The sequence below is a fragment of the Dasypus novemcinctus genome, chromosome X (genome assembly GCF_030445035.2).
Source record: "Dasypus novemcinctus isolate mDasNov1 chromosome X, mDasNov1.1.hap2, whole genome shotgun sequence".
NCBI lineage: Eukaryota > Metazoa > Chordata > Mammalia > Cingulata > Dasypodidae > Dasypus > Dasypus novemcinctus.
The window spans coordinates 176,984,728-177,054,615 of record NC_080704.1 but is presented as its reverse complement, the minus strand read 5'-3'; the positions used below and the strand labels follow the sequence as shown (position 1 = coordinate 177,054,615).

At 51.7% G+C, this 69,888-nt stretch overlaps 2 protein-coding genes and 1 pseudogene across 2 annotated transcripts; 2 read left to right on the top strand and 1 right to left on the bottom strand.

The window, feature by feature from the left end:
• The first annotated feature begins 35,831 nt into the window (after positions 1-35,831).
• On the top strand, positions 35,832-37,989 carry LOC101432297 (sodium- and chloride-dependent creatine transporter 1-like). Its single transcript, XM_058291161.2, has 5 exons — positions 35,832-35,916; positions 36,494-36,743; positions 36,995-37,127; positions 37,254-37,282; positions 37,791-37,989. The coding sequence occupies exons 2-5, from the start codon at positions 36,511-36,513 to the stop codon at positions 37,987-37,989; spliced, it is 594 nt and encodes a 197-aa protein (XP_058147144.1). The 5' UTR covers positions 35,832-35,916; positions 36,494-36,510.
• Positions 37,990-38,952: 963 nt separating this feature from the next.
• LOC131277151 (olfactory receptor 5V1-like) lies at positions 38,953-56,389 on the bottom strand (annotated as a pseudogene).
• Positions 56,390-58,436: 2,047 nt separating this feature from the next.
• Positions 58,437-62,913, top strand: LOC131277150 (uncharacterized protein CXorf49-like). Its single transcript, XM_058291160.1, has 7 exons — positions 58,437-58,463; positions 59,968-60,573; positions 60,991-61,147; positions 61,594-61,667; positions 61,893-61,938; positions 62,513-62,554; positions 62,661-62,913. Exons 1-6 carry the CDS (start codon positions 58,437-58,439, stop codon positions 62,551-62,553), a joined length of 951 nt encoding a protein of 316 aa, XP_058147143.1. The 3' UTR covers position 62,554; positions 62,661-62,913.
• Positions 62,914-69,888: the final 6,975 nt, after the last annotated feature.

The window sequence follows — 69,888 nt, the reverse complement described above, 5'->3', positions numbered from 1 at the left end:
AGGGTCCACCCCAAGGTTGTCCTCCTGCCCACCTGCAGGTGTCTTCCTCATCCCCGACGTCCTCACCCCCTGATTGGGGGTGTCCCCATCTTCTTCCTGGAGATCTCTCTTGGCCAGTTCATGAAGGCCAGCAGCATCCACGCCTGGAACATCTGTCCCCTCTTCAAACGTGAGCGCCCCCACCCAGCCTGCCCCTACCCCAAGGACCCCCTTCCCACGGCCAGGGCAGGGCCCACAGGAGGGGGGGCCTCAGCTGCAGGCCCAGGGCCCGGTGGTGGCCCCTAGTGTGAGGGGGTGGCCTCGGGGAGGCGGGGAGGGGTATCCTGCTTGTCCCCACCCCACTTGGCAGCTGGGGCACCGAGAGGTGTGTGAATGCCTCCCGCACGTCCCCAGGGGACAGGAAAGGGACAGCCCGAGGTGGTGGGGATGGCCTGGCCCCGCTACCCCCCAGCGCTCAGGGCCTGCGCTGGTTCCCTGAGTCAGCCGGGGACGTGCTGATGGCCTGGAGGGCGGCAGGGGATGAGTTGTGGGCGACGGCGGGGCCTCAGCGGGGTTCACGTTCCCTGAGGTGACTGCAGGACCTGTCCCCGGGCGTCGTGTCCACCCCGATAGGACTCCTGATCTGTGCAAACACCTCTCTCCAGGACAGGCCTGCAGGTGCCCTCCTGGCCCTGCTGGTCCCAGGGACCTCCGGGGGCCCCCGAAGATGCTCCAGCGCCTGTCTAAAGCAGCCAAGCGGCCGCAGCCCCTCTGGGCTGTGGACCCCAATTTTATGTCTTTTCTCAGGAGATGCTGGAGATTGAGCCCAGGATCTCTGCCTGGGAAGCAGGCGCTCAACCACGGAGCTCCATCAGCCTCCGGACCCTGGTTCCTCCCTTGTTCCCTCCGCGGTCCATGAAGCCGCTCGCCAAGGCCTCCTCACACCACTGCCTTGTTAGGGAACGTCAGCTCCTGCCTCAGCCGTCGCCAAGCCTCAGAAGCTTCCAGCCCTAGGAGCGCCAGCCTCCTGTGCGGTGCTAGGAGGCAGCAGGGAGAAGGCCTCTCCCGGACTTCGTGCCTCACCCTCCAACGGGAACCCCGACAGCTTCAAGTGAAAGAAGGCTCAAAAACCTCCTTCTGAATCATTCCAGAAGCGTCCTTCTCTAGAGGGGCTCCCAGCAGTCCCAGGTGGGTGTGTGGCCCTTTCCCAGCCCTCCACCCTCCTCTTCCTCCTCTCTGGCCCCCTCTCGTCCAGCCCACAGTTGGTGAAAACAAAGGCCTTCTGCCGTGGACTGGGACACGTGCCCTGGATTCCTGTCTTGTTCCCACCCCCGTGGACTGGGCTTGGGAAGCTCGGGCAGGTGCTTCGTCCTCCCTGTGTTATGAAGTGAGAGAGACCGCCCTAGGAAAGGAGGGGGCGCTCCAGGCACCCAGCCTCCCTGAGGGCAGCCCCTGCAGAGAAGAGACCAATGGAGTGGAGGGAGAGGCCGGGCCTGGGGGCAGAGGCGCGGGCGCAGCAGGGCTTGGGCACGGACAGAGATTGGCACTGTGGCTGGGGCGGGGCCTGTGGCAGAGCCTGTGGGGCTCTTTCAGCAGACAGCCCACACGAGGGTCAGCGCAGGGGCTGCCCAGCCATCGCGTCCAAAGGAGTGATAGAAAGCAAGAGCGTGAAATATAAATTTATCATCGAACGTGGCCTTGAATGAGACCAAGGTAGCCGAGGCATCACCGTTGCCAGTCCCTAGCCACGTCGCAGCTGCGGTGGCTCAGGTGCCACATCCCTCAGGTGATCACGTGTGCTCTTCTCCTTCAGCCTGTTAATGGAGTGTATGACACGCACTGATTTCTCATGCTGAACCGCCCTGTACGTCTGGGGTAGATCCCACCTGGTCATGGAGCATAATTCTTCTGAGAGGCTGTTGGATCCTGTTTGCTCGTATGTTGTTGAGGTTTTTCATCTGAAGTCAAGTGCTCTTGGTCTGTGTTTTTCTTTCTTGTGGCATCTTTTTCTGGTTTTGATATGAGAGTCATGTTGACCTCATGGAATGTGTTAGGAAGAGTTCCTCCTCTCAAAGTTTTTGTAAGAGTTTGAGCAGGAGTAGTATTAATTCTTCTTGGAATGTTAGTTAAAATCCAGCAGGGAAGCAGTCTGGTCCTGGGAATTAAGGTTTGTTTGGAGGTTTTGGATGACTGGTTCCATCTCTTGTTATTCGTCTGTTGAGATCTTCTCTTTCTTCTCGAGTCACTCTTAGTAGTTTGTGCCTTTCTAGAAATTTGTCCATTTCATTTAGGTTATCTAATTTGTTGGCATATGTTTGTTCCTAGAATCCTCGTATAGTCCTATTTCTTTAAAGATTTATTTTTTTATCCCCCCCCCCCCACATTGTCTACTCTCTATGCCCATTCGCTGTGTTTTCTTCTTTGTCAGCTGGCATTCTTGTCAGGTGGCAATGGGAATTTCTGTCTCTTTTTGTTGCATCATTTGCTGCGTCAGCTCTCCGTATGTGCGGCGCCACTCCTGGGCAGGCCGCATTTGTTTTGCACATGGCGGCTGTCCTTATGGGGCACACTCCTTGCGCATGGGGCTCCCCTAAGCAGGGACACCCCTGCGTGGCAGGGCACTCCTTGCGCACATCAGCGCTGTGCATGCGCCAGCTCAGCACACGGGTGAGGCGGCCCTGGGTTTGATCCCTGGGCTTCCTATATGGTAGGCAGACGCTCTGTTAGTTGAGCGAAATCTGCTTCCCACCTTAGAGCTTTCCATTTCAGTGGGGTTGCTAGTAATGCCCCCGTTTCATTTGTGCCTTCACTTGTGTCCTCTCTTTTTCTCCACCAGCCTAGCTAAGGCTTTGTTGATTTTATTGCTTTTTCAAAGAACCAACTTCTGGTTTTGCTGATTCCCTCTGTGGCGTTTAACAATTCTGCATTTCCTTTATCTGTCCTCTACTCTTTGTCATTTCCTTCCTTCTGTTTACTTTGATTTTAGTTTGCTCTTCTTTTTCTAGGCACTCCCATTGTGAGGTGTCTGATTTGAGATCTTCCTCCTTTACTGAAGTCGTTTGTAACTGTAAATTTCTCTCTCCTCACTGCCTTTGCTGCATCCTATACATTTTGATATGTTGTGTTTTCATCTTCATTTACCTCAAGATATTTCCTAATTTCTCTTGTGGTTTCTTCTTTGATGCATTGATTGTTTACCAGTGTGGCGTTTAATTTCCACACATATGCCAATTTTCCAATTTTCCTCCTGTTATCAATTTCTAGCATCATTCCATAGAGGTCAGAGGAGATATATTGTGTGATTTGAGAATGTATTGACACTTGTTTTGCGACCTCACATATGCTCTAATCTGGAGAATGACCCATAGTCACAAGAGTAGAATATATTGTCTGCAGCTCTAGGGAGAAATGCTCTATATATGTCAGTCAGCTCTAGCTGCTTTAGAGTATCCTTCAAGGGTTCTATTTCCTTATTGATCTTTTCTCTAAATATTCTATCCATTACTGAAAATGGTGCATTGAAATCTCCTACTATGAACACAGGACTGTGTATTTTTTCTTCAAATCTGTCAGAACTTTCTTCATCTATTTTGGGGCTCTGCCCTTAGGTGCATGTATATTTATAATTGTTACATTTCTTGTGGAATCGACTCTTTTTCTGTATATATTGACCTTCTTTGTTCCTCCAAGCAGTTTTTGACTTAAAGTCTATGTTTTCAGCTATTAATATAGCTACCTTGCTCTCCTTTGGTTTTATTTGCATGGTATGTAATTTTCCATCCTTTTCTCCTTCAACCTACTTGTGTCCTTGAAGTTCATATGGATCTCTTGTACGCAGCCTAGAGTTGTGTCATGCTTTTCCATCCATTCTGCAAATCTCTGTCTTTTCACTGGAAGGTTGGATCCATTTACATTTAAAGTAACTACTAATAATGCAGGACTTTCTTCTGCCATTTTTCCTCCTTGATCTTTGTCAGTCTTATATCTTTCTATCCCTCAAGTCTTCAGTTAATGCCTACATTTATATCTGTGTGAGTCTTTTCTAGGGTACCATTTTATGTCCCTTCTCGTTTCTTTCTGTATATATTTTTTATGTATTTTCTGTGTGGTTACCATGAGGCTTGATTTTAACATCCTAAATCTATAACAATCACATGTGATTTGATACCAACTTAACAAATTGTATCTTTATATAATTTACATGCAAAACCATATATTATTTCTTTTTATACATTTGCATTTTAGAAGCTGTAAGATATAAAAAAATGGAGCTAACAAATCAAAATATACAATACAGTAGGACTGACATTTCTAACTACCTATATTATTACCTTTACTGCAGGGCCTTATTTCTTTCTGCCACTTCAGTCCATTGTCTTGTTGTCTTTACTTTCCGTCTGAACAGCTCCCTTTAGCATCGTGTCTACGGTACACGAACTCCATCAGCTTTTGTTGATCTGGAAATGTCCTCATCTCTCCGTCTCTCCCTCATATTTGAAAGACCATCTCACCAGATATAGGATTCTTGGCTGGCAGTTGTTTTCTTTGAGCCCTTTAACTATTCCATCGCACTGCCTTCCTTCCTCCATGGTTCCTGGGGACATGTCAGCATTTAGTCTAATCGGAACGCCCTTGTGCATACACCACTGCTGTGCTCTTGCAGCCTTCAGGACACCCTTCTTGCCCTTGACATTCAACAACTGAACGACCATGTGCTTGGACAGGGTTCTCTTCCTGCTGATCCTCTTTGGGGTTCATGGGGATTCTTGAATGTGGACTCATGTCTTCATTAAACGTTGGAAGTTTTCTGGCAGTATTTCTTTGAACATTCCTTGTTCCCCTTTCTCTTTCTCCTGGGACTCGGAAAATGTGTATATTGGTTTGCTTGCTGGTGTTCTGTAGTGCTCGGAGACTCTGTTCACTTTTGTTCATTCTTTTTCCTTTCTGCTTCTAAGCTTGACACATTTCAGGTTTGTTGTCTTTGAGTTCTGTGATTCTTTCTTCTGCTACCTTCAGTCTTCTGTCAATATCCTCTAGGGAAGTTTTCATTTCAGTTATTTTGGTCTTCAATCCAGTATTTCTGTTTGGTTCTTTTAAAACATTTCAGTGTCTTTATTGAGATTCTCATATTGCTCATTCATTGTTTTCCTTATATCCTTTAATTTTTCTTCATGTTTTCCTTTAACTCCTTGAGCATACAGTGGATATTTTTTTTTCCCTTTACAATCTTTGTCTGGTACATCCCAAATATAGTCTCCTTTGTTGATGGTTTCTGTATTTTTTCTTATTCCTTTGGATGGGTCATTCTTTCCTGTTCATTTGTTTGTCTTGTAATCTGTTTTTGTACCCTGTACATTTTAATATTTGAGAGTATTAACTCTGGGAGTGAGTCCTTGACTTGTCTCTTAAGTTTGTATCTAGGGAGTGATACAGCAGAAATTTCCTTGAGTGCAGGAGCTAACAAAGCAACCAAGGCCAAACACATCTTTCACCATTTGTGCAAATTGGCTCTGCCATGGCTGATGCCTTTCCTCAGAGTGAAGCACTCCTACCTGGACGAGAAGTGCAAGGAAAAGGGCCGTGCAGGGTCCTTTCTGTCTTTTCTGAACTCGCTCTTATCTTGGGCTCGTGCTGGCTTGTGCCCTGAGGAATTTCCGCCTTTCCTGGAATTCAAGTGCCCCCTCTCTACCCTAGGAAGAGACGGTCTCTCCCGTCTGCTCCTCTCCTGGATGTGTTAGGGCAGGGTAGCATTTGTGTCAGGCACTTGAATTTCATGGCTTCTTGCCCTTCCTTAGCTGTCTGCAGCACGGTTCTGCCTGCAGGGCACAGTCTGGGAGGGTGAGCCAAGGAGAGGTTACCTGGTGCAGTCTTTCAGGTTTCTACACAATACCTTGGCACAGGTCCCCAGGCACGGGGGTGTGCCTCGGGGTTACAGCTCCCTCCAGAACAGGGCCAAGGACCCACAGTGGAGCATAGGCTGGCTCCCCCCGCACCAGGGTGTGGGTGTGGGAGGGCCCGGCAGGGGGGCCATGGACTTCTATCATAGTTTAAAGCTGCATTTTTTGATTCAGTGTTTACCCAGGTGCTGCAATGCTTTTATTGTTTTCCCGAGTTCTGAAGTAGTTGGTTCTATCAGTTTTTGCTAGTTGTTCAAAGATTCGGCGGGGAGATTCGGCGGGGAAACGGCACCCTGGACTGTTACTCCATTGTCTTGGAATGCCCATTTATCTTTAATACACAAACATTAGTAATTCTATGTATTCACTTTACAATGTTTCTCCTATGTGGTTTCTGAGCTCAGAAATGTTTTCAACACTGTCCGAAGATGAAAATCATGTAGTCATCTGTCTTTTTCTAGCAACTTTAGTGTTTCATTTCCCTATGTTTACTCTCCATTGAACTTGGAATTAATTTTGGTGTAATAAATGAGATGGAATCTAGCTGTATGTGTCTGTGTGTGTGCATGTATGTGTGTGTGTTCAGAAACAAGAGCCAATCCAAACATCCTTTATTGAAAGCCTTCTCTATCACGTATTAAACTTTTCCTTTGTTATAGACTAAATTTGCATATGGAATTTTAAGATCTCTTTCTGGACTCTGTTCTGTTTCAGCCTTTCTTAATTCTGTGTCATCATCCTTTCTAGTTTTCTTTCTTACTAACTGTCTTAGGGATTGTATTAGTCAGCCAAGCGGGTGCTGATGCAAAGTACCAGAAATCTGTTGGCTTTTATAGAGGGTATTTATTTGCGGTAGAGGTAGAGGCTTACAGTCACAAGGCTCTGAAGAATCCAAGTCAAGGTGCCGTAAACAGTCCTTTTTTCCCCAAAGACCTGTGCCACGTGCTGGAACAAGATGGCTGCGGGTCTCTGCAGGGTTCAGCCTTCCTCTTCCTCTTCCCTTCAGGCTCCGTGGTCGCCGCTTCTTCTGGCCTCAGCTCTAGGCTGGGTGAGGCTCATCTCTTTCCCAGGCCTTGATTCTTCCTGGGCTCAGCCGCTCTGGTCTCTCCAAGGTCAGCTCTAGCCTGTCAGGCTCTTCCTCTTCCCGGGGCCCCTGCCTATCTGTGGAGCCGTCTTGTTCCTCTTTGTTCTTCTCCTGCGTATTTACTTCCCGTGGCTCCGGCATCAAAACTCCCTCACTCTCTCCTCTGCCGTGTTGTTTTCTGTGTGAGCCCCTGCCCACCAAGGGGGCGGGCACTCGACGTCCTCCTGAATCAAAGCCTTGATCATAAATCCTCTGAATCTACCACAACCTAATATGCCCAGAGGAACAGACAAGTTCACAAACGTTATCCACTATCTGTTTTTGGGATTCATAAGTCATATCAAACTGCTGCAGGTATCATACGTAGTTATTTTTGAGTTGATTCTTTCCAGGACTTGCTCCTCCTAATTCCATATCTTCGGCAGTACTTTTCCAATGATTCCCCATGTATATTTTCCCCTGTGGACATTAGGTATCATTCTGTTGGTTTTTTTGTGGTTGCACATGCTGGGCCATCCTGTATGTATTTCCATTGGTATTTTAATCATGCTTTTAATGGATTTACAGTTTAATTTAGGGAGAATCCATATCTTTAGTGTATTGTATTTTTTTAAAGGCTTCCTGGATGCCATTTTTCCTTTTCTTTTTTTAGATTTATTTGTTTCTTTCTTTCTGTCCCCTCCCCTCCACCCTGGTTGTCTGTTCTGTGTCTTTTTGCTGCATCTTCTTCTTTGTCCACTTCTGTTGTTGTCAGTGGCACGGGAATCTGTGTTTCTTTTTTTTTTTTTTAAGATTTATTTATTTATTTATTTTCCCCCCCTCCCCTGGTTGTCTGTTCTTGGTGTCTATTTGCTGCGTCTTGTTTCTTTGTCCGCTTCTGTTGTCGTTAGCGGCACGGGAAGTGTGGGCGGCGCCATTCCTGGGCAGGCTGCTCTTTCTTTTCACGCTGGGCGGCTTTCCTCACAGGCGCACTCCTTGCACGTGGGGCTCCCCCACGCGGGGGACACCCTTGCGTGGCACAGCACTCCTTGCGCGCATCAGCGCTGCGCATGGCCAGCTCCACACGGGTCAAGGAGGCTCGGGGTTTGAACCGCGGACCTCCCATATGGTAGACGGACGCCCTAACCACTGGGCCAAAGTCCGTTTCCCTGTGTTTCTTTTTGTTGCATCATCTTGTTGTGTCAGCTCTCCGTGTGTGCGGTGCCATTCCTGGGCAGGCTGCACTTTCTTTCATGCTGGATGGCTCCCCTTATGGGGCGCAGTCCTTGCACGTGGGGCTCCCCTACACGGGTGACACCCCTGCGTGGCATGGCACTCCTTGCGTGCATCAGCACTGCGCATGGGCCAGCTGCACACGGGTCAAGGAGGCCCGGGGTTTGAACCACAAACCTCCCATATGGTAGGCGGACGCCCTAACAACTGGGCCAAGTCCACTGCCAGCGTATTGTATTTTTTCATCCAAAAATGGCATTAAAAATCTATGCATTTATGCCCTCTCTCAAGTCTGTCAGGGAAGTTATTTTAGATAAAAATCTATTAGTTCAATAAATATTTATTAAGTGACTGTTATGTGCCAGGTACTGCTTTCGATTTCTGGAAACAGAGAAAAAATAACAGACTGTATCAATAAGTCAGTGACATGCATTGTTAGAAGGTGACTCATGACAATAAAATAGGTTGGGCAGGGTCTCGGGGCTCCAGTGCCTGTGGGGTGGGCCCCAGAGTATCATTTAAACGAGGGAGGTCTGGATAGGCCTTGTTGAAAGGGACGTTTGTCCAAGGATGGAAGGAGGAGAGGAGCTGGCTAAGCAGATTCCCCAGGGGAGAGTGTTCCAGGTGGAGGAACAACACGCTCCAAGCCCTGTGGGGTGAGGTCCAGGTTCACTCTCCAGCCCCTCAAAGGAAAAAGAGTTTCCTTTGCAGCCCCTGCACCAGCTGTGGCCGTGCCATTTCTCCTGGGCCACAAGGTGCCTCACAGGCACATGGGGGCCTGCGCCAACAGGGGCTCCTTGCCATGGGTGGCCTGGATCTGGGGAGGCAGGACTTGGCAGGTGAGTCCCGCCGCCCTGGCTAGGCCTTCACCGCTTCTTCCATTCTATTTATGACTAATGTCGGCCTTTAGAAATGTCACTGGGGTTTGGGGTATTCCTTTGTAAACAGTGATACTTGTTATTCTGGTATTTTCGGCTGGCTGCTTGTGTGTTCACTGATAGAATCGTGCTCTATAATAATCGTGATAAGGGGGGGATTGTGGGAGATGGGGATGGACTAACAGGCCGAGCTGAAAGCTCTCACAACAGCCCCAGAGAAAGAGCCAGCACCTGCCTGAGGGACCTGCTCTGAGGGTCCGCAGACCAGGACAGGGCTACACAACTCCCAGAAAGGGGAGCGACACACAGCCAAGGAAGCCAGAAGACAAGGGAGCTAGTCAGCCCCGTGGGGGCCGCGAAGGGCTCCCCTGCCCCAGCCCAGGACATGAAGCTGCGGTGAAAGCCCTGGCTCCCTGCAGCCAACCCAGAGGGGAGCAGACACCTTCCTCCCGTCGGCTGTGTCCAGGGAAAAGGGAGGGAGGTCGGGGGCTTTTCTTCAGTGAATCCGGCCGGCACCGCCCGCTGGGAATCTCTGATGCGCAGATTCCACACAGGCACCCAGGAAAGGGGAGACTGGAACACCTCCGTGAAAGGTGCGCCCACTCGCGCGATCTGCTGGCTATGCTGGAAACTGCACGGGGAAAAGCAGGCTCTCTCTATCCAACCCCTGGGAGAAAATCTGCGCCCCACTAGGGAGTCCCTGGGCTGATTTTAACAACTTAAGCTGGGCCATTTTAAATGCTGGAATAAGTTGAACCAAATATCAAAGAAGAGCTGTGGAAAAAAACAGTAGGCAAGAGAGAGACGTGAGCCGTCAGAGTAAATGCACCAACATATTCAGATGCCTAGACATGTGCAAAACGTACACGCCAAACTAGGACACAGGAAGAGATGGCCCAGCCGGAAGAACAAACAAATATCCTAAGAGATACAGGATTTAGGACAGTGAATCAGTGCTGATCCCACAACTCTCACACATCACTTCAAAGGATTTAAATAAAGTATGATGAAAGAAATAAAGGATATAAGAAGACACTGGGAGAGCATAAGGAACAGTTTGAAAACCTAGAAAGAAAAAGTAACAGACCTTATGGGAATGAAAGACGCAATGAATGAGATTAAAAATACGTTAGAGGAATTTTCTTCCTTCAGAAATTTTCTGCTGTCCAATCAACTCCCTGTTGTCAATCCCAAGTGCAGGAGAAAATTTCTGAAGAAATAAAATCCCAGTAGAGAAATTTGAAAGATTAAATGGAGTTTGTGCCCAGAGACCTGACAGAACAGAAGGCTGTAAATAGAAGGGAAGCTCTGAAAAACCGAGGAACAATTCCAAAGGAAAAAGAAAACAATTTAAGTGTGACGAATGTGGGAAAAATTTCATGCAGAGCTCTGGCCTCGTTCAGCATCAGATGCTTCACTCTGGAGAGAAACCGTTTGAGGGTAGGGTGTGCGGAAAAGCCTTCAGAGTGAGCTGCAGCCTAATGGTTCATCTGGGATTCCATTCCAGAGAGCCACCTTGGAAACACAGCGCCTGTGGGAAAGCCTTTAGTGCAGGCACACACCTCCTCCTCCATCAAATCACCCACTCCAGAGAAAGCCCTGCAAGTGCGAAGGAGGTGGGAAGCGTTTTAATGTCACTTCCAGTCTAATTCTCCACCAAAGAATCCTCTCGGGACACAAACCCTGTAAGTGTACTGAATGTGGGAGGGCCTTCCCTGCCAAGTCATGCCTTGTTCAACATCAGAGGATCCACACGGGGGAGAAACCGTTTAAATGTAAAGATTGTGGGAAATGCTTTAGGCTCCAATCAGGCCTTGTTCAACATTTCCATATTCTTAATAGGGAGAAATCTTGCAAATGTCATACATGTGGAAATTTTTCGAGACCTCACACCTCTAGTGACATCAGAAAGTTCGTTGCAAAGAAAATTGTATAAATGTGGTGAAACAGGTAAATTAGAGTAAACTCATTTAGAGGGTCTTAGACTGCGGGGACACTGGGAACAGTGTACAAGGAGGTAAACATTATTATCTGGGTTCGAGTAGTATGGGAAGCACATTTTGCCATCCTAGCCACAAGCACCTCCCCACAGTAGCCTTCCTGCATTTTTATGGATATGTACAAAGTTCACTTAGTTTCCTTACCAGTCCTCCAAATTCTCTTCCCATGTCAGGGCTCATTTCTCTCTGTGCTCAGCTGCTCTGCTCTCTCCACAAGGCCAACTATAAACTATCAGGCTAACAGCTCATCTCTCTTCCCAGGGCCTCTGCTGTGTCTAATGGAGCCTTCTCTCTTTCCTCAGGTGTCTGCTTCTCAGTGTATTTCCTTCCTGGGGCTCCAGGATCAAAATTCTAACTTTCTGCTTTGCCATCTCGTTTTCTCTGTGAGTCCCCACCCTCCAAGGGGGTAGGGACTCAACATCCTACTGACATGGCCCAGTCAAACCCTGATCATCAAGTAATCAAGTAAAAGTGAAACCTCCAAATCCAATACAATCTAATACACCCAGAGGGACAGACCAGTTCACAAACATAATCCAATATCTACCTTTGGAATCCATAAACCATACCAACCGCTACCGTGCCTGTCTCCATTTCACCTCCGTAGGTAGCCTTGCAGAAACAGTTTTGCTTTGTTTATTTTAGGAAGTACTGGGGGATTGAACCCAGGCCTTGTACACGCGAAGCAGATGCTCGACCACTGAACTGCACCCACTCCCCGAGAAAGAGTTTTAGGAATTATGGTTCTACATCCTCGATCTGGCTGCAGATGGGAAAATGGACTGTGAAGGGGTGCAGGTGGAGACAGGGATACCAGGTGGGAGGCTGTTGTGGAAGTCTAGGCGAGAGAGGATGGTAGCAGGGGTGACGTGGTGGCTGTGGAGGTGGAGACGAGCCATATTTGGGAAATATTTTGGAGGTCAGGTGCCCAGGCCTTGGAGTGTGGATGTGCTGGCTCTAAGGGGAGATAAAGGAGAGGGGCGTCAACAGTGTCCCCCTGATGAAAGAGCAGGTTTGGAGGTGGGGGCAATACCTTCAGTCAGGTCCTGTTGAGGGTGAGGTCCCCGTGGGACGTCCCCTGGAGATGTGAGGCAGCAAGATGGAGCAGTGGGTGTCGCGCGCAGGATACAGATGTGAGTTTAGGGAGATATGTGGGAGACACAGCATCAGGAAAGGGACAGGTGGAAGCAATGCACGCGCATGAGGCCAGGAGGGCTTTTTTATTTGTTTGGACATTGAGTTGCAGTTTTGTGTATACAGGTGCTTCACATCATTGGTTAATGTTATTCCTGACTATTTGAGTTTCATCTCTCCTATTTTATTTTCACCACACTCTTGACACTTTTAGTTACATTTATTGATATAATCTTCATTTCTAGACTCTCTTCCAGGCTCCTCTCTCCTTTCTTTTCTTTTCAGGCTCTCGCACGCCCTGTAGTATTCCTGAACATCTGATCTCTTGCTTAGAAATTCCCTCAGTTTCTGTTTATCTGTGGATATTCTAATTTCATCCTCATTTTTGAAAGACAGTCTTGCTGGATATAAGATTCTTGGCTGGAAGTGTTTCTCTTGTAGTAGCTTAAATATATCAGACCACTGTCGTCTTGCCTCCATGGTTTCTGGTGAGAAATCAGCACTTAGTCTTATTGGATATCCCTTATATGCTGTGCATTGCTTTTCTCTTGCTGCTCTCAGAATTCTCTTTCTCTTTAGCATTTGACATTGAGATGAGTATGTGTCTTGGAGTTGGTCTCTTTGGATTTTTTCGGATGGGAGTACTTTGTGCTTCTGGACAGGGATATCTTTGTTCTTTAACAGGGTTGGGAATTTTTCAATATTTATTCAAACATTCCTTCTGCCCCTTTTCCCTTCTCTTCTTCTGGGACACCCGTGACACATATGCTTGCATGCCTTTTGCTGTCATTTAGTTCCCTGAGTCCTTGTTCGATTTTTTCCATGCTTCATCTGTTCTTTTGTATGTTGACTTTCAGAGGCCATTTCTTCCAGCTCACCAATCCTTTCTTCTTCCTCCTCAAATCTGCTATTATATGACTCCAATGTTTTCTTAATTTCATTGATTCCACCTTTTATTCCCATAAGATCTGCTGTTTTTCTACGTATGCTTTCAAATTCTTCTTTGCGCTTATCCAATATCTTTTTTTTTTCTTCAAACTGTATCCAGCTTTTATTAAAGATACTTCTCATAAACAATCATGGTCTTTCAGGCAGGACGTGGGCAGACAATCGTTAACGGTATACAACAACTTTCAAACTCCCTTCTTCAATGGACTACCAAAATCAGAAAGCCACTATAAAACCCAATGAAGTCTTCATCTGATGCTCTCAACAGAGGAAGTTTAGAGTGGGGGTTGACATTTCACATTTAGCATGTTGTTTAACAACTTTTCACGAGCCGACCCTGACTTTCAGGAAATGAAAGGAAAACAGCAGAGTTATCCACAATCTAAAAAAGGAATTGCTGCTTTTTATGAGGGCTGCCATATCCGTGGCATCACTGGAAAGTCCAGATTGCCTGACATCCTGGTAACCAGTTCTTTTGGGGTCAGGCCCCAGGAGGTCTCTGGGTTAAGGGAGTCAAGTGTATGCTGAAGGCAGAGAGAGAGAATAGGTCATGAGGACATAAAAACAAATTTTAGTTTTTCCACACTGCAAGGCATCTGTGCCAAGGTGAATAATGTTTATCAACGTCAGGGATTGCCTTCTGGAAGTAAAGAGGAAGTCTCTCAAAAGACTAAGGGGAAAGGTGTTTTCTCCCATGTTAATCCAGCTTCAGAGATACTCTATTAGTGACATTTGCCCCTTCCCCCAAAACAATGAAGTGTTCTGTGTGCTAACAACATAGCTTAAAAAAAAAGTAAAACAAAGTTCTGCATTTTTATAAAACTTGATCAAAAATAGTGTTTCAAACTGTAGAGTCACCAGAAGTACTCAGTTGTCAAAAATGCCCCCACTTCCCTTGGCATCTCCAGCCCTTCCGCTTTCTGTGCTGGTCTGCTGTGGCATCTCCATTTTCTGCAGGGTTGTTCCCATCCTTGCCAGCACCAGCTTTCCCTTCTTTCCCTGTGGGTACCTTCTCTCCTTTCTTTGCAGGGGCCTTTTAGGTTGGCTTCTGGCTTTGGAGGGGCAGGGTAGCAGATCACCTTGCCGATCTTCTCTGTGGCTCGTCCTTTACCTTGGCTTTCTCTCCTTAAACGTCCCCTTCAGCCTTTCTCTTGGGCCTGGTGGCGGCGGCGGGACGTGGGCGCTGGACGCGGGGGTGCAGCGGCGCGCGGGCTTTGGTCGGTCCGGGGGTCGTCCTCGCCTCTTCTTCACACTGCTCTCCAATATCTTCTTAATATCCATGATCTCTTTAGTCATCTCATTGAATTTACGACGGAGGTTTCTTGGAACATCTATGATTAGTTGTCTCAACTCCTTTATATCATCTCGCGGCTTATCTTGTTCCTTTCACTGGGCCATAGCTTCCTGTTTCTTGGTGTGGATGGCAATTTTTTGTTGGTGTCTTTGCATCTGGCTTACTAGAGTGTTTTTTCTGGGTGCAGTTTTTCTCTTTAGTTTAGGGCTTCCTATCCTTTCTCCCTTGCTGGTTGTGCAGTACGAGCCAAGCATGTAGTTGGTGCTGTAAGCTGTGGAGGCTCAGGCTGCCCTCATTGCACCAGGGACCAATGAAGCTTCTTCCAACTTTCTCCTTTGCCAGGGGTAGGGACAGAGTCACAGCTGTGAGGAATAATCCAAGTGCATCCTAGACTGTAGTTGCGCAGAGAGACTGATGAAGCTCCACATCCCTTTCTCCCCTGCCTGGGGCAGGGAAGGAGCTGCAGGTGTGGGCAGCCATCTATGCAGTGTGGGCCCAAGATGACGGCAGCTGCCCTGGTAGACTTGTGATTTTCAGTCTCTGCCAGCCAGAGTTCCCTGCAGTTCCCTGCATAGGCTGGTGCAGGGCTCCCCAGCCTCCTCCCTGCCAGAGGCGGGGCTGAGGCCTAGGCGGGCTGCAGGCTGATCTGCGTGAAGGAAACTGCTCCCTGCTGATCCTGAGAGTTTCCCTCAGCTGGCTTCCCCCCAGGCTGGGGCGGAGTCAGAATGGCGCCCAAGGGCCTCTGCCTGACTTGGGCTGGTTCTCACCCCCCTGTTCCCAGGGTTATATCCCAGCAGCCAAGTCTACCAATCAGCAGCCGAAATTGGCATCCAGCCGTCTCCTCCTCCCCTGTTTCTGGGAGATGGCGCTTCCAATTCCTGTCACAGAGCAGCTCCTGGGGTCGCTCGTGCTGCCAGAGTAGGACAGTCACCAGCCTCCGCAGCTTGGCTGGTGATTTCCCGGAGCCTCCTCCCTGCTGGAAGTGGCACTGGGGCCTAGGCTAGAGCTGCAATCTGTCTGGATGGAAAGAAGTCGGTCCCCACAAGCCCTGGGATTTGCAGCCAACCCCACTTCCCGTCATGCCGTGCGCAGTGTTAAGACGGCGGCCTCTGTCCTCTTTCTGACCTAGACAGGCTAAAACTGTAGCTCCTCTCAGGAGTGTACCTTAGCCCACGGTGCTGACTCCTCAGCAGCTGCACTTGGTGCCCAGCCGTCTCTCCCTTCCCGGTTTTGGGGAAGTGGAGCTTTCACTTCCAGCCGCGGAACAGCTCCTGAGGCGGCTTGTGCGGCGTGGTCGCCAGCCTCCGCAGCATGGGGTGCTCCACTCACGCGTCTTCTCCGCAGATGGGCAGTCTCCTCCTTCCATTCCTTCCAGGCTGTGGCAGGATGCCCTTCTGGCCTCCTGGAGCCCCCAGACAGGTGCTTCCGCCAGCTCCAGAGACCTCTGGGTATTTGCTAAGTGCCCTGCAGCAGGAGCTGACCCTAGGAGCTCCTTACTCCACTGCCATCTTGCTGGTTTTTCTCATATTAAGTTTTGATGTCAGAGTTAGGCTGGCTTCATTCAATGGGCTGGAAAGTTCTCCCTCTTCTATTTTCTGAAAGAGTTTTTGTAAATCGATATTGTTTCTTACAAAGTTTGGTAGAATTCACCAGTGAAGCCATCGAGGCTTAGAGTTTGCTATCTGAGAAGGCCTTTAATTATGCAATTTCTTCAACTAACTCTGACTTTGTGTATCTTCTTGGATCCACTTTTGTAAGTTGTATTTGCCAGGAATTTCCTTTTCATCCAAGTCTTTGAATTTTTTGGCATGTACTTTTTCATAATCATTTATTTTCCTTTCTTTCTGTCTGTAGATTCTGTAGTGACAGCCCCCTTTTTCATTCCTAGTATTGGTACTTTATGCGTATCTCTCTTTATCTCTTGATCCAGCTAGTGAGAAGTTTGTCATTTGGTTGGTCTGTTTAGGGAGACAACTTTCGGCTTCGTTAATTTTCTCTGTCATTTCTGTTTAATTTTTAAAAACAATTTATTGTCTTGCTTTTATCTTCGCTATTTCTTACCCTACAGTCACTTTGGGTCTACTTTTTCTAGCTTCTTAGGGAATGTGGTAGTTTGGAGCTATGTTCCTCAGAAAAAACCTGTTCTTCAGCTTCCTCCATTGCTGTGGCTGTGAACCCAGTGTAAGGAGGACTTTTAATGAGGTTACTTCAGTTAAGGTGTGGCCCACGTGAGTCAGGACGCGTCTTTTTAAACAATTTTTAAATTTTCATTTAATTTTCTTTTTTTTCAGGTACATATATCGCAAAAAATTTACATTAAAAAATATAAGAGGTTCCCATATATCATCCCCCTCCCACATCAGCAGCCTCTGTCATCACTGTGGCACGTACACTGCACTCGTGAATACATTTTGGAGCACTGCTGAACCGCGTGGATTATACTTTACATTGCTGTTTACACTCTCTCCCAGTCCATTCGGTGGGTTATGACAGGATACATAATGTCCTGCATCTGTCCCTGCAATATCATTCAGGACAACTCCAAGTCCCAAAAATGCCCCCACATTACACTTCTGCTTCCTTCTTCCTGCCCTCAGCAACTACCGTGGCCACTACATCCACATCACTGATGCAATTTCTTCCATCACCAGTCACAGTAGTTCCATAGTACAACATCAGTAAGTCCACTCTAATCCATATTTTATTCTTCCATCCTGTGGACCCTGGGATCTTGATATCCACTCGACCTCTATATCGAGAAGGGGCTTAGATCCTACATGGTTGATGGGTGATATTCTCCTGCTTGCAGTTGTAGGCGCTTTGGGTTCCCTGGTGTGGTGGTTGACCATCCTCACCTCCCTGTTAGCTGACCTGGGTAAGTCCAACGAACTGGAGAGTAGGAGTTGCAACTCTGCTGAGGCTTAGGGCCCAGCTGGCACATGGACAGTCCAGAGATTCAAGTCTCCTGAGTATACACCAACCCCAGAGCATGGTCTTTATCCTGATACTGAAGGTCTTGTAAGAAGGCCACAAAGAGAGAAGCCTGAGGGAGTAGCCAGAAGACGGACGTCAACAGAACCCAGAAAGGAAGGAAAAGACACTTCTTGCCTTTCTTTTCTAGGATTCTCCAGGATTTGATCCTGGGGATCTCTGATGTGGAGAGAGGTTCCCTGTCAATCGTGCCACCTCAGATCCTGGTCTCTGCTGCTCTTCACCTTGATTCTCCCCTTCGTCTCTATTTTGTTGTGTCATTACCATGCTGCATGACTCACTTGAATGGACATTGACTCACTGCCTGGTCACTTGGCTGGCCACACGGGCACTCGGCTCACCACACGGGCACTTGGCTCACCACACGGGCACTCTCTTGGGCACTCAGCTCCCCACGTGGGCACACAGTGGGCACTCAGCTCGCCGCATGGGCGCTCGGCTCATCACGTGGGCCCTTGGCTCACCACATGGGCCCTTGGCTTGCTATGCAGGTGCTGGTTCACTGCACGGGCACACCTTCTTATCTTTTTCAACAGGAGGTCCCAGGGATCGAACCTGGGTCCTACCCACTTCCTGTTATTCTTTTTAAAATCCCTTCTGTTCCTGTTTGTACTCAGCTTAATTGAGGCAAAATTTATGTATGAAAATTACACAGACTTTCAGGATACAATTCTGAGGTATGACAAAGATACAGAACAAAATTGAAGACATAATATTTCCATCACCTTCAAAATTCCCCGTGTTTCTTTACCATTAATTCCTTCTGACCACAGCCTGCCCCAGACAACCAGTATTCTCGATTTCATCACCATAGGTTAAATTTGTGTTTTCTGGAGTTTCATATGAATAGATTTGTACTGTACGTACTCTTTTGTGTAAACCTTCTTGCATTTAGCATGAAGATTTTGAGATTCTTCCAAGTTGCTGGATATATCACGTTAATTCCTACTTACTACCCAGTGATATTCCATTGTATGGATGTGCGGATTGTTTCACCATCCACCTGTTTATTGGACATTTGGGTTGCTTCCAGGTGGGGATTGTTTTTAATAAAGCTTCTATAGAAATTGATGTGCAAGTCTGTGGGTGGATATATTCTTGCATGTGTGTATTTTCTTTTTTAAAGGAGGTACTGGGGAATGAACCCAGGACCTACTAAATGGAAAGCAGGTGCTTAGCTTCTTGAGCGATGTCTGCTTCCTGGACATGTGTTTTCAATTCTCTTGGGTAAATAACCAGAAAAGGGATTGCTGGGTTATACGGTAAGTGTAAGTTTAGCATTATTTGAAACTGGGAAGTGCTGTTTTTCTTTAAAAAATCCCAAACTTTTTAAAAAGAAACACTCCCCCTTCCCTGATAAGCTCTGGTCTGTTTTCTATCTCTGTCAATTTGCTAATTTCATCTCTGGTCGGTATTATCAAACAACTTTTGTTCTTATGTGCCTTGCTTGTTTCACTGAGCGTTATGTTTTCAAGGTTCTTCCGTGTTGCAGCAGGGAACTCACAACTTCATTTTTTCTTTTGGCTGTTTAGTATTCATTATGCGTATGTAGCACATTTTGTTAATCCATTCATTTGTTGATGGACTTGGGTTGTTTCCAGCCTTTGCTATTTTGAATAGTGCTGCCATAAACACTCATGTAGTAGTACCTGTTTGCAACCCCGTTTTCAGTCTCTTTGGGTATATACCTATAAGTGAGATTGCTGCGTCAAATGGTAATTCTGTATTTAACTTTTTCAGGAGCAGCCATAGTACTTTGCACAGTGGCCGCACTATTTTACATGCCCATCAACAATGTACTAGACATTCAGTTTCTCTGCATTCTCTCCAACACTGGTTATTTTCCATTTCCAAAATAATAGCCATCCTTGTGGATAGGAAGTGGTGTCTTATTGTGGCTTTAGTTTGTATTTCCCTAATGGCTAGCAGTGTTGAAAAGCTTTTCATGTGCTTACTGGTCATCTATATAACTTCTTTGGAGAAATATCTGTTCCAGGCCTTTGCCCATTGTTTAATGGGGTGGTTTGTCTTTTTGCTGTTGAATTTTGGGGGTCCTTTAATATTCTGGATATTAAACCCTCATATGATATATGGTTTGATACTGTTTTCTCTCATTGTATGGGTTGTCTTTTCACTTTCTTGATAATTTCCTTCAATGCAGAAAATATTTAATTTTGATTAAGTAAAATGTACCTATTGTTTCCTTTGTTGCTCATACTTTACTGGCATATCAATGATTCCAGTACTGAATCACAGATTGTGAAGATTTGCCCATGTTACTTCCTAAGAGGTTCATAGTTCAGCCCTTATATTTAGGTCCTTGGTCCATTTTGAGTTGATTTTTGAATATCGTGTGAGATAATGGTCTAATTTCATTCCTGTCCTGGCCGAGATCCAGTTTTCCCAACACTATGCGTTGAATAGACTGTTCTCTCCCCACTGTATGTTCTTAGCACTTCTGTCAAAAATCTGTGGCCATAGATGTGTGCACCTAATTCTGGACTTTCATATCTTTCCACTGATCTATTTATCTATGATTGTGTGAGTTTTGTACTGTTTTGAGTACTGTCACTTTGTAATATAATTTGAAATTACAAAGTGTGAGTCCTCCAACTCTATTGTTTTTCAAGATTGTTTTGGCTATTTGGGGCTCCTTGCCGGTCCATATAAATTTGAGGATCATTTTTTTCCAGTTTTCAGTACAAAACCAGTCTTTCATTTTTGGGATAAATCCTACATGGCCAGAGTGGGTCCTTTTTATATATTACTGGATTTAAGCTGTTAGTATTTTTAAGGTTTTTGTGTCTAAGTTTATGAGGGATATTGGTCTGTGGCTTTATTTTACTAACTCCACCTGTCGGTTGTTTTTTTTTTTATAGAACTTTATTGAGCTATAGTTCCTATACCATATAATTCACATATTTAAAGAGTAAAATTCAATGTTTTTAAAAATTTTGATTCACACATTTGTGCATCCATCACCACAATCAATTTTAGAACATTTACATCACCCCCAGATGAAGCCCCCTATGCTGCCTTACCCCCCACCCCCAGCCCTAGGCAGCCACTACTCTACTCTCTCTATAAATTTCCCTGTTCTGGACATGACGATGAATGGAACCACCTATGTGGTCCTTTTTGACTGACTTCTTTCACTTAGCATAATGTTTTCAAGTTTCATCCACGTTGTGGCATGTATCAGTACTTCATTTCACTTTATGGCCAAATAATATCCCATTGTCTAGATATACCACATTTTGTTTATATATTTGTCATTTTGACACCTGTAATGTTAACATTAAGAAATGCCAGAGTCATGAAATGAGTTGAGAAGTGTTCCTTATTCTGCTTTCTGAAAAAGTTCATATAGGATTGATAATATTTCTCCCATAAATAATTCATAGTATTCACTAGTAAAGTCATATGCGTTGGAAGTTTTCTGTTCAACTTTTAAAGTAGATTTCGGGCTATTCAGGCTTTTTTTACTTATTCTTGATTCAGTTTTGGTAATTTGTAAATGAGATTCTAGATGAATGGATTTTTCTTTACTGCTTGTCCATTTTATGTTTTATTCATTTCTGCTCTTCATTATTTCCTTTCTCGTACTGATTTAGGTTTTAATTTGATCTTTTATATCTGGTTTTCTGCACTATTATTCTAGGAATTACAGAAAGAAGAGCGTGAAAATGACCATTTCTGATAATGCATTTGTCTATTTCTCCTTTCTTTTCTGTCAGGTTTCCCCCATGTATTTTGAAGCTCTGTTATTGGGTGCATGCGAGTTTAAAGTTATTATGTCTTCTTCATGAACTGACCCCTTAACTCTAGATGCCCTTCTTTCCAGCATATTCCTTGTCCTGAAGCAAGGATGGTAAATACGTGAGTATATAGTGAAATTAACCTTGGATAGGATGGGGGCGTCCTCTTCCACTGAGGCAGGAAATAGGCAAGGATGATTGCTGATGTACATAGGTATGAAGATGTGATATGTAGATGGACTTTTTGCCCGATGATGAGAGAGATGAGGTGGGGCACATCAGAGGGCCTTGTACTCCATAAAGACGTCTTTATTTTTTTTTTTTTATTAATTTTTTTATTTTTTATTGACTTTGTAATAATATTACATTAAAAATATATATGTGAGGTCCCATTCAACCCCACCCCCCCACCCCCCTCTCCCCCCCCCCCAACAACACTCGTTCCCATCATCATGACACATCCATTGGATTTGGTAAGTACATCTTTGGGCACCTCTGCACCTCATATACATTGGTTCACATCATGGCCCATACTCTCCTCTATTCCATCATGTAGGCCCTGTGAGGATTTACAATGTCCGGTGATTACCTCTGAAGCACCATCCAGGGCAGCTCCATGTCCCGAAGACGCCTCCACCTCTCATCTCTTCCTGCCTTTCCCCATACCCTTTGTCCATTATGTCCCCTTTTCCCAATCCAATGCCACCTCTTCTATGTGGACACTGGATTGGTTGTGTCCATTGCACCTTTATGTCAAGAGGAGGCTCAGATTCCACCTGGATGCTGGATGCAATCCTCCCATTTTCAGTTGTAATCACTCTAGGCTCCATGGTGTGGTGGTTGTCCTTCTTCGCCTCCATCTTAGCTGAGTGTGGTAAGTCCAATAAATCAGATTGTAGGTGCTGGAGTCTGTTGAGGCTCAGGATCTGGCTATCACATTGTCAGTCCAGAGATTCAAATCCCCTAAATATATCTTAAACCCCAACATTAACTGCACCTCCAGCACATTAGCATGAAAGTCTTATGAAGGGAGATCCCATCTGAGTCCAGATTCATCACACATAAACACCATTTCCAAAGAGGGGCCATCTGCCCTGGTAGTTAACCCCATCGGCCATGACCATAACTCCCATGGGTCTCTTTAGCCCTCAAAGGAACCAATATCTGGGGGTTGTATCTGCTTTATCTGTCTCTCTGACTCATAAAGACGTCTTTAGATTGGACTCTGAGTGAGAGAGGAGCATCTGAAAATTTCAGCGCAGGAGAAGGATGGCACCTGACTGATGTCTTATCACTCACTCATCCTGAGTTGGGGTTCTGCTAAGTTGGCGATGGTGAGGTAATGGGCTATTTCAAATATTTGCCATGTCCAGGGTCACTTACTTAGTTAAGACTTGCTGAAGGATTGACTTTGATAGTCCTACAGGGTGTGTGTGAAGTGTCAGCTCAAGGTCCATGAACTTGCTTTTGGTCTGTGGGCTTATGGGGTTGCCATGTTCATTCTCTAAGCCTTTTCCTTAACACTGGGCTCCTGACCCTAAACTCAATTCTCCAGGCCTGAATGTGGTTCATTTAGGTATGAAGCCAGCCTTCCTTGATTTTTAGACCTTCCTCATCCCCACTTGCCCTTGTAAGCCTGTACTCCAAACCCAGTACCTCATCTGACTCTGAGTTGGACCCTACAGGTGCAGGTTTCCATGAATGGTTGGAGTTCAATCTCTATTCAGTGGGAGAATGGGACCCTAGTGCCCCAGTTTCTTCTCAAAGGTCTGACACAGAGAGGGGTTGCAGCCCCTTCTCTACAGTATCATTCTGCTGGTCTACCTAGTGGCTTTGGTTGGGAACCTGGGCATTGTGAGCCTTATTGTAATGGACTGTTGTCTCCATATACTCATGTACTTCTTGTTGGCCAACCTCTCACTGCTTGGTGCTGTCTATATCTCCACACCATGTCTCAGGTTCTGGCACATCTGCTGGCTCCAGTGTGAACCATCCTCTATGGTGCTTATCTTACCCAGACATTCTTTCTTCATTTCCTGGCCCCCTGGGAGTGTTTGCTGCTCACAGCTATGGCCTATGACCACTATGCAGCCGTCTGCCAGCCACTGCACTGTCTAGTCCTCATGAGCCGCCAGACCCAGATAGGACTTGCTTCCATCTCCTGTCTGCTTGCCTTGGCCAATGCACCCGCACAAACCAGCCTTTCAGCTCTACTCAAGTTCTGTGGGCCTCGCCTCATCATCCACATCTTCTGTGGACTTCCTCCACTCCTCATACTCTCTTGCTCCAGCACATTTGGTTTTGAACTTGACCTCTTCTTCTTGAGTTTTGTGGTAGCTCTCGTACCCCGTGTCCTGGTGGTGGTCTCCTATATACACGTCGTAGCTGCTGTTCTCAGGAGTCACTCCACCAATGGACAAAGGAAAGCCTTTCCACCTGTGGCGCTCTCATCACTGTGGTCTGTATTTTCTACCTCACGTCCGTCCTCTGCTCCATCCTTCCCAGCTCTGCACACCCTGGTTAGGGAGATCGGGTGCTCGCTGCGCTGTATGTGGGGCTCACGCCTAGGCTGCACCCCATCATCTGTAGCAGGAGAAACAAGGATGTGAAGAGGGCCTTGTTCAAGGCGCTTGGAAAGGAAGGCGCCTCCTAGACCTGGTCACATCAATTAAAGGTCCCCTCCTCCGCAGTGAGCCTGGACATGCAGACGCCTCCTCGGAGGTCAATCCAATCACACGGGAATTTTTATATTAATGATCCATGTGCTGAAACCTATTTTACATGCAAGGATCAGATATTTCTGTTGCCTTTTGGTGGGTCTAAATTGTTGTTTGTTGTTATTGTGTTCTGCTTATGGCAATAACACATGCTCATTGGATAACGAATGACAGAATCTTATAAAATGACAAAAAATACCCTCACTGCCCAGAGTGAATAACTGTTCATAACTTGATGGTTTTCCATTGTGTTTGTTTGTAAACAATAAATATGTGTGCGTGTATATTTAAAGCAGGAAGACACAGTTGTAATCGAGATGTACCTGCTGTTCTCTATGCATATGTTTTAATTTTTCTTACAAAATATTATGTACTTGCAATGAAAACATTTATACTTTATGCAAAGGTGTGAGTTATTCATAGAAAGAAAGAATTTCTCATAATCGCAGTCCCGGCACTAAAGCTATTAACAATTTTATGTGCATTCTTCCAGATTTTTCATTAGAATGTTTTAACATGCATTTTTAATATTTTTAATATTTTATTGACCTAAATAAGATCATATCACATACTAAATTAGCCCTTTATAATTCTTAGTCCATGAATTGTATGTTCCTGTCATTTGTCCAATTTTCTACTGGGTTTTCTGTCTCTTCTGTATTATTTTTTCAGGTACTAGGGTTGGGGCCTGAACCTGGGACCTCATGAATGTGGGAAGCCAGTGCTCAACCACAGAGCCCATTGGCTCCACTGAAATGTTTTTTTTTTTTCATTTGTTTGCTTATTGATGCTTTTCTGGCTTTTGTTTTGTTTTCCTTTTTTTAGGAGGCACCAAACCTTGGACCTTCCTGTGTGGGAAGCAGGTGCCCAACTGCTTGAGCCCCATCTGCTCCCATGTATTTATTTATTTGTTTATTTATTTCCCCTCCCTTGTGGCTTGCTTGCCGTCTGCTCTCTGTGTCCACTCCCTGCACATTCTCCTGCGTCTGCCTATCTCCCTTTGTTGCATCATCTTGCTGTGCCTAACATCAAGCCAGAGCCTCCCATGTGGTACACGGGAGTCCAATCGATTGAGCCACAGCCACTTCCCACCTGTATGGATTTTTAATAGTTGTTTGCACTTTAGAGATATTAGCTTTGGTTTCCTATTTGTATTACATTTTTTCTCCTAACTTGTTGTGGCAGTTTGATGTTATTTAGGAATTCCAAACAGAGATAATGACTATTTTTGTAAACTGGTCTGTTCCTCTGGGCGTGCTAGCCCTTTGATTGTATTAAACTCAGAGGTTCCGCCTTTACTTTGTTCAATCAAGATTAGGGCTTTGGTTCCACTAAGTCATTAGGGCACGCAGGTCTGAGCCCCACCCCCTTAGTGGGCTGATAAAACAGACTCTCACATGGAAGTAGGTACCCAGAAGAAGAACACAGAGGAAGAGAGAAGGCTCCATAGACACAGGAGAGGATCCTGGGGCCCCGGGAAGAGTTGAGCCATTTGCCTGATAGTTTAGAGCTGACGTTGTGAAGAGACCAGAGCAGTTGAGCCAGGAAAGGAAGGAGCCCTGGGAAAAGAGATGAGCCCTGTACCAGCCTGCAGCTGAGATCAGAAGAAGCTGGACCCACAGAGCCTTACAAGGGAGAGGAAGGCTGAACCCTTGCAGACGTCGCCCACCATCTTGGGTCAACACGAGACAACAGACTTTGGGTGAGAGAGCCCCTCTTATGTAGCTTGAGTTGGTCTCTTTAGGGCCTTGTAACTGTAAGTTTCTACCCCAAATAAATACCCTTCATAAAAACCAACAGATTTCTGGTATTTTACTTTAGCAACCCCTTGGCTGACTAATATACTTGTTGTCTTTTCATTTATTTCTGGTATTTTCTTCCATAATGAAGTTTAACATTTTAATGTAATTAAATGTTGATATTTTTAGGCTCTTTGATTTTTTTTAATTGACTTTGTAATAATATTACATCAAAAATATATATGTGAGGTCCCATTCAACCCCGCTCCCCCACCCCCCCCTCTCCCCCCCTAACAACACTCGTTCCCATCATCATGACACATCCATTGGATTTGGTAAGTACATCTTTGGGCACCTCTGCACCTCATAGTCAATGGTCCACATCATGGCCCATACTCTCCTCCATTCCATCCAGTGGGCCCTGTGAGGATTTACAATGTCCGGTGATTGCCTCTGAAGCACCATCCAGGGCAGCTCCATGTCCCAAAGACACCTCCACCTCTCATCTCTTCCTGCCTTTCCCCATACACATCGTCCACCATGTCCACTTTTCTCAATCCAATACCACCTCTTCTATGTGGACATTGGATTGGTTGTGTCTGTTGCACCTCTATGTCAAGAGGAGGCTAAAATTCCACATGGATGCTGGATGCAATCCTCCCATTTTCAGTTGTAATCACTCTAGGCTCCATGGTGTGGTGATTGTCCTTCTTCAACTCCATCTTAGCTGAGTGTGGTAAGTCCAATAATTCAGATTGTAGGTGCTGGAGTCTGTTGAGGCTCAGGACCTGGCTATCACATTGTCAGTCCAGAGATTCAAATCCCCTAAATATATCTTAAATCCCAACGTTAACTGCACCTCCAGCACATTAGCATGAAAGTCTTATGAAGGGAGATCCCATCTGAGTCCAGATTCATCACACATAAACACCAGTTACAAAGAGGGGCCATCTGCCCTGGTAGTTAACCCCATCGGCCATGGCCATAACTCTCACGAGTCTCTTTAGCCTTCAAAGGAACCAATATCTGGGGGTTGTATCTGCTGGCTCTTTGATTTTGTATCATGCTTTGTTTGCTATATGCTATACAAATAGTCATCCTAATTGTTCCCCAATTTGATGTTTTTGTGGTGTTTTCTGCCATAGGTAAGTGTAACATTTCTTTATACTCAGCCATTGATTTCTTTTTAAGCATGCATGGCCTCTGGGTTTTGTGTCACTCCTAAAATCCCTTCATCAAAGTTTTCATCTATTTTTATGTTTTCACATTTTCTATTTAACTGTATGATTTCTTCCCATTTAAACCTTTGATACTTCTGGAAACAAATTTTGCTGTAAAATGCAAGGTCAGGGCCAGCTTTATTTTTCTTCTGACTTGAAGAAGCCAATTTCTGTCACCCTCGTTCTTTGTGTGCTCTGGTTCAATTCCGGTTTCACCCTGGCTTCTGACTCTGCCTTTTGCACTTTGTCCTGGATCACGTCTCTGACTTGGCCCCTTAGGGCAGAACTCCTGGTACCCTGGATGGTCATGTCCACCCTCTTACCAGGACCTGGGACTTGTGCTGGATTTTGGCTATCAGCTGTTCAGGGAAATATCTCAACTTCCCCCCACCCTCACCCACCCCCTCCTTCACTCTACTACATGGTAGGGTGAGGTCCCTCATTCCCTAACCACAGAACGTGTTGTCATCACAGGCACCTTGTAGATATGTCATAGAGAAAACTTATGGCTACACCAAAATGATCAGCTAAATAACCCGAAAACCGATCCTGGTAATGCCAGAAATGTGTCCATGTACGTGTATGTGTGTGCAGAAAATCTCTTTACACAAAGCACAGGTACAAGAGTGTTCATGGCAGCATTATGTATAAGAGAAACAAAAATAGAAAAGTACAGAAATGCTCATGTACCCCATGCCCAGAAGAGCGCTCTTGTCCTTTGGTCATCCCCAACTTCCTTTCTGTCATCTTCTTCCTGTCCTCACATCTCTCCCTGCACCTGACCTGACCTTGCTGATGGAATCTTCAACAGGGTTCTCCAGAGAAACAGAACCAACAAAATAATCATTTATTAAAATATAAATATACTGAAATATAAATATAACATAGAAAAAATATATAAATATATATATAGACTGTTTTAAAAAAAGCCTTTCTCTTTGACCTAACAATTCCCCTCATAAAATTCCTTTACACCTAATGAAATACAACAAAATAGGAAGCGGCTATGGCTCTATTGATAGAGCGCCCGCCTACCATACAGAAGGTCTAGGGGTCGATATCCAGGGCCTCCTGACCCGTGTGGGGAGCTGGCATGCGCAGTGCTGCCGTGCACGAGTGCCATGCCTCGCAGGTATGCCCCCCGCATAGGGGTGCCACACAAGCAAAAAGTGCACCCCGCAAGGAGACCCTCCCCATGCAAAAAAAGCACAGCTCCCCCAGGAGTGGCACCACACACTCAGGTAACTGACGCAGCAAGATGCCACAAGAGAAAGAGAGATTTCCAGTGCCACCTGACAAGAGTGCAAGAAGAAACAGAAGCACACACAGGTAATGGTCACAGTGAGCAGAAAACGGGGGGTGGGGGTGGAAAGGGTGAAAGTAAATCATAAAAGAAAATACAAGTGTACCAGGATGTTCATGTCAGCATTGTACATATACTGAAAAATTAGAAACAACCTAAGGGTCTATATATATATAAGCGACTGTTAAAACTAACTACAGTATACACATTTTGTGGTATTTTATGCAAGCTGTAAATATAATGTGAGGTCTAGACTTGTCCTGAAATTACCACCGTCAAAGGACCGACCGAGTACCCTGCCGCACTGACCACACAATTCTGGGCCAAATTTGGGCATTCTCTCTGGAAAAGGCTGGTCCCCATGTCCTTTATCCTTTGTCCTTTCCTCCAGGTACCCCTGTGCAGCCCCTCATCTCCCTTTTTGGATTCATACCCACAAAAGGCTCAGTTATTTTCTACCATAGTATGTCGTGATGGCTTATATGCAAAGAGGCAATCCGATAGCAACAACAAGAACAACAAAAAAATGTTTTTTCTTGAAAGAAAGGAGGGTGAAGTCTTCAGGCCACACTAGTATGTTAAAGATGAAATAAACCTATGGTTCATCATTTCAATAATGACCAGGAATTTCTTTTGCACATGGGGGAAAAAAGCAAATAAAATACTGAAATTGGCTTAAGCCACAGGACAGTTTCATGGGTTTGTGTAAATGAAAGGACCAGGCAGGGGTAAGTCCTGGCCTCGGGCACAGCGGGATCTAGGAGTTGGCTCTCTGGGATTTGCTCTCTTGCACCAACTTCTTCTCCATCCAGCGCCAGCCTGCCACCCTGGGGCCTCTGAGAGTGTCACTGGCTCTGCTGAGGTGACCACGGCCAGAGGAAAGCTGCAATCTGACCAGGCCTCACTCACCTGCCTGGCATCAGGGAGAAGTCGACCCCACCCAAGTCACGATGGCAGAAAGGAAGAAAGGGGTACTTTTCTAGGGGAAATGAGGATCCTGGTCCCAGAAGAAGGGGAATAGATGCTAGGTGAAAAACCCAACAGGCATCCTCTACAGAAGGCAGACAATGCATCAAACTCCAAATCCATTTCCACTGCTTGAAAAGAACAAGACATGGAGAGCCTTTTCCTTAACCCAGCAGAGCAGACTCTTATTTTCCAAAGTGAACATATTGGTTGAAAATATTTGTTTCAAAAGTTAATACATACTTGAAGATATTTAATCCACATGGAACTCTGAAATGTTTTTTAAATTATTTTATTTTTTACATTCAGAAAATATGAGGTCCCCATATATCCCCCACCTCCCTCACCCCACTCCTCCCCCCATAGCAGCAATCTCCTTCATCATGAGACATCCATTGCATTTGGTGAATACATCTCTGAGCACCACTGCACTTCATCGTCAATGGTCCACACCATAGCCCACACTCCCCCACGTTCCATCCAGTGGGCCATGGGAGGACATACAATGTCCAGTAACTGTCCCTGCAGCACCACCCAGGACAACTCCAAGTCCTGAAAACGCCTCCACATCTCATCTCTTCCTCCCCTTCCCCACACCCAGCAGCCGCCATGGCCACTTTCTCCACACCAATGCCACATTTTTTTCGATTACTAATCACAATAGTTCATGAATAGAATATCAGTAAGTCCACTCTAATCCATATTCTATTCCTCCATCCTGTGGACCTTGGCTTGGTTGTGTCCATTCCACATCTATGTCAAGAGGGGGCTTAGATTCCACATGGATGCTGGATGCAATCCTCCTGCTTTCAGTTGTAGGCACTCTTGGCTCCCTGGTGTGGTGGATGACTTTCTTCAACTCCGTGTTAGCTGAGTGGGGTAAGTCCAGTAAACCAGAATGTAGGAGCTGAAGTCTGTTGAGGCTCAGGGCCTGGCTATCATGTGGTCAGTCCAGAGATTCAGATCCTCTGAGTATATATTAAACCCCAGCACCAACTACAGTTCTGGTAAACGTAAAGTTCCCTTCCGTAAAATTATTGTCTAGAGATAACAATTGTTGACAGAGGAGGTGGCTCATTCCAGGTAGTTAGTTACTCGGCATATTCTCCCATGTTCACGCAGAGAGAGAATTTTGCTAAAATAGGAACATGTCAGATTCCAGACAAGAGCCTTCAACTTGCTTTAATCTTTCTGTTAGTACCTAGCCATCCACCTTGCTCTTTAACTTTTGCATTCTATTCCAACAGGATGGAGGTACTGCAATTTACTGAACCTTTCCTGGGCTGATGCACATGTACAGGATATTCAATTTTTCACGATGACAAATGACACTGAAATTCACACCCTGATCCATTCACCCTATGTGCATGTTCAAGAGTTTCTCTAGGATAGATTACAAATGGAGGGTCAAAGGGTATACATACCTTGAATATTACTAGATAATGCCAAGTTAATGTCCACAAAGATTTTAACAACATTCCAACTGATAGGCTATAAGACTCCTTGTTTCCAATGACAGCCTTGCCAAGCACTCAATATGGTCAATTAATTAAGTTAATCCAATACCAAAAGCTGCTCTGGTCCAACTGAGCAACCCCTAAAAGTTTAACATGAAAGGCTCAAACCATTTCTAACTAACTTAGCATCCCAGAACAAAGCTCAAGAATATATTTTATCCAGGACCCAAAGCGAAATGCAGAATGTCTGGCATTCAAAATGACCTGGTAAGCAGAGAAACAGGAACACCCAACATATAATGAGGGCAGAAATGAATCGATAATAGGCATGCAGGTTGGAAAGAAGTAAAACCGCCTCCGTGGGTGGACATGATCATCTGTGTAGAAAGTCTATGGAATCTATAAAGAGCTACTTAGAACTAATGAGTGTGTTTAGCAAGGTAGTAGGACAGAAAATATTTTAGAGCAAGGGAACTTCCCCCTCTCCCAAACACCTAAGCAATTGTGTCAGCACTTCACTTACCTGAAACAAGGCCTGTCAGCCAAAACATTCCCATCTCAGTGTTTGTAGTGTTAAGGCTTCAATATACAAAGGCAGTTAAAAAATTAAGCATTCCAGGGAAACGGACTTTGGCCCAGTGGTTAGGGCGTCCGTCTACCACATGGGAGGTCCGCGGTTCAAACCCCGGGCCTCCTTGACCCGTGTGGAGCTGGCCATGCGCAGTGCTGATGCGCGCAAGGAGTGCCCTGCCACACAGGGGTGTCCCCCGCGTGGGGGAGCCCCACGCGCAAGGAGTGCGCCCGTAAGGAGAGCCGCCCAGCGTGAAAAGAAAGAGCAGCCTGCCCAGGAATGGCGCCGCCCACACTTCCCGTGCCGCTGACGACAACAGAAGCGGACAAAGAAACAAGACGCAGCAAATAGACACCAAGAACAGACAACCAGGGGAGGGGGGGAAATTAAATAAATAAATAAATCTTTAAAAAAAAAAAATTAAGCATTCCAAACTGTTGACTGCAATTAAATCTGAATAACAGAACACAGTTGATTTTCCTTTTCTTTCATTTCCAAAATTGTATTTAATTACCTTATACTACTTGAATATGTTAACTCCAGACCTCTCCATCCCATCTGAGGACAGAGGCAAGAAAATCTAGCCGCGCGGTAGTTGCAAAGGAACTCAGGCAGGGAAGAGAAGCAGGTTTATTCTTTTCTGTGGAATCAGTTAAGCTCCCAAGGAAACAAATGGGCCCTGAGCCCCAGGGACATAAAGGCAAACAATTAAGCCCTGATGACGCAGCGGCACCTGCTGGAGAACTCAGTCTCCCAGGGAAGGTCACCAAGTCAGGCCTCAGTCCCCTTTTCCACAAGAGGCTGAGAGAAAAGCGGGAGGTGCACAGGGCCACGAGGCGCGCGCCACCGCGGAGAGCTGGGGGACACAGGCGGCGCTGGAACCCGGGCGCTGAGGGCTGCGCCGTGGGTCGGCTAAAGCCAGGGGAAGAGGCCATCGTGAGGGCGTCACCCACTGCTTTCTGGCTCTGCAGGCTCAGGCTCAACGCCCTGTCCATCAGGCCTGCTCCTGGGCGCTCCCCGCAGGTGTCACCAGGGCTCCGTTGCCGCGCCCTGGGGCGCAGCTTGGCCCCAGGACCTGCCGCCAGCGCCACCCCCGCCCGGCCCCTTCTAGAACTGACACAGCCGGGACACTGCGGGCCCCGTGGGCTCCTTGGGGACCGGCCCTCGGGGTTGGGCACTTGGGGCAGGGACCGGCCCCTTCTAGAACTGACACAGCCGGGACACTGCGGACCCCGTGGGCTCCTTGGGGACCGGCCCTCGGGGTTGGGCACTTGGGGCAGGGACCGGCGCCACCTCCACCTCCGTGGGGACGGCAAAGCAGGGTGAGGGCGCGGGCGGGGACACGGGCGGGCAAGGCAGCATCTGTGGGTGGCCTGGGCCTCCCCCCGCTCCCTCAGGGGCCTTCCCGCCCCCCGTGCCCCCACCCCGGCCAGGCCCCCGGGGCAGGCGCTGCCCCTTCCCGCCTCTGCCTACCGGGCTGAGCCCCCCGGTTCCCGGCACCCCAGGCCTGCTCTGGCTCCCGGGCCTCGGCGGCTGCTCGGGGGACACACTCCCCCAGCCCGCCTCCCGGCCTCGGCCCGCGGGCGCCTGTGTCCCGCGCCTCCGGGGTCTCTGGGTGCCCCGTGGCCGCCCCGGCCCCCTGCGCCGCCAGGAGGGACCCCCTAGGAGGGACCCCCTGGCGCCCTGGGCCTCGGCACGGCCCGCCGCGTCGCCTGCGCCTCCAGCCTGCACGGTGGGGCGCCTGGGCCTGGAGTCCCCTCGCGGAGACCAAGAGGGGCGCGGGCGCCCACCCAGGGCGGAAGGAGGCGCCCCCCCGCGGCCCCTCCCCCGCCACCCCACCCCGCGTGGGGCCCCGCCCCGTGCACCTGCGCGACACGCCCTGCCCGGCCTCGTAGGGCACGCGAGGGACACGTGAGGGCTGGAGGGCACGTGAAAGCCGGACATGTGACGGTGGGATCAGGTGATCAGGTGACTGCCTGGCTAGTTTGTGGCCGGCACACGTGACCGCCTGGCTCAGGTGCACGGGACGTGACCTCCAGGGTAGGTCATGCAGGGGCACGTGACTGACGCGCATGTGATGGTGGCGACGCGTGACCGGGTGCAGGTGGGATGCATGCGACCACTCGAGGCACGTGGCCGCCGGTGCCGCCTCCGGCCTGGCCAAACCCCGGGCCGCTTCTGGCCTGTCGCCCCGTCACTGCGAGGTCCGGTAGTGAGTCGGGGAGATGCCGCGGAGGTGGGGGGCAGAGCCGTCCCTCCCGGGCCGCAGCAGCTGGGGTGGGGTGGGGCAGTGGCCCTGAGGGTGCTGGGGTGGCCGGGGCCGGGCTGGCAGCCCCCCTCCAGCCCTGGGCTCGGGGCTCGGGGCCTGCGGAGGGGCCTCCCAGTGGCGGGCAGGGGACAGCCCTCGGGGCAGCTTCCCGTCGCCGTCCCTCCTCCCCCGGGATGAAAGGCCTGTGGCGCTGGGGAGGGGGGGTGGCAGGAGGTGGCCCTGGGTCTGCTGCCCTGCTGGGTCCTGGGCTACTTATGGGCCTGGAAGGGGGTCAAGGCAACAGGAAAGGGACAGTCCGTGGCGGCGGGGGCGGCCTGGCCTCCGAGGGGCAACGTCTGCCATGCTAGGGCCCGAGGGGGGCGGCCCGTGAAGCCAGGCCACTTGTCCCCTTCCCGTGGCCGTCCCAGCCTCGTCTGCCCCAGGTGCACCTTCCCCCTGCCCAGCTGCAGGGCCCAGCTGTGCTGTCCTGGGGGAGAGGCCCGGGCAGTGGCCGCCCCTCCCCCCGTGACCTGCCCTGCCACCCCCCTCCCCTGGGCCCCGTCCCGCCGCCCCCCTCATTTCCCTCGCTGCTGGGGTCCGTTTTGACACACGGGCCAGGAGTCTGTCCTGGGTGCCCATTACTTCTGGGTGGGGGACTGGTCAGGGCCCACTGAGGCCCCGCAGGCCCTCTCGTCTGGGTGGCCCTGGTCTGCCCTGGGGTCCCCGAGTGGAATCTTCACATGTCCCTACCTGGGGGCCCCCGCCAGGGTAGGGAGACAGAGGGACGGTCAGGTAGAGGGTTGAGAGTCCCAGGGCACGACCGGCCTGGACAGCGGGGCCCCAGAGCGGGTGCCTCCTCAGCTGGTGGCCCGGCTCAGGGGTGGGGGTGCTGGCCTGTCCCCGGCTGCCCTTTCCAGCCTGATGGCCCACTCCCTGGGGGGCCCCACAGGGTCCTGGGAGGGACGCGATTGTTACGGCCCCTCCTGCCCCACACCTGTGCTGCCCACGGACGCCCGCCTCAGGGACCTCACCTGCCCCCCCTCACAGGCCTGCCCCGCACTGCCCCTCGGGGGCGACGCACCTGACAGACGTGCATCCCTGCCCACCCCGATGCGTACCGGGGCCCCTGACCCGTGCTGGCCGGGGTGGGTGCTGCTGGCTGGGGTGGGTGCTGCTGGCTGGGGTGGGTGCTGCTGGCGGCCGGCCCGGCTTCCTCAGCCTCCCACCCGCAGATCGTGTACCTCACTGCCACCTTCCCCTACGTGGTCCTGCTCGTCCTGCTGGGGCGCGGGGTGCTGCTGCCCGGGGCACTGAGGGTGTCGTCTACTATCTCAAGCCTGACTGGTCCCAGATGGGGTCCCCTCAGGTGAGGCAGAGGCCAATGGGTGGGAGCCGGGGGCCAGTCCGGCAGGGGCCTCACCTGCCCCTGCGCCCCTGCAGGTGTGGATAGATGCCGGCACCCAGATCTTCTCCTAGGCCATCAGCCTGGGGGCGCTCACGGCCCTGGGCAGCTACAATCGCTTCAACAACAACTGCTCCAAGTAAGGCCCAGCCCGCCCCACTCTCCCGCCCCGGGGGCCAGGCCGCCAGCCTCACCAGGGCCCCCTTGCCCCCCGCAGGGACGCCGTCATCCTCGCGCTCATCAGCAGGGGAGCAGCTTCTTCGCTGGCTTCGTGGTCTTCTCCATTCTGGGCTTCGTGGCCACGGAGCAGGGCGTGCACATCTCCAAGGTGGCAGTCAGGTAAAGGCGACCTGCAAGCCACGCCCCCCACTGCAGCTGCACCCCCTAAAGGGCGGGAAAGAAAGCCCAGCTGTGGTGGCCACCGTGTCTGGTGGCCCGGGTGAAGGGGTGCAGGCTGGGGCACTGGGCGCCTGGGAGAAGAGGGAGCTGGAGGGGCACATCCCTTCCCTTGCCACTACTTGCCACTACCCACAGGGGGAATGATGACCTGTGACTGCCACAGCTGCCAGCACCCAAGACTAGGTGTCCTACACAGGAGCCTGGTGCTTATGGGTGGGGGCTGGCTGGGGCCCACGGGAGCACCTGGGCCCCTCGCCTGGGTCGCCCTCAGAGGCTGGAGCCGAGGACATCGGCTCCAGGGTGCCTGGCGCCCGTGAGCACGAGGGCGGGCATGGCGGCGTAGGTCCACACTCAGCCCCCTCCCTGCAGGGCCCGGCCTGGCCGTCATCGCCTGCCCGTGGCCGTCACGCTGATGCCCGTCGCCCCGCTCTGGGCCGCCCTCTTCTTCCTGCTGCTGCGGGAGGGAGGGGTGCGTGGGTGATGCACGTGCCCGCCCGGGCGCCGCAGGTGGGCGCAGAGCCCCAGGCCCAGGAACCTGGCTCACAGGCCCAGGGTCCACCCCAAGGCTGTGCCCCCGTCCACCTGCAGGTGTCTTCCTCATTCCCTCCATCCTCACCCCCTGATTGGGGGTGTCCCCATCTTCTTCCTGGAGATCTCTCTGGGCCAGATCATGAAGGCCAGCAGCATCCACGTCTGAAACATCTGTCCCCTCTTCAAAGGTGAGCGTCCCCACCCAACCTGCCCCTACCCCAGGGACCCCCTTCCCACGGCCAGGGCAGGGGCCACGGGAGGAGAGACTCAGCTGCAGGCCCAGGGCCCGGTGGTGGCCCCCATTCATGAGGGGGTGGCCTCGGAGAGGCGGGGAGGGGTATCCTGCTTGTCCCCACCCCACTTGGAGCCTGGGGCACCGAGAGGTGTGTGACTGCCTCCCACACATCCTCAGGGGAACTCCCCCAGTGGCTGTGACCTCGAGGCCAGGGAAGGTGGGGGGCAGGGGTGGCGACAGGTGGGAGCCCCCAGCCGGGTTTGGGCTCGATATCCACAAAGCACCTGCCAGGACGGGACATAAGGATCGGTCGTGAGTGGGAGGGGGCCCCGTCTTAGGTCTGGTGGGGGACACTCGTGCAGGGAGAGGCCTGTGGAGCACGGCTGAGGGGCACCTGGTCGGGTGGCTGGTGGCCCTTGGGACAGGGAGCGAGTTACAGGGACCCCGATGGCGGCAGCTGGGTGCTAGGGAGGGGGGTAGGCAGCTGGCCGGGGCGCCGCCCTCACGCAGCCCGCCCCCCGCCCCCGCAGGCCTGGGCTACGCCTCCATGGTCATCGTCTTCTACTGCAACACCTACTACATCATGGTGCTGGCCTGGGCCTTCTACTACCTGGTGAAGTCCTTCTCCGCCACGCTGCCCTGGGCCACGTGCGGCCACGCCTGGAACAGCCCCGACTGCGTGGAGATCTTCCGCCACGAAGACTGCGCCAACGCCAGCCTGGCCAACCTCACGTGCGACCAGCTGGCCGACCGGCGGTCCCCCGTCATCGAGTTCTGGGAGTGAGTCGGGGAGACGGCCCGGGGCAGGGGTGGGGGCAGAGCCGTCCCTCCTGGGAGCTGCCTCATCGCCCGTCCCCCGCCATTCAGCCACGCCTGCCTGGGGTGGGCGTGAGGGTCCCCAGCCGGGGCCTCAGGTGCGGGCGTGCTGGGAAGCCTCCAGGCACGTGGGGTGCCAGCCAGAGCAGAGCAGGAAGGACAGAGGTGCTGCCACCCCTGGGGGCAGTTTCCCATCGCCATCCCTCCTCCTCCAGGAACAAAGTCCTGCGGCTTTCGGGGGGGCTGGAGGTGCCCGGGGCCCTGAACTGGGAGGTGACCCTGTGTCTGCTGGCCTGCTGGGTCCTGGTCTACTTCTGCATCTGGAAGGGGGTCAAGTCGACAGGAAAGGTACAGCCCAGGGCGGTGGGGGGGGGGGGCGGCGTGGCCCCCGAGGGGCAACGGCTGCCATGCCAGGGCCCGAGGGGGGTGGACCCTGAAGCCAGGCCACTTGTCCCCGTCCCGTGCCCGTCCCAGCCTCGTCTGGAGCTGCGAGACCTGGGCAGGTAAGCCTTCTAAAACGTAGCGCCCTGGGACTGTCAGATGGAGGGCAGAGGCAGGGCGGCTAGTGAGTGGGGGGGACACCCAGAGGGCAAGGAGACTTCTGGAACCCCGGAACCCCCCACCAGGAGGGAGCGAGGGACCGCAGGGCACGCTGCTGCTGCTGACGATGAGCAAGAGGAGGCTGAGGCGTGCCTCCCCTCTCCCAGCCCCACGTCTCCATTTCCTTGCCATTTCTTCTCCGATTGCGCCAGCAGCTGGTCACACGCACTCCGTCCAAGACAGAACTCTTCCTGTGTGGCCCTGCCCCGTCCGGTTCTTTTCCTCGACGACCCATGTCCGTCGATCGCATCGCCTGCCGCCAGTTTTGGCACAGCCTGGACCCCATCCTTGGAAACGCTCTTCTTCGCCCTCCCCATCCGGGACCCCCTGTGGACTCGCCTCTCCTGGGCTCTCCCCTGCCTCTCCTCTACTCCTGCCGAATCACGTCCCCGCCTGCCGCCTCCCTCCCAGGGCACCCCCGTCTCCAGCCTGCCTCTTCCTGCCGCCGGTAATCCCGTATGTGCCGTTTGCCTCCACATTTCAGGGCGGGCGCAGCCTTCCTGCTCTCCGACGGGTGCGCTGCCCTGGCAGGCAGTTCCGGGCCGTGCGCCACCTTGTGCGCGTTTCCCGCCTGTCGGCCTCCATCCGGCCGTGTTCGGGGTGGACCTGAAAGTGGGGGGCTGTTGGCACTCCTGCTCAGCCAGCACGGCCAAGAGTCCTGGGATAAATGCCTCAGATTCTCGTGTGTTGGCGGAACAATTTCGAGGTACTGCTGTCTGTTGTTGAGTGAGTGAAAACAAACGAGTGGATAGAAATGGGAGCGGAAAACCGTGCACCAGCTTATGCCCGTGTTGTTGCCGAGCTCAGCTGGAGGGGGACGTGGGGTGACGGAAGGCTGCTGGGCTACTCCATGGCCGTCTGTGTTAAGTGAAGCATTTGTCACGGGACTGCATTCATCGTTATACACGGAATAAAAGTGAAAGGGAAAAGCAGGAAGAAAACTGAGGCGATCTCTATTGGAGTTTCGGATGGGGAACGATTTCGTAGGCATATTCACGATGGAATAGTGATGATCGGTACTGTTTCTTGGGGGATTACCGTGTTCTAAGCACTTAGCAAGATTCAGCTCATTTCCTCACGGCGTGCATCCAGATTTCCAGTGTGGTTCTCTTTAGGAGTGAAATAATGGTCTATTTTTATCTCTTTTTTGAACTTGCCTGTGTTTTCTATTTTCTTCAGTGACTGTGTATCGCAGATATTAGAAGAAAACCTGCTTTAGAGAGCTTTTCAGTAATGGTTGTGGAGGAAAACTTCTCATTAGTTCCCAGGTGGACGACCTGGCTGAAGTTCTAATTACCCTGATCAGGCCGCTCGAGGCCTGCGTCTTCCTTTGAAAGTTCCTCTGATTGGCATGTTGTCGTGATGCAGCTAAGAGGACTGTGCCGCGAAGCCCCTGAAGTCACGGAGTCACAGGGCCGAGGCTGGACAGCGCAGGGAAACGGGATGGTGCCAGCCGCAGCGCCGCCGTGGCTTTGAGCTGCTTCCAGGAAGTGGCACTTTCTAATCTGCGCACCTGGTGCTCGTCCTGCCGGGGAAAGGTCCTCCTGCAGCGGGCGACTCTGACTGCGCTCCCCTAGCGCGTCATCAGTATCACGCCGTGAAATCGCTTTTCTTCTGCCTGTCCCGAGGACTCGTGTGTCAGCACGTGCAGGGACACAATGCGGGCACACACAGAGGTGCTCAGGCGCATCCAGCGAGCCACGCCCTCCTCTGCGTCGCTGCAGTCCTCCTGCACGTGCCTTGCCTGCAGAGCAGTCAGGGCCTTCGGTTCCTCAATCAGAGACTTGTCTGGAATCCATGAAGTATGTTGAAAACCACAGGCAGCGGATGGAGCTCAAGCGGTCGCGTGCCCGCTTCCCATGTACAAGGCCCCAGGTTTGATCGCTGGTACCTCCTAAAAATTAAAACAAAGAACAAGAGAACCAGCTGTCATTGGGGAGGGGACGTCGCTCAGTGCTTGAGCGCCTGCTTCCCCTGGACAAGGCCCTGGGGTCAGTCCCTGGTGCATCCTAAAGCCCCCTGCCCCCAAATAACACACTCAACGTCGTCTGTCATGGCCAAGGCTAAGAGGGGCCAGGCCCAGGGTGGAGTAAGTCCCGTCAGGTCATGGTTAAATAAGCAAGGACCTGTTTTCCAGGTTCCAGATACTAAGCACCTTTCTTCCCTTTTTTTCCTTGGAGACTTATTTATTTATTTCCTCCTACCCCCCATTGTTTGCACTCGCTGTCTGCTTTCTGTGGCTGTTCACTGTGTGCTTGGCTGCTTTTTAGGAGGCATCAGGAATCGAACCTGGGACCTCCCATGTGGGAGGGAGGTGCCCAATGGCTTGAGCCACCTCCGCTCCCACTTGTTGTGTCTCTTCATTGCATCATCATGTTGTGTCATCTTGTTGTATCAGCTTGCCGTACCAGCCTGTTGCCTCAGCTCGCTTGCTCATCCTCTTTAGGAGGTATCAGGAACTGAACCCAGGACCTTCTGTGTGGTAGGCGGGTGCCCAACGGCTTGAACCACATCTGCTTCCCTCAGCATCTTTCTTGAACTCTGAACTCTGATTCACTCTGGCCCTCTGAATTTAGATGTCCTGTGGGCTCCTCAAACCCAACCAGCCCCAACCCATCTTCTTGCCTGTTGCCTCTAGTCCCCAAATGTGTGCTCTCCTTCCTTCTTGGTCTTGGTGACAGGCATTTCCAGGACCTCCCAAGTCTTGTCTAACCGACACCTCTGCACCCATTCAGTCTGCCCTCACTGCTCCCACCTGGGCCAGGTAGACCCACGTGCGTACCTCTGTGATTAGGACAGCCTTTCCACTGGTCTCCACAGATTCCTGGGCCCCTTCCCCAGAGATTCTGCTGGAACTGGCCTGAGGACGGCACTCCCGCTTTTGTGGGGGCGTGGGCAGTACCTTAGCCGCCTCAAAATGGGCCAGGGCTGGTGGGCCGGGCCTCCACGCCTCCCTGCCTCCCTAGGACCCGGGGACCCCCGGTGGGAAGGCCCGGCTGGCCCTGCGCCCTGGCGCTCTGTGGGCCGTCCTCCCGCGTACCCCCAGCCCTGACCACCCTTCCCACCCTGCCACCCGCCACCCGCCATCTGCAGAGACGGGGCGAAACCCCATCTGGGAGCGGGGAGGCCCCTGCTCCTAGCTGCCCGCTAGGATTCGGAGGCCGCTGGCCACGGATGCCCCTCCGATGTGTCCGTGCCCCGGTTGACTCATCGGGCAAATATTTTCTGGGAGCGGAGGCCTCTGGCTTGCAGGAGGGCTTGGGAGCTGAGCGCTTAGGCAGCCAGCGCCTTCCCTGAGCCAACTCCGAGAGCGCTCCCTTCCAGTGCCCGACGCCGTGACCCCAGCCCCCAACAGACGCGGGCGCAGAGGGGCCCCGGGTGGGGCGCAGAGGGGCCCTGGGTGGGGCCCGGTGCGGGCAGGGTTGCCATGGTGCGGGGGAGGTGGAGGGGCAGCGCCCTAACCACTTCCGCGTGGGGCGGGGAGGGGGAGCGGGAGCGAGGCGCCCGGGCCCGTTAGGTGGCGGGAGGTGGAGGGCGGGCTGCGGGCTAGCCGGCCTCTGCTGAGACAGTGGGCGCGTGGGGAGCCGCCCCCAGGGCGCTGCTGGCCACCCGGAGCGGGAGGACCGCCCCGCCACCCCGGCCGCCCCCGCTGGCCTGGGACTCCAGTGGGATCCCGTGCCCGCCCCTGGGCTTGCGGGCCCCACCCCCTCGGGCCCGCGGTCCCCAGAGGGGCCCCAGTGCTCAGGTCCCTGCAGCCACACCGCTGGGTCCTTGGGGCTCGGGCGCCGCCCCCACGCCCTGCCTGCTGCGCCTCCCTCCAGCCTGGCTCTGTGGGGAGCAGGGGAAGGAAGTGCCCGGGGTGAGCTGTGACACCCCTGCACCCCAGGTATGGTAGAAGGTAGCGCTAAGTAAGGGAATGTGTTTTGTAAAGGTGAACTTTGTCTTGAGGTAAAGTAACTAGTTTATGTGGTTATGGTTGGTTATAGGAATTGGCAAAAGCATCTTCTAAACTGAAATCCTTCAATGACTAATTCCAGGAAGTCTTTATTAAATAGACACTGAATTGATGTTGATCAAATTAACTTCAGGGAAGTGGACGTGGCTCAAGTGATAGAGCGTCCGTCTGCCATATGGAGGGTCCAGGGTTCGATCCCCAGGGCCTCCTGACCCGTGGTGAGCTGGCCCACGTGCAGTGCTGCTGCACATAAGGGGGGCCGTGCCACGCAGGGGCACCCCCGTGTAGGGGATCCCCACACGCAATGAGTGCGTCCCGCAAGGAGAGCCGCCCAGCGCGAAAGCCCGCCCAGGAGTGGCGCTGCACACATGGAGAGCTGACACAGCAAGATGACGCAACAGAAAGAGATGCAGTTTCCCAGTGCCACCGGGTAATGCAGGCGGATGCAGAGAAACACACAGCAAATGGACACAGGGAGCAGACAAAAGGGGTGAAGGGGAGAGAAATCAATCAAATAAATCTTAAAAATAACTCCGTAGGAGGGACACCTCTCAGAGGCCATTTCAATCTGCATATTAAAGTGGAGGTAGGGGGAGGATAAGCTTCCTTCCACTGGGAATCCTAGGTTTTCATAAAAATATAGAGAAAGCACTTTTTCCTATACTGCTAAAATAAACTACCTGTTAATAACATCACGGTAAGGGTAGAGCAGTAAAAAGCAAAGTGCTGGAAATAGCTAAGTTCATTTAATACGTTATAGATTAGAGGGTTTAGAAAGTGTATGAAAATTGAAAGCGATAGACCAAGTGCTGTCGGATTCTCGTGCGTTCCAGCCAGGCATTCCGTAGCCTGCACGGTCGCTGCCCATCTGAGCTATTGGCTAGGTGGGTCACTGACCCCTAAAACGATGCAGGTATTTACCGCGTCTCTGCTTATGTTGCTGGAGGCGGTGGAGAGTCCGTTGCGTTTGACTTCTGCAGCAGCAGGCGATGGCTTGATATGGGCAGATGTGCAGTGGACGTTGCCTCCAACCGGCTCACTTTCCTAGTCCCCACGGGCACAGTGCACCGGGCTGGTGAAACCCTGGAGCTTCCCTCCAAGAGCCCGTGCTGCTGCAGCAAGCTGGCTGTGTGAAGAACGTATCGAGCGAAGCAGTAACTACCCAGAGTAGTGTGAGTAGAACCTAAACAGGCACAATTGGCATCACGACCAGCTCCCGTGGAGAGACCACGTTTATGGCCTTGCAAACCTGGCCTTAGATCTATTCACTGCAGCTCAAAGAAGAACTTGTGCGTTGATAAGTGCGTTGATAGCATGAAGTGCTGTACCTGTGTAGCTGGTGAATGTGGTAATAGTTGTTCTAGATCATATGCAGTGGGATATCGAACATGTTAAAAGTCTTTGTAAATTTAATCCTAAGTAGTGAACATGCCCAGAAGATACAGGAAAGGCTCGCCACATATTGTCTTTATTTTGCTGGCCATCTGCTTGTCTTCTTGATGCCTCTGTTGTCTTTGTGAGTTTCTGTCTAGGGCAGTGCCTCCCCTCAGCCCTCTCCCAGCTGTCCTAGGCATAACCACCACTGTGGGAACGGGGGGCGGCAGTTTCCTGGACAGCATTTGAACCTTGCAAGATCAAAGCCAGCAGTTTCGGGAGGACGTGGCCTCTGGAGCCCCAGCCTGCCTTGTTCCCGGGCTCCAGGACGCCGTGGCTGGCCCCTTTTCGGGGGCTGCTTACCGCCATTCTCTATCTTTTTAGTAAGACCATGTATCTTAAAAACTCTCAGTTTATTTCTTCCAGCATCAGTGCCTTCTAGAACAAGGTATCATTCCTGTGGGCATTTGCAGTCACGGTATCGCACTCGCCTTCCCTCAGCCTCAGTGGAGTAGCTGGAGAGCTTCACACCTCGTCAGGCGGGTCTTCTGCCCCTAGCCAGCGGGAAGCGGCTTCAGAAGACTGTCCAGCAGCCTCCAGCTCCCCCTTGAGCATAAAGGCGTGACCTCCCTGAGGGGGAGTTGGGGCAGGTCAGCACAGGAAACAGGGAAGGGGGCTGATCAGAATAAAGCCCCCCAAAAGCTCTGGTCACAAGGGCCAGTTTGAAAGGCCTGAACTCAGAAGAAGTCCTGGATGACTCCAAGCAGGAAGGCCTCCCCGCTGGCTCCCTGAAGGCTGACAGGAAAAGGTAGAAAGGCACCCAGTCAGGACAGCAAAAAGCCGGGGCCCTATGTGTGTCTCTCTGGACTCTCCTCAGGCTTAAACGAGTTTTTGAGGTCACGTAGAAAGCTGAGATAATTTAGCAGGAGGAAGCGTACGGCATTGGACGCCTCCTCGTAGGGCCTCCGCTAGGTGGAACCTTGCTGTCCGCTGATGGGAAGGTGGCTGTGTGCTCTCAGGCCAGCACAGCCTGTCCCTTCCCGTTCCCCCCACACCCTTCTTCTCACCCACAGTGCCCTAGCCAGGGCCTCTTTCCAGTGGGCTTTGGCGGGAACCCCTGCCCACAAGTGAACCCAGCGTTGGGTTGGCCCCAGCTCACCATCCTCGGGGGCTGCTGCCTGCCTCGGGCGGTGGCTCCCGCACACTGGACAGTGTGGGACCCCTGGCTGGCACGGCAGATGGTGACCCACCGACCTGCTTGGAACAAGCCTTCCCGCTAAAGACTGAGACGGGTGAGTGTATCTTTCCCTTGCACGGGAGCAGGTGAATAAGCGCAGGCCTTGACTGGGGTGTGCTGTATCGGCGTGGGTTAGGATGGTTGACAGCAGGGTCTGTCGCCTTAGGTCTGCATGGACGGCAAGAGCAAATCCGTGATGTGGGGTGGGTACCCCCGAGTCGTGTAATTTTACTCTCATGGCGAGATAGTGAAGTGCGGCCCCCGGTGGTTCCACCCATTGGCCGTTTCTGTGCCAGGTGGAACTGCAGTTGTCGCTGACTAACACGTGACCGCCCAGCTCTGGTCCTGTACACTGGTGCTGTGGAATGTGGATGCAGTGCTTGTCCTGTGGTCAGTGGAGGCCCCTGCATGAACGTGGATCGTGGGGACCCAGGGCCCCCCTAAGTCCTCAGCACGTCGCTGCCTGCAGGACCTGGACACAAGCTAACAGTGAGCAACCCTCCCAGAGGAGAGAGAATGCCCAGATGGCCTCATCAACCACGATCTTCCCAAAGCAGTGACCGTCCTTGGTACACGGCCTTCCCATGAGTGCAGTGACATCATCACCACACCTCGGGTACACTTCCCGTGACCCTGGCTCCAGCTCTGGTCTCGTGCCCTGGGGACTGTCCCTGTCCTGAAGCCCCTTCTGTATCACCCTCGTTTTCTCACCTCTCTGCGGAGTGCCAGCTGCCCTGGGCACCACTGTGACCCGCAGAGAGTCTCTCCTGTCCGCCAGTCCCAATAAAGCTTAGTCTGACTGACGGCCAGGTGTGTCCTCTGGTCTCGCGGCCTCACCAACTCGTGCCCTTCAGGGGAAGCTGGGTCGTTACAGCCCCCTTGACAACATTCCCGGGAGACTTGCCTTGGCTCCAGGAGGGGGACTGGACAGAAGCAGCAACCAAGAGACTTCATAGAAGAACTGGCATCTGAGCTGGTTTTAAAGGCGTCTGACTCAGGTAAATGACCAAGACGGGGAGGACGTTGGAAGCATGGGGACTGCCTGGGCAAAGGGGACCAATCAGTGGACTTGTCGTGTGAAACTTTTTATTATGGAAATCATACATCTGCCCCAACGTAGACTCTATGGTCCAAAACCCACCCCCTTCAGCAGGCATCCACGTTTTTGTAGTTTATTTTGAAAGTAGGGGAGCATTTAGGGATGAAGCACTTTATTCCTGCAGCAATGAAAGAAGAGGCACCCACGTGAAGGGGTGCCCCCTGCAAGGACTACAAGGGCGTCGTGTGGCCCCAGAATACAGGTGGCCACATGGGGCTGGAGTGCCGTGTTGTCTGTCTTGGCTCACTCCCATGCTCTCTGTCTGTCTGTCCATCTCTGGCCACACGGATTTAGCTCTCACCTTCCTTTCCCTTCCTTCTGTCCAAACTCTCAACCTAGAATCACCGTCTGAGTTTCCTGCAAGGTTTTCACGAAACTCCGTTGGGTGAAGAAAAGCCCGCCCTGCCCCTGGGCTCCCACCCTGCTGGCGCTGAGGGCACAGGAAGGAAGGGTCCCGGAAGGGGGCGAGGGGAGTGTGCCAGGGCCGAGGGCTGCCCTGAGCTGGGCTGGCCCTCTCTGCACCGGCCTTCCGCTGTACCTGGTGGGGACTCGGGAGCTCCCTGCATTTGCGTCCCGGCTGGCTCTGGCCAGAGAAGCGGCTGGCTACGTGTTTGGTTGGGGTCAGCATGTGGCCTTCTTCCTGTCAGTGTCTGGGTGTAACATGGTACCTGACGATGGGTGGAGATGCCTGTGAGGGATCAGCCAAACACCCATCAGCGCCCCCAAACCGCCACATCTCCGCACCTTCGGAGTTCCAGCTGTCCGAGCACAGCAGAGGGCACGGGGCGTTCCAGGCGCACTTGCGCTTCAACTTGCATTGGGCTGCCGCTTTATCAGGCTGCGGTTCTGCAGGAGCCTCCTGAGCGCGCCCTTGACCTTGTTCCTTAGACAGTAGGTCATGGGCTAGAGCATGGGGTTATGTTGGTGTAGATTAAGGACACGACTCTGTCCTGCTCCAGGGCGTAGCAGGACTTGGGGCAGATGTAGGTGAGTGTCGCGGAGCCGTAGTGCAGGAGAGCCCAGCAGGTGCCCGGCACAGGTGGAGAAGGCTTTGCCCCGCCCTCAGCCGAGCGGAGCCAGAGGGTGGCGGCGATGAGGCGCGTAGGAGAGCAGGATTGACACAAAGGGGGTCAGCAGGACACACAGGCGGACGAGGAAGACGGCGAGCTCGTTGGCTCGCGTGTGCGAGCAGGCCAGGAAGAGCACGGCAGGGATGTTGCAGAAGAAACGATTGATTTCGTGGGACTGACAGGAGGGCAGGAGGAATATCAGGGTGGTCAGGGCGAGCGGGAGCGCGAAGCCACCGACGCACGCCAGGACCGGCACCTGCAGGCAGAGGGCTCTGGTGATGACGAGCGGTAGCGCGGTGGGTCGCAGATGGCCACGAGGCGGTCCTAGGCCATCGCGGCCACAGGAAGCGCTCGGCCCCGCCCAGAGCAGTGACGAGGTGCATCTGCAGGCACAGCCAGGAAGGGCATCCGCTGGCTCCTGGACAGGACACTCACTCGCATGTTGGGGACAGTCACCGATACGTAACAGCTTTCAATGGCAGGCAGGTTGCGAAGGAAGAAATCCATGGGGGTCTGGAGGCGGGAGTCGGTGAGGGTGACGAGCATGACGGTCAGGGGCCCCGCCAGCGTGGCAAGGCGCGTGATCAGGAAGAGCCCAAAGAAGAGCGTCTGCAGCCCCCGCAGGTCCCCGAAGCCCAAGGTGATAAGCCCGAGCTTGCAGGACGGTCGTCCTGCCACGGGCCCATCCCGTGTTCTCCTCCGTGGGACTCCGGCTGGAAAGGACAGCTTCGCAGCAGCTCTCCCCGTCGTAGTGGACCCTGGAGCACTGTCCGCCGGTGGGAGTGCCCCGGGCTCGCCGGGACCCCCAAGCCCCCTTGCAGGCCTTCACCTGGTCTTCATTCTGTCTGCTTCTTGAATTCTGCCCTCCGCTCGCTGAACGCAAAGCACTCACTCTGAGGTCCCTTCAGCTCGCCTGCGGAGTTATTAAAATATGAAGCAGGAGGAGCGAAATCTAAATGTGGGGTCGTTCCCCCTAAACTCCAAGCTCTGTCCGAGCTGTTCTGCATTTTGAAGAGTCGCTTTGGGAATGGGGGTGGGAGACTGAGCTTGATGTTTCCACATAGGTTTAAACAGGGAAGCAGAACTGGCTCCAATGAATGAGCTCCCGCCTCCCACACGGGAGGTCCTGGCATTGGTTCTGATGGCACCTAAGGAGAAGATGAGCGAAGTAGGTTGAACAGAGGCTGGGCCTGCAGGGTCATGGTCACGGCTGGAATTCCTGTAGGACCTAAGGTTTGGCCTCCTTTGCCTTGGAGTGTTGGCAGTATCCTCCTTCCCCTGCCACCAGCCCAAGCCCCCAGGTCCCTGCATCCGCCGGGATGCGAAGAGGAAGGAAACAGCGTCCTCAGTGGGGTGCCTCCCCGTCTCAGTGCTCCTCAGTCGCAGGGAGGCCCCAGTTTATTGTTTGTCCTCTAATTTTTATTTTTTCTTTGTTTTTAGAGAACTTTTAGATTATATAAAAGTTAAGTAGAGGGGATCCCCACATACCCTACCTGCCCCCCTCACATTTGCCCGATTAATCACATCCTATACTAGGGTGGTACATCTCTTACAATTGATGAACACGTGCTGAAGCATTGCTGCTAACCATGGGCTATGATTTACATTATGGTTTACTCTTTGCACCACACAACCATACAGGTTTTGATGAAATGTACGGAAGCGGACTTGGTCAATGGACAGAGCACCTGCCTTCCACGTGGGAGGCCCATGGTTCAAGCCCCAGGCCTCCTTGACCCATGTGGAGCTGGCCCACGCATATGTGATGTGCGCAAGGAGTGCTGTGCCATTCAGGGGTGCCCTCGAGGACGTGCCTAACAAGTACAGGTACTCTTGAACGGTGGAGGGAGGGCCATCAGGCCATCAGGGCACCTTGGTGATCACGGAAGGCCTGGTCGTCCAGGGAGGGCACAGGGTGAGAGGAGCTGAGGGCAGGAGGGTGGAGTAAGCTCAAGCTCTGGACAGTGGGGGCGTGAGTGCCCGGAGGGACAATGCTTTGGGCTGGTCTGTGCCCGGAGCATGGGGGCACCAGAATGTCACCAGGGACTTCCAGGGCTTTCGGAGGAGATGTTTGCTTCCTCGTTCCCCTGGCAGGAGGGGGTGGGAGTTAGAGGAAGGCTTTGGTGACGGTAGCCAAGTTTGAAGTAGGAAGCCATGTGTCTTGCCCCCGATTTCCTCCCGTGCCTCCTTCCACTGCAGCAGTGGAGAGGAGGAGAAGGTTTCTAAAGATTCTGGACACTGGGGAAACAGACTTGGCCCAGTGGCTAGGGCGTCCGTCTACCACATGGGAGGTCCGCGGTTCAAACCCCGGGCCTCCTTGACCCGTGTGCAGCTGGCCCATGCGCAGTGCTGATGCGCGCAAGGAGTGCCCTGCCACGCAGGGGTGTCCCCCGCGTAGGGGAGCCCCACGCGCAAGGAGTGCGCCCGTAAGGAGAGCTGCCCAGTGCGAAAGAAAGTGCAGCCTGCCCAGGAATGGCGCCGCCCACACTTCCCGTGCTGCTGACGACAACAGAAGCGGACAAAGAAACAAGACGCAGCAAATAGACACAGAGAACAGACAACCGGGGGGAGGAGGGGAATTAAATAAATAAATCTTTAAAAAAAAAGAAAAAAGATTCTGGACACTGAACAAGTCACGACCTGGGAGGACTGGGCACCGTGGAAGTGGAGTTGGCACCTAACGGGCGGGCGCTGGCTCCTTGTGGCTGTACCGTTTCTCCCGGGACCGCCGAGGCTCCGAGTGGGCTCCCTGGTCCCTGGAGCCTGAAACCCCCCTTGGATGACAGCTCTGCTGAGCCCAGGGGGGTCGCGGTCCCAGTTTCCGCAGCCCCTTGTGTGTTACCCTGCGTTGTATTTGGCACTTAGGTGGAGTCGCTGTGCTGGACAGGTTCCTCGAGGACACCTTGGCTCAGAGGAGACGGTGAGGAAGCCTTCTGCCCTCCACGACCCAGCCCTGCTCCCGTCCCAGCCCGGCCCTGTGCAGGAATCACCAAGCGCCCCGGCCCGCAGCCCCTTTGCTGACATTGCACACGGCCCAGCGGGGGCTCCCCTCCACCATCTCCCACCTTAGGGTCAGGAGCCCAAGGCACAGGGACCCCTGGAGGGGGGAGTGGCCGGCCTCCCTCCGGACTGGGCGCCTGCAGCTTGGCCCCGCTCCCTCCCGCCTCCCCCCACTTCCTCCGCTCAGCCTTCCCGGGAGCCCGTTTCGTCCCTTAGTGGTTCTGTCTCCCCGTGAGAACGTGCGACCTGGACTCAGGTTTGTCTTCCGTGGACCCCTGCTGGATCTTTGCCCTGTGCCACACCAAACCATCTCCCATCGTTTTCCCAGGACAGCACTGCAGACACGTCGGGATGGCTTTGTTTTATGTGGCCCTAAACCTTGAAAATACTGAAAAACACAAAAATGACGGTGAAACTCACTTACAATCCAAATGCTTAAAAAGTAAGAAATGAAAGTCCCATCGTTGCTCCTTTAGTGCTTCCCCCACTGTCCCAGGTTTCCCGTAGTTAACAGTGGGGCTCATTCCCTTCTCTGCCTTGTCCTCTGTGTGTAAACACACGTGCACGCACACACACACAGAAACGCACACACTCACATGGATAGATGAACACACAGGCATACACACATACGTATGTGCCTGCACACACTCTAACATAGATACACACATACACACATATGCATATGCACACACGGCACATGTACACACATATACACCTACATATACACACACAGGTATGTACATACCCACTCCCCACACACAGCACATACACACTCACACGTTAAAAAATTAAAACAGGGTTGTAGTCGACACACTTCCTGCCTGCGTTGTTTGCACGGAAACTGTCGGGGACAAGTTTCCTTCACTGGTGAGTTTACTTCATTGGTCTGAACTTGACCGTTCCACCGCGCCGATGCCTTATAATCTAATTAAGTGCAATTGAATTAATGATTTCAGGGAGCTAGAACACACGCATGACAGTGGGCGAAATGTACACATGAAGAGCAGCTACCAGGAATTCCAGTTGGAATGAGACGTGGCAATGGCTTCTCTTTTTCTCTCTTAGAGTCCCCAGCGGGAAGACGCAGGCCTGCAGCAGACACCTGGGGTTACCGGGGCGGGCCGGCTCGGGGACTGAGGCAGAATTCAGGGGACGAGACCGTGCTGGAGAATCATCTGGTATCTGTGGTGCACTGGGGAGAAGCAGGGGGAGAGGGCGAGCCCAGCTCCAGGCAGCAGTGTGGGGCCGAGGGGCCGGGGCTTGGCACAGGCGCCAGGAGCAAAGGCAGCTGCCCTCAGCAGTACTGCGGGCGGGCTGCGGGTAGCAGTGTCCCGGGAGGGCCACCACGCCCTGGAACTCGCCTGAAGTCACGCCATGCCAGGACCCCACAGGTCCCCGTGGAGGAGGGCGGAGGCGGGCGGTGCCCAGGAGCCAGCGCACCGGGAGTGCCACCCTAGGTCACGGCGCTGATGACTAGCCGCGCCCCACTCCCCCCAGTTCCTGAGGTTCTCGTCGTCCACCTTGGTAAACAGGGCAGGCGCGGGCAGGGCTGTCAAGGGAGAGAGGCTGAAGTTGCGGGTCCCCCAGTGCCCTCCCTGGCACAGCGGGGGTCGGCTGCCTCTCCAGGCAGAAAACCTCCAGCGGTGGCCGGGGCTGAGTCGAGGGGCCGAGCCGGGCAGAGAGGAGGGGCCCGCGGGTGGTGGAGGCCGAGGTTGCCCCACCAGGCTGAGCTCCTGCTCCTGGGAAGTGCGCAGGAGAGGGCACAGCAGAGCGCTCAGGGCCTGTGCTGGTTCCCTGAGAGTCAGCCGGGGACGTGCTGATGGCCTGGAGGGAGGCGGGGGATGAGCTGTGGGCGACGGCGGGGCCTCAGCGGGGCTCACGTTCCCTGTGGCGACTGCAGGACCTGTCCCCGGGCGTTGTGTCCACCCCGATAGGACTCCTGATCTGTGCAAACACCTCTCTCCAGGACAGGCCTGCAGGCGCCCTCCTGGCCCTGCGGGTTGGGGCAAACTCTCTGCCCGGGTGACTCTTAGAAGCCTGGAGAAAGCCATGGCCTGTGCTGAATGATGTGGAAATGCCAGAGTTACCCTGGCAAGTGGCAGAGAAAGAATAGAGAAGCTGAGGGAGGTGGCTATGCTGAAGTAAGACTCTGGAAGGGAGGAACCAGGAAGCCTGAACCCTCTCAGCTGTCGGCAGCCATCTTGCTCCAACACATGGAAATGGAATTTGGTGAAGGAAGTAACTTATGCTTTATGGCCTGGTATCTGTAAGCTCCTACCACAAATAAGTACCCTTTATAAAAACCAATTTCTGGTACTTTGCATCAGGACCCCTTTGGCTGACTAATACAGCTGGGTTTTGGTGCCCAGTTGTTTGGTCAAGCAAGCGCTGGCCTGACTGTTACTGTGAGAACTTAAATTGTCAGTAAGTTGATTGCATCTATGGCTGATTACATCTACAGCCAACTGAGCAGATTGCCGTGAACAATGGGAGATGTCTCGTCCAGTCAGTTGAAGGCTTGAAAAGGAGAGGTGATGATGTCAGCAGTCAGAAGAGGGAAGTCCCATCTTCCCTTCAGCCAGGCAGCTTCTCCTGGGGAACTTGTTGAAAACATTTATTGGAGTTCCCAGCTTGTGGCTTGCCCTAGGAATTTGGACTTGCCCATCCCCACAGTCACGTGAGACAATTCTTATGAAAAATCTCATAATATTTCTCTCTCTATATATAATATATATACACATATATGTATTTTTTTTCCTGGAGAACCTTAACTGATGCAGGTGGCTATCAAAGCAGTATGTCCCCTGGAACCTGTAAGTGTGACTTATTTTGGAAAAGGGGTCTTTTCAGATGTAACTAAGGACCTTGAGATGAGATGGATTATCCAGATGGGCCCGTATTAGCCAGCCAAAGGGGTGCTGATGCAAAATACCAGAAATTGGTTGGTTTTTATAAAGGGTACTTATTTGGGGTAGGAGCTTACAGATACCAGGTCATAAAGCATAAGTTACTTCTCTCACTAAAGTCTGTTTTCATGTTTTGGAGCAAGATGGCTGCCGACATCTGCAAGGGTTCAGACTTCCTGGGCCTCCCTTCCAGGGTTTGGCTTCTCTTTCCTCTGTGAGCTTACTTCCTGGGGCTCTAGCTTAAGGCTTTAGCATCAAACTCCAACATCAAAAATCCTCCAGATCTGTCCTTTGCCATGCCTTTTATACTGGCACAAGAGGTTTACCTGATTACTTAATCAAGGAAACCTATGAATCCAATATAATCTAATATGCCCAGAGGAAAAGATCAGTTTACAAACATAATCCAATGTTTCTTTTTGGAATTCTTCAATAATATCAAACTGCTACAGGGCCTTAGTTCCAACAATTGCCCTTATGAGAGACAGAAGAGGAGAATCACAGAGATGAGAAGACCCTGTGAAGATGGATGCAGAGATTGGAGGGGAGCAGCCACAGGCCAAGGAGTTCTGACAGTCACCAGAAGCTGGAAGAGCCAAGGAAGCATATTCCCTTAGAGCCTTCTGAGGAAGCACGGCCCTGATGACACCTCGTGTTCAGACTTCTGGCCTACAGAACTGGGGGAGAATAAATTTCTGTTGCTTTCGGTCACCCAGTTGTGGCAGTTTGTTATGGAAACCCTAGGAAACAAATAACCATGTATAGCAATATCTTTATTTTTTCCCCTGGTCATCTTATTAGGGACCTGAAGGTAAAGGACTGGAAGATCAGGGACAAGGAGAAGGCCTTGAGTAGAAGCTTGTGAATGGACTATGGGGGTGGATGCTGAGTGTGAGGACTTTTGAATCTTACACACACTGACATCCACCAGAAAGCACCCTCCATGGAAGAGGCATTGACCAAGCGAGCAGACAAGTGACTCGACCATTTGATGTTAGCTCTCTGCATCACAGGGGACCCCAGATGTCCTCATAGGCACAGGCACAGAGTGGTCCCAGAGGCATAGATGAGGGCCCAGGAGTGAAGTCTCACTTATCAAGGTGTACCCATCTGCTGTTGTCTCTACTTGTCCAGGGACTGATGCAGAGTCCCCACTGTGGCACTCTTCTTCAGAGAGACTGACTGGAAACTAGTACCAAGTCAACTATATCAGACCTCTTACATCCTGAAAGGGCAGGCAGTTTGTTCCCAGTGGGAGCGGTGCATATTCAAATCCATTGCAGGGCATCCCGGCAGCTGGGGGGAAAGAATTGATTAGATCTCTGTATGATGGTACGAGACAATCTTGAAGCAAGGTGCAGCGCAGTGGAGCTAGTCTGCTATGCCTTTGCAAGCCAAGAAAGGATATCTATTCCTCTGTGCTTGAATATGCATGGAACTGCTTGGGAAGAATATTTAAAAATCTGGTTAGCAATGTGGAGAGGAGGATCGGAAGTCAAGGGGAAGAGGGAGCCTTATTTTTCATTGTATACCTTTGGGTACTCTTTGAATTTTGTCTTTAGCGTGTGCATATGCCACTTTTTAGAAAAGTGAAAATGGCAAGACCACACTTGTTTTAAAGAAGAGGAACAAAACAAAAAACAAAAAAGCAGGAAAGAGCCAGCTGAGCAGGAGGCGGAGAGGCAATAGCGTCAGAGGTCCTGCAAAGGCAGCTGGAGACGGGGTCCAAAGCCCGTGGTGGGGAACAGGAAAGCACAGGCTTTCGTGCATAGCAGAAGGGAAGGCACAGACAGAATGGGGCAGGGACAGCAGGTGTGTGTGCCGGGTGTCAGGGAGATGAGCGCGTCCCTGTCTAGTCCCCTCTCTTTCTTTATGAAGTGAGAAGCAAGGTGTTCTGCTGAGGGGTGGGGAGGAGATGGTAGCTCTTTCAGTTTGCTAAAAGCTGCAGAAAGCAATATGCCCAAAATGGGTTGGCTTTTACAACAGGGGTTTACTGGCTTGCAAACCTACTCTTCTGAGGCTGAGTCAAGTGTCCAAGTCAAGGCCATCACCAGGCGATGCTTCCTCCCTGAAGACAGGCTGCAGGCAATCCTAGACTCCTGTGTCACATGGGAAGGCACGTGGCGGTGTCTGCTCGTCTCTGCCTTCCCCTCTGGGCTCCGTTGCTTCCAGCTTCTGACTGCTCCATCTGCATCTTTCTCTCTCAGCCTCTGTGGGTTCCTCTCTGAGCTCCTGTGTCTCTCTCCATCTTCCTCTCATTTATAAAGGATTCCAGTAAAAGGATTAAGACCCACCCTGGGTCACATTCCACTCAAGTAACTGAATAAAAAAAGACCCCACCAGGAAGCAGATTTGGCTCAATGGATAGAGCATCCGCCTACCACATGGGAGGTCCAGGGTTCAAACCCAGGGCCTCCTGACCTGTGTGATGAGCCAGCCCACGTACAGTGCTGATGAGCGCAAGGAGTGCCGTGCCACACAGGGGTGTCCCCCGCGTAGGAGACCCCCATGTGCAAGGAGTGCGCCCCGTAAGGAGAACTGCCCAGTGCGAAAAAAGTGCAGCCTGCCCAGGAGTGGCGCCGCACACACGGAGAGCTGACACAACAAAAAGAGACACAGATTCCCAGTGCCACTGACAAGAATACAAGCGGACACAGAAGAACACACAGTGAATGGACACAGAAAGCAGACACCTGGGGGAGGCAGGGGAGAGAAATAAAAAAATTAATCCAAAAAATAAAAAAGGCCCCACCTACGATAGGTTTATATCCACAAGAATTGATTAGCTCTAAGGACATGATCTTTTCTGGGGCCCGTAAAAACCTCAAACTACCAGACTAGCAGAGTCCCAGGGATGAAGAGAGAGGAGAAGGTGTGATAAAGTCCTTGGGGTGCTGTCCATCGGGGAATGGAAGGCAGGAGGAAGTAGAATTGGTGAGAAGTGCAGCAGAACCTTCACCTCAATCGGTAATTTTTTTTTAAGATTTATTTTTATTTATTTCTCTCCCTTCCCACCGCCCCACCCCCCACCCCCAGTTGTCTGCTCTCTGTGCCCATTCGCTGTGTGTTCTTCTGTGTCCACTTGCATTCTTGTCAGCAGCACTGGGAATCTGTGTCTCTGTTTGTTGTGTCATCTTGCCGCGTCAGCTCTCTGTGTGTGCGGCATCACACTTGGGCAGGCTGCGCTTTTTTTGCTTGGGGTGGCTCTCCTTACGGGGCACACTCTTTGCGCGTGGGGCTCCCCAAATGGGGGACACCCCTGAGTGGCACGGCCCTCCTTGCACGCATCAGCACTGCACGTGGGCCAGCTCCACACGGGTCACGGAGGCCTGGGGTTTGAACCCTGGACCTACCATGTGATAGGTGGGTGCCCTATCAGTTGAGCCAAATCTGCTTTCCAGTTGTGTTTCTTAAGATGGGCGGTGGGCATGTGGGAATTTGCCCTAGGCTTCCTTCTCGCCTTTGGGGATACCTGAAATAAAAAACCACTGTGGGTGTGGGAGTGGGAGTTAACCAGACGTGGGCAGGGAGTGTGGAAGGCCTGCTGGAAATGGGAGAGTGCAAATTTACCGTGGAGCGGGTCTCTGTAACCTTCTCCAGCAGCATGGCTTCTCAGGTGCTGGCCTAGGGAAACCAGATGTTTGAGTTCCAGTGGGCAGGGCTGTTCAGACACAGCAGGCCTCTGTTTTGAGAAACCAGCCGGAATAGGGATGTGTGAGCGAGAGGCAACAGAAAACCAAGGAGTTTGAATGGGAAAGAGAGGAAGGGAGGCAAGGAAAGGATGGAGGCCTGCCGGAGTTGGGGGATTCTAACATTCAAGGGCCTTGTAGAAACCAAGGAAGGGGCGATGCCCCAGACTTTAGGGCTGCTCAACTCTGGGAAGTTATGATAATTGCCCCTGCCCATCACCACCTTGCAACCAGTGTTAGATGTTTGGTGTGGGTCCTTCCAGAGCCCAGCAGTGCTTCAAAATGTATTCACCAAATGCAATGAATGTCCACACTGAAGAAAGAGGCTGTTGATGTGGGAAGGGTGGGGCGGTGTGGGGTATATGGGAATCTCTTATATTTTTTATGTTATTTACTCCCTCCCCTCCCCCAGCCCGTTGTCTGCTCTCTGTGTCCATTTGCTGTGTGTTCTGCTGTGTCTGCTTGTATTCTCATCAGGCAGCACTGGGGATCTGTGTGTCTCTTTTTTTTTTTATTGCCCCCCTTGTGGCTTTTTGCATGCTGTCTGCTCTCTGTATCCATTTGCGGCATGCTCTCTTGCGTTTCTGCTTGTCTCCCTTTTTTTGCTGAGTCAGCACTCTGCGGCACTTGCGGGTCAGGCGGTATTCCATGGCGCCCGAGCTGGCGGCTCTCCACAGCATGCGGGCGAGCCTACCTTCACAAGGAGACCCCAGGATGCGAACCCAGCACCTCCCATATGGTAGACAGGAGCCCAACTAATTGAGCCACAGCTGCTTCCCATGCGTCTCTTTTTGCTGTGTCATCTTGCTGTGTCAGCTCTCTGTGTGTGTGGCACCTCTCCCGGGAGGGCTGTGGTTTTGTGTGGGGTGGCTCTCCTTGTGCAGGGGCCACTCCTTGTGCAGGGGGCACCCTTACACAGGGGCATCCCTGTGTGGGCCGGTACTCCTTGGGCGCAGCAGCACTGTGCATGGGCAAGCTCACCACACGAGCCAGGAGGCCCTGGGTATCGAACCCTTGGACCTCCTGTATGGTAGACAGATGCTCTATCTGTTGAGCCACATTGGCTTACCTCTTATATTTTTTAACGTAAGTTTTTGTGATCTATGTGTCTTAAAAAAGACAAAAAACCCTACATATTAATAGTTACATACAAAAATATATAGCCACAATAACGTATAGGAGATTTTTCGGGGGAAGATTAATTTACAAATTTATATCCTGTGCTATGTATTATTCTTTGACTTGCTTTATACCATCATCAGACGGCTTTTGAAATCTATGCCAGCACAGCTTCATTCATTCCCCTTGACTGCTGCATTTTAATCTATTGAATGAATGTGCCACATTGCATTTACCCATTTCCTTTTCAACGGGAATATAGACTGTCTCCAGTTTTTCCTATCACCAACATCCTTGGGCATGTGCCCTTATGCATGTCATGTACCACTATTTCTCCAGAAGTTGCACCTGGCAGTGTAGCTGCGAGGACAAGAGGGAAGGGGCAATCGCGGGTTTGATACCATCATTTCACAGCACCGGCTCGGCAGCCAGACTGCCTCATTTCAACCCTGCCACTGGGATTTACAAGCTGAATGACCACGGGCCAGCTGTTGGGTCCCTCTTTGCCTCTTCCCTCACTTTGGCTATAGCTACAGTCTGGAGCACCACAATCATAAGATTGTTATGATTAGTGCATATTTATTTACAGTGCCTCAAAGAATGCTAGGAGCATAGCAGATGTTGCATACTATATGCTATCACAGATTCTGCCCAATTCCCCTGCCAGATTGCTATCCCAATGTACAAGCCCAGCAACAGTGTGCAAAAAAGCATTGTTTTCCTCATCCCCTCTGCAAGCTTTGGAAGGGGGAGATGCCCCTTAAGTTTAGCAAATCTGACCTCTGAAAATTGATCTGTGGCTTTAGTTTGCACCTTGCAGAGCAGTGACGGTGAGCATAGGAATTCTCTAGCCTTTGAGTTAATTCAGGGGCCGGCAAACGGTTGCATGCGACCCAAATCCAGTCTGCAGGTAGTTGTACCGGTGCACTGCAATTGGATCACACGTGAGCGCGGGAAGTTCTCCCGCCAAAACGGCGAAGGCGGGTCTTGCCGCCGAGACCAACTGGCCTGAAAAGCGGGAACGATTTACTCTGGGGCGTTTGACCGAAAGGGTTCGCCGACCTTTGGATATTAACTGCTCCCATCCTCCTGCTATTTGCAGAGCGAGCTGATAGCCTTGCAACTCTTTTCTACCCTAGGTGCGTGTTCACATTCACACTGCATTTAGCCCTCCTGATCCCAGGAAACAGAGGCTGCTACTTCCCCATTCTAGGGGTGGGAAACTGAGGCTGGGCAGAGGAGGCGCTGGAAGAGGTGCGCCCGGCACCTTGGAACCCGGGATTCGCCTTCGCGGGCCTCCGGCTGCCTCCCTCCCCCATCCCCCATCCCCCACGCCCCACGGACTTGAACTCGCGGTAGCTTCGAATTCGGCATTCACCTCTAACGGTCGGCTTCCCTGGCGACCAGGGCCCTCGCTCCTCATTGGCTGCGCCCCCCAAAGGCGGGCTCCTATGCGCCCACTGATTGGTGGGCGGTGTTGCGCATGCGCGCGGGTCTGCTCTTAGCACCGCCCCCCCAACCCGCCAGCTCAGACGCTGGGCTTGTGTCTTTGTGCCTCGCCGCGTCTCGGAACTGCGGACCCAGCCGCCTGCTGGAGCAGCGCACGCCATGAGTTCCTCCTCCTCCTCCGACGAGGTACCTGCTTGGGGGTGGGGTCTCGGCCGGGCACGCGGGGGAGTGGCCCGGGTGCGGGGCAGAGGTGGGAGGTGAGGATCCCTGTGGGAAGAAGGGGATCCCGCGGGTGGAAAGGGGCCTTGCGGGAAGGCAGCAACGAAGGTGGTGGCCTGGATAAGGGGTCCCCGGGAGGGTGGGGGGCAAGGGTGGTCTGAATAAGGGGTCCCCGGGTGGATGGGGGGCAAGGGTGGCCTGGATGAGGGGGGTCCCAGGGGGAGTGGGGGGCAAGGTGGCCAGGATAAGGGGTCCCCTGGGGGTGGTGGGAAGCAAAGGTGGCCTGGATAAGGGTTCTCCTCAGGGCCAGGCTGGGAAGGGCGGGGAGGCCATCGGGTTTGCCCCAGCCCCTTCTAGCCTCAGGGAGTCCCGGGGGAGGTGGGGGCTGGGGAACCCCTAAGAGGGCGATTGACGGCAGGGAGAGGGAAGAAGAGATGGGATGTGGGGCATTTTTGGGATTTGGAGTTGTCCTGAATGATACTGCAGGGACAGATAGTGGGCATGATATATCCTGACACAACCCACTGAAGGTGCTGCGGGAGAGTGTTACCTACAATGTAAACTAGAATCCACGCAGTGCAGCAGTGCTCCAAATTGTATTCACCAAATGCAATGAATGTGCCACAGTGAGGAAAGAGGTGGTTGAGGTGGGAGGGGTGAGGGGAGTGGGAGGTATATGAGGTATGTGGGGACCGCTTATATTTTTTAATGTAATATTTTTTGTGATCTATGTATCTTTAAAAAAAAGGCAAAGTCGGACATTGTATGTCCTCCCAGGGCCCACTGGATGGAACGTGGGAGGGTGTGGGCTATAGTGTGGACCACAGGCCATGGGGTGCAGTGATGCCCAGAGATGTACTCACCAGATGCAGTGGATGTGTCAGGATGATGGGGGAGAGTGTTACTGTGGGGGGAGTGGTGGGGTGGGGGCGGTGGGGGTGAATGGGGACCTCATATTTTTTTAATGTAATATTTTTAAAAAAATGAATAAATAAAATTAAAAAAAAAAAAGAAACACAGATTCCCATGCCGCTGACAACAACAGAAGCAGACAAAGAAGACACAGCAAAGAGACACAGAGAAAAGACGACTGGGGTGGGGGGGGGGAAGAGAAATAAATAAATAAATCTTTAAAAAAAAGGCAAAGTTAAAATTTTTTTTTAAAAATGTGGGTTGAAAGAAATGGTACAGTTTTTTGAAAATGTATTTGTTACTTATTTTTAAAAGATATTTAGATCACTTAAAATGTTACATAGAAAGTATAAGGGATTCCCATATGCCCTACTCCCCACAGCCTCCCACCCTTCCCCCCATTAACAACTTCTTTCATTAGTGGGTACGTTTATTGCAATGGATGAACACATTTGGAGCATTGCCACTAAGCATGGATTAGAGTCTACATAGCTGATTACGCTCCTTCCCGCCCCATGCTGTATCTGTCACTGCAATGTGTGTCCCTGTGCTTCTACAGAGTCTCGCCTCTCTGGACCAGCTCGACTTGCCGGAAGAGTTCCCTGAGGTGTCGCTGATGAAGGAGGGCAAATCTAAAGATGAATGCCAGGCGCGGCCCAGTCACCTGGGGGGCGCTGGTGGCACAGCCAAACAGGGTGCCCCTTGGGCCACAAGCGCCAACCTGTCCCCCATGCCTGGCCCCTTCGCCTCAGCCATCATGGAAGAGCAGTTTGCTGCAGAACTCAACTTCTCTTCTGAGAAGCCGTTCGCCAAGAAAACGCAGAGCATGATGAATGGGAAGAGAGCGGTCAGGCCCAGCTGCCTACCCCAGGCCATTCCTGGGAAGAGTGTGCCCCAGGAAATGAAACCCAGCGTGGCCTCCAAAGTTGTCCTGGAGAGAAAGGCTCAGGCCCCTGTCTCGGGAGGCCTCCTGAGACCTGCCATCTTCTCGCCCATCTCTGGTTTTCCAGTGCTTGGTAGAATTGAGAAATATTCCTTGGGCTCCTCTGGGCCCAGACAGCCCGTGTGCATTCCTGTGAGGAAACCTGTGGCAATCAGGAAGAGGGAGGCTGAGCTGGTGGCCAGAAACGATAACCCAAGTAGAGATGCAGCCCCAAGGGGCCTCGTGAGTAGGCTGTCCCCCTCCTCAGCCTTCCCCTTCAGCCCCTCTGCCTCTTCCTTCCTCTTCCCCATCCATACCCCTGTCTAGGTGGGCATGCCGAGTTGGGGTCGCTTTAGTGAAGCAGCTTTAGTATGTGCCAGGCGTGGCTCTCCACACTTGGCGCTCTCGGCCTCTTCTCCTGTACGGGTTAGGCTGCAGAGCTTCAGCGCGTGGGCTTGCCGGCCTCCTGGGTCCTCTTCCTTCCCCACAGGGGCTCTGGGTTTTCTCAGTGCCCCTCTGTCCTCCGTGGCTGGCCCAGGGAGAACACGCGCAAGAAATGAGGCTCTTACTTGCCCTCCTTAGCCCCTGCCCCTCATCCCAGCCCCCCTCCCCCCTGCCACCCATCCGCACCCACAGCCTAACCAGAGCTTTGTGTTTTAGTTCCCAGCCAGCAGCCTAGGCTTCTCTCACCCGTCAGCGCATCGTGGAGGATACAATGATGGGGACCCCAAGACTGGGCCCCTCCACATTTCAGCCAACTCCCAGTTCCTGGCCATGGCCCAGGGAGGCTTCAGGCCCAGGGCCCCCCTCCCTGTGGGTGAGTCTTGAGGGTTTGGTTTCTGGAGAGGGGGTTGCCGAGGGAAAACTGGCTCTTTCCTCCCGGGGGCCTCAGCCTGCGTCCCAGACTTCCCCGCCTCCCGAGACAGATCACCCATAGGGGACAGCATGTAGACAGGGTGGGCCTTAAACCAAGGGATCCCCTGCAGAAGGCTGTGTGGTGGGGGTGATCTGCAGCAGGCCCCCCGGCTCCGAATGGAGATGTGCAGCGGGCTGGAGCCTTTTGCGCCGGGTCCGGCTTGGTCCCAGTGCTTGGCCCACTTCCCCAGTTCCTGGGAAGGGAGGTCCCCGGAGAAGGGCCGAGCTGCTGGGCAGAGAGCGGGGGTGCCCCGGGGCTGGCCAGGGGCGGTGCTGCCTCGCCCAGATCCTGCTGGGCCCTTCCTGCCTCTTATGAGCTGGGAAGCTGGAGTTTGTGTTCTCCTGCAGGTGAGCAGGGGTTCCTGCGCCACGCAAGACAGGAAAGGAAGCAGCCACTAGCTGAACCACACTGCTGCCCTCAGGTAGTACTCTAAACTAGGCGGGGGCATCTGTGTCCCGGCAAAACTGGCTTCTGTTGCCCGCCGCCCCCCCACCCCGGGCCCCTACTTCCCATCGAAGCTTCCAGTCCGGTCCAGGCCCTGGGCTTTGGGATGTGGGGTAGGGGGCTGGGAAGTGGGGGACGATGAGGAGCGACTGAAGCAAGAGGAGGCTAACAGTCTCTCTTTCGCCCCTGTCTGCTGGGCCAGTGTCCTCTGCTTCAGAAGGAGATAGACCATCTCAAGGACGAACTTGGTAAGAAGAGCTCCCGGCTGGGGCAGAGGCCAACCAGGGAGTCCAAGGGCAGAGCCCAGGGGGCAGGGTGGGCCCGGGGGTGCAGGCCGCCTCCCAGGGACCACCATTCCCGTGGGGAGGAGACCCTGGCCCCGTGCTTTTACCTTTAGGTGCCTGGATATAATACACACACATGCCTACACACACCAACGTACACTTGCATTGTCTGAACTCCACGGACATGTTGCCGACAAGCCCTAGAGATCTTTATCGGACATTTAGCGGCACCCCAGTTAATTTCCCTCTAACTGCTGCTTGGTAGGAAGTGCACAGGTTTATGAAACAGGGCCTGGAGGGTTCTGATACACAACAGAGTTTGAGAACTAGGCATGCATTGCGTTCCACTGAGAAAACGCGTCTCCGTTTAATTCAGGTGGCAAGGGGGCAGGGCGGTCCTAGGGCTGGGTCCAGCCGAGTCTGGGTTGAGTGGTTCGGGTGGCAGGGTTAGGCCTGGCCCGTGGGGCCTAGGGGAGGGCTCCCATATCCCTGCGCCTGGAGTGCCCGCTTACGCCTTCCTGCCTTCCTCTGTCTTCAGCGGCCCTGCATTGCCTCATGAGCAAGTTCCAGATGCTTTGAAGTGAGTGGCACACATTTCCACACCCCTTCCCCAGTCGGGGCCGCCTTGGGGGGCTGGGGGCCAGCCCTGACCCACGGGTCCTCCCTGACTCTGCTCTCGTCCTCAGGGCTCGCCCAGCCTGCTCACACATTGACAACAGCCAGTACCTTCTGCGCCCAGGAGCCCCGGCCATGCTGATTTTGCCTGCCCTCCACTCCCTGTGGTTTAACATGCCTTTTGTCCCCCAGTTCACTGAAACTTCAAGTTCAAGTACCCATTGCATTCTGCAGGTTCAAACGAAAGTACGTATTGCCTTCTGCCAGCTCAAATCAAAAGTTCTTGTTGCATTTTTGCAGGTTCAAAATAAAATTCGCATTGCATTCGGGGGTCTGTCTCCTCTGTGCGGGCGCCTGGGCCGGGGACCCTGTGGCTGTGCGCCTCAGTGCACTGCTGCTGTTCTCTCCTCATCTTTCTGAGTGGCCGTTTTGCACCTAGATCGTAGCCTGGGTGCTCCCCTCGCCTCCCTTCTCTGCCACAAGCCCCCTCTGTCTCTCCCCCTGGTTGGTCCACTAGCTATCCCAGCTCACAGCCAAGTTCCTCTCCCTGCTTCCCAGCGGGCTCCTTTTTCTGTGCCCCCACGCACAGGCACTGCTCAGCCAGAACCTGCGGGCCACCCTCGTGTCTTCTCAGTTTTCCCTGGAGGCGGAAGTCACAGCACAGTGGGTTGCAGAGCAAAAGGGGAGAAATGAGTCTCTTCTGCTGACTCTGGGCCAGTTTGGGGGAGACTGCCCACAGGCATTTAGAAACGGGTGGTGATGGGATCAGGTGTTTCCCATCCTTCATGTCCCAGCTGCCGAAACTACTGCCGTTGTGGGCCTGTGTCCCACCTGGCCGCCCCCTTGGGGCCCCGTGGCACCTCACGCTGCCCAAGGTGTGCCACGTGGCCAGGCCAACTGCTTGGCACGTGTGCTGCCCCCTGCCCACCGTGCCTCCAGCCTCAGCCCATGCATCCATGTGCTGATCCAGCGCATCTCTGCTCATGCACATACACACACATACGTGGTACTTCCATGTTTTGGTTTTGAAAATGCCCTCCAAAATGAACCATTTTCTAATCTCACCACATCCTTGTCAACTTGCTGTTTTCTCTCTTTGATTATATTCATCCCAGTGGGTGTAAAGTATATCTCGTGGTTTTGATTCTCATCTTCCTAATGATTAATGGCATTGAGCACATTTTCATAGCGCTTTTGTCATTTAACAACTTTCAGTTCTCTTATACTCGCTAGGGTTTTGTGACTGGATGATAATGTGGGCTTCTAGTGATACCTTCACAGCCGGCGTTTCCATTTCCTCTGTCAGGTCGGAAAGGCAGTGACTGGCTTCATGAATAATTCTCAGCAAAATTAGCTAAAGACAAGCACCAAAAATAGCCATTTCTGGGACTTGACAAAAACTTATCCCCCTTCCCAATGTGGCTTCCTCCTCTGCCTGCCTATTGTGTCTGCTCATCTTCTTTAGGAGGCACTGTGAACTGAACCTAGGCCCTCCCCTGTGGGAGGCGGGTGCCCAACTGCTTGAGGGACTATTATCTTTTTCCTCTGGCACAGAGAAAGGGAATGAATAGTACGATCCACTTCTTACGTGGCATGTCACCCATCCATCTCATAAAGAAGTAAACTGACACTCAGATTAAAGTGACCTGGCCAACAACAGGTATCAGAGGCCAGTGGCGAAGAGAGAGCTGACAAGCCTGGAAAGTTCCAGAACCATCCGATTCACCATCCCACTTTAAAGATAAGTAAACTGAGCCCCAGCAAAGGAAATCTTGATAAAAGTTACACAGCTAGCAAGTGGCATAGCAGGACTAGAATCCAGAACTGTGCCAATCTCATCATTCAACCAAGTCTGGACAGCAGGTTGCCAAAGCTGCTATAGAGAGGACACGGCAATCAAACCACAGAATTTTCTTTCTCCTTAGCAATTCCAGGCCATAAGCAAAAAATATGATTCAGACTTTGTCCTTGGGGAGCTCACAGTCTAGCTAGAAATACAGACATGTGCACGGGAAAATAGAATCAATAACATAAAACATAAGTACGGGCAGCCGGTGCATCAAGTATTTTAAGGAGGGAAAGAGCAGCAGGCTGCTTATGTAGGAAGTCTTCCTGGAGGAGGGGATAGGTAAAGCTGGGCTTTGAAGTATGCATAGGAGTCCAACAGGTAGCAAGCAATAGGTACATCAGTCCAGGAAAGTTTTGACTTATGGAAGGGTTTTGAGGGAGATGAGGCAAAATTGGCAGGTGAAGGTCAGGTATTGGAAGCTGGGCAGCCCTTAGCTGCAAGGCCAGGGCTTTTAGCCTTGGGCCTATGGAGCAACTGGTCCTCCAACTTGTTCAGGAACAGCGCACCTGGAAGCTCCTGAACTCGTCACAGAACTCCTCGAGTGACTGATTACACTTCATTCCGTGTTCATTTCCTCCAGTGTTACTGTCAGCCAACACGACTGGTGCTCTAAGACTGCAGGATGAAAGCCTTAAGTACAAGCATTCATGTCTTTGAACAAAATAAGCTCTCAAAACAAACAGGACCAGCCTTTTCCAAATATTCCCATCAACAGTTATCCGCCATTTGCTTATTTTTCTCCTGCAAGCCTGTGTGCTAGCAGACAACAACCACAGGTGCCACTGTTTTGGGTTAAGTATTGGGGAGGAAAGGAAGCGGCTGTGTCTCAATCAGTTAGGCTCCCGTCTACCATATGGGAGGCCCTGGGTTCGCATCTGGGGCCTCCTTGTGAAGATAGACTCGCCTGCAAGTGCTGCAGAGCGCTGCCTGGCCCGCAACGAAAAGGGAGACAAAGAAAAAAGAAAAACACAAAAGAGCGCGTAGCGAATAGACACAGAGCAGACAACAAGCAAGCTGCAAAGAGGGGAGGGGAATAAATAAAAATAAATACAGACACACAAGAACACGCAACGAATGGACACAGAGAGCAAACGGCAAGCCAAAAAAAAAAAAAGCCACAAAGGGGGGGAAATACTGGCGAGGAAAAAGGGAAGAAATTCTAGGAATTGATGTCTTTTATTCAGACTGGGGCAAGGCAGGCATAATTTTTGAGGTCTGTGGCGACGCCCTTGACTGCTGCATTTTAATCTATTGAATGAATGTGCCACATTGCATTTACCCATTTCCTTTTCAACGGGAATATAGACTGTCCCCAGTTTTTCCTATCACCAACATCCTTGGGCATGTGCCCTTATGCATGTCATGTACCACTATTTCTCCAGAAGTTGCACCTGGCAGTGTAGCTGCGAGGACAAGAGGGAAGGGGCAATCGCGGGTTTGATACCATCATTTCACAGCACCGGCTCTGCAGCCAGACTCCTTGTCAGGAAATTCCTCATGAAAGTTGTGTAAGAAGGGCAGATGGTTCCTGCAGGTGGCACCAAGGCCAGGTGGGGAGGCTAGATATGAAGATTGGCATTTAGCAACTTGCCTTCCCCAGGTAGTCTTTCCTCTTTTCTCTGTTGCGATGATAAACAGAACCCCCACCCCTTTGGTCCTAGGTCTATAGGCCTGTGCCCAGGAGGCTGCCTCCTGTGGGTTATGGCAGCATGTGAAGGTTTGAAGCCTCTGGCCCTGGAGAGGGCTGTCAGCTTCTATTGGATACACGGTGAAGGGAGGTTTAGGGGGATGCTGCAGTTGACCAAGCAGAAGGAAAAGAGGGACAGGAGGCGCAGGGGAGCTGTGAGGTACCTGCTGCCAGGGAGCCTGGAGAACTTGCCTGAGAGCCAAAGCTCACTGTCTAAGCCAGGGATGGGCTCAGACAGAGCACAGCAAAGCCACACTGCCATTCCATGCCAAACACATATATTGCTTGCCTAACCTCAGCCAAGACCTAGCTAGGAGCTGAGATGCCAGAGTTCATGGGTACTTCTCAAGTGTACCCAGAGGAGGTGGGAGGAGATGTCTGTGGGTGGGAGGGGACCTGGGCCAGGAAGGGATAGAACTTTAGAAGCACCACCCAGGACGGGCAGGCAAAGCTGGGTGCTATGCCAATTCTGTACACTTTCCACTTGATGAGCTTGTGTGTGTGTGCTCGCGTGTACACCACGTGGAAGATGCACATACAGATACCTAAAACATGCATGTGGAGCCACGTGTGTGCGAGGGGGAGGCGATTCAGGGGCTCAGTAATCCTGGCCTGTGCAGGAGACTGGTCTGACCTGCCCACAGCAGGCAGGTGAGTTTTAAAGGTACAGTTGGCTTTCTCTGTGACCATATATGGGTGAGGCCGATGGAGGGAGAGTGGCTACTTCCCGCGCCAGTAACTGATGGGAAGCCAGTGGGATTTGGAGTGTACCTGAGGAGGATGGGAGCCCTGCCCTGGGAGCCTGCAGGAGGGGGCTAATGGACGGGGGGCCTGGGCAGGAGCCGGGAAAGAAGCAGAGCCACCCTTCTGGGAGGGCTTGCACCTGCACCTGCACCTCCAGCAGGCACGGACCTTCCTTTCCTCAGAGCCTGGGGACAGGGGACGCCTCTTCCCTGCTGAGGAGCAGGAGTGGCATGACCAGAGAAGCCCTCGTGCCTCCTGGTCACTGCAGCATGTCAGGGCGCTTGGCGCTCCATCTAGGGGTGCCCGACCCGGGGGGCACAGGCGGTCTTGTGGGAGCTCGGCCTTCTACATGGCCCCAGAGGAGGGACACCGGGCAGCTAGGTGTGCGCAGGCCACGCCTCCAGGTCCCCAGCTTGGTGTCCAGGCCCAGGTGGGGGCCTTGGGAACACTCAGGGCAGAATGGAGAGGGGCAGGGAGGCCCAGGCAGAGCTGGCCGCTGGTCCAGGGGGGCCCAGGCAGTGCATCTCAGGGAAGGGACTCTAGGGGTGGTCGCCATAAAATCTGTCTCAACACTTTTCAAAGAGTTTGTAGCATAAAGCATTTAAATGTGGTGCAATTAAGGTAGAAATCAATACCCAAAAGAAAATTCAAAGTAGAGAATTTTCCCATGAGCTTTTGCATGGGGTATTAAAAGGAAGAGTATAACTTGAGATGTTTCTCTCTCCCAGTAAAAAATAGGGAAGATGGAATCCCATTGTAAAAATGAACTTTTACTTTGCCAGGTCAAGAAACTGGAACCTCTGAGCGAGTTCCTTTGTTGCAGCAAAGCCAGGAGTACTGAACTGGAGAAAGACACAAAAGCAGCATTCCAGAGAGGTGGAGGAACAGATTTATTACACGCGGGTGCAGAGGAGAGTCAAGCTGCACATTCTGAGCCCTGTTTCTCAGTTTTCATAGGTTTATATGGGATTTCAGGTGGGATCAGCATAACTTTTGCTCATTGGCTGACGTGCTGATAGGCCAAATTTTGCAAACAGAGGGGTTACAGGGGCAGAATGCATCTGCAGGGTTTCAGGCTGATTTATAGGAGCGGGGGAGTGGGGGAGTCACTCGATTGATATCTTTCTATGGGGCCATGTTTTCACAGGCTGATTTACAGAAACAGGGGGCAGGGGTTATTCACTTGATATTCTCCTGCAAGGCCATGCCCTCACAGGCCGATCCACAGAAGCGGGGCAGGAGTGACTTGTTAGATATTTTAGCCAGGTTATACTTTTATTTCTTAGCAGCTGAAGGTCAAGAACAGTTTTATAACTCTAGTACAGCCCCATTAAACTTTTACTAAACTGAACAGTTTACAGACCTGGTGTCTTCACCAGAACTGAACTTAGTTTGGAGAAACAAACAAGCAAACCTAACTTTACTTCTGACGTTTGGCTAATTATGAAATTTCTTGACAAATGAAAATCTCCACTCTGTTTTTCTAAAAAGTAACAAAGTGTTCAAATGTTTGTAGTGAACTGAAGAGGTGAACATATATCAAAACACTTACAATGGATAAAATAATTAGATATAAAAAGGAATCTCTAAAATTTTACCAGAAAAATAGACACAAATTTCTCCAAGTTGGGGGTAGGAAAAGCTATTCAAATCATAAACACAAGTGAAAAAATCATAAAAGTAAAGTGATGGATTTGACGCTATCAAATTTACAACCATGAACAGGAGGCCAAACACAAATTGGGGAAATAGTTTACATTATAGAAGACAAAAGGTTAATACAGTCGACATATAAAGAATGTATATGCATCAATAAGAAAAAGATGACCATAATACAAGAAGGGACAAATCACATAAATAGCTCACCAAAGAGGAAGACAATTGGCCAATAAAACAAGAAAAAAAAAGGCTGAATCTCAAAAGGAATTTAAAACTAAAACACAGGATGGAGTTTTCTCCTGCCAAATTGGTAACATATGTTTTTCTAAAAATAATAATCTCTACTCTTGAAAGGGTGAGGGGAAAGAGTTTCATATACTTCTGTGGTCAGAAGGAACAGCCTCACTGTGGGGCAGTTTTGTACAGGGATTTAAAAATCCAAATTCGCTTTAACCTCTTAATTATGCTGGGAATTTACATGAAGCCTCTGAGTGCTGGCCCCTTTCCCGTCTCTCCGTGTGCTCCCCCATGATCCTGCCTTGTGTCGTGGTCTCCTGACTTCCACATCCGCACCTGCAGCCTAAACCACTCCCTAAGCTCCTGGCTCTTATCTTCACACTCAGCCTCTCCACGTGGGTGTCTAATAGGTGTCCCCAGTTAACACATCTGTGGTAGAGACTTAATTGTCACGAGTACTGGCTCTCCCTTTCCTGAACAATAGTATTCCTGCATGTTAGCAATACAGAACTGCACATTTTCTGCAGCTTGATGTGTTTATGAGATTAGGTTCTGGTGAATTGGATTGTGTGGCAGGGAAGGCTACTGCTGCTAAGAAGTGCTCCTAACAAAGGCGCCTGCACTTGTCTTTATTATCCGCTCCCTTCTATCTTTCCCTTGGGGTAGGGTTCATTTGCTGTTCTTTTTTCACGTGAGATGTCCTTGTTTCTCCTTAAGATGGATGGATCACTGATCTGCAGCCTTTCTTCTTTTCAAATAAATATACATTTAAGGTCTAAATTACCCTCTATGTGCAGCTTTAGCTACTATTAGCTATCACAAGGTTTAAGGTTAACATTTTCATCATCATTCAGTTCAAAGTATATTCTAATTTCCGCTGTGATTTCTTCTTTGGCCACAGGTTGTTTTGAAGTACATCCTTAATTGTAAGATATTTTGAGGTTTTCTGGTTACTCCTTTCCTTTGTAGCCTCTTTGCCCTCTGGTCAGAGAACATATTCTGTAGGATTTCATTACTTTGCCATTTGCTTCAGGTCTTAGCACATGGTTCGTTTTTGTAAGTGTCCACGTGAATTTTGAAAGACTATATTGTACAGATGTTGGGTACAGAATATGTTTGGGTA

Coding starts and splice junctions, on each gene's coding strand:
- LOC131277150 (XM_058291160.1), top strand. CDS start 58,437: ATGAGTTCCTCCTCCTCCTCCGACGAG. Junction 61,148..61,593: donor CAGGGCCCCCCTCCCTGTGG/GTGAGTCTTGAG, acceptor GTTCTCCTGCAG/GTGAGCAGGGGTTCCTGCGC. Junction 61,939..62,512: donor CCATCTCAAGGACGAACTTG/GTAAGAAGAGCT, acceptor CTCTGTCTTCAG/CGGCCCTGCATTGCCTCATG.
- LOC101432297 (XM_058291161.2), top strand. CDS start 36,511: ATGGTCATCGTCTTCTACTGCAACACCTACTACATCATGGTGCTGGCC. Junction 36,744..36,994: donor CCCGTCATCGAGTTCTGGGA/GTGAGTCGGGGA, acceptor CTCCTCCTCCAG/GAACAAAGTCCTGCGGCTTT. Junction 37,128..37,253: donor GGGTCAAGTCGACAGGAAAG/GTACAGCCCAGG, acceptor TGCCCGTCCCAG/CCTCGTCTGGAGCTGCGAGA.